Source organism: Cenococcum geophilum (assembly GCF_001692895.1).
Source record: "Cenococcum geophilum 1.58 unplaced genomic scaffold K441scaffold_25, whole genome shotgun sequence".
NCBI lineage: Eukaryota > Fungi > Ascomycota > Dothideomycetes > Gloniales > Gloniaceae > Cenococcum > Cenococcum geophilum.
In genome coordinates, this window is record NW_027137583.1 from 107,806 (window position 1) to 178,267 (window position 70,462).

Consider the following 70,462-nt stretch of genomic DNA (forward strand, 5'->3'; position numbering starts at 1 on the left):
TAGCGCTTTCTTAATTAAAGGCCAGTAGCTATTAGTGTTGCTTTTAGGTTAATTCTAATAAGCTTAAAGGACTTAAGGATCCTCGCCATATAGGCGTCCTACACGATCGCGATCTTTTAATTGACTTGGTCGTGTATTATATAAATCCCTAGGAAGAATTAAAGCTCTCCTAGGTCCTTAATCTTATATTATTTCCATAAGAGCTCCTTAAGGGCCTTAATAACTAGTATTATCGCCGCCGCAATTATAATATTATCTATATATAAGCAGAGATAGGCGTCCTAGTATTCGCGGTGTTAAAATACGCAAGGATCTTCGTCAATTGGGTTAAATCCTATTATCTTTAGATACTCTATTAGGGTATTATACTACAGTGGAGGTGCCTATTTAAGGCTATATATCGCTTTTAGTAATAGATAGACTAACTTATAATCGTTATCTTTAAATCCTTTTAGCTATTATATATATATTAAGTACTTCCTTATAAAGCTGTTTAGGAAGGCCATAATAATGTTAATTTAGTAAGCCTTAAGGTTATATACCGCGATTAACGCCAGCAGTATCCTATACGCAGTTAAGGTTACTACTACGGCATACATACTATCGTAGTTAATATTCGCTACTTAGTGGTTACTATATATAACCCACCGTGCCTTATACTGGATTACCTCTCTAAATATATTATATTTAAGGTCAAAGACGAACTTTAATAGTAGTACTTATACGTCCTTTGGTCTTTTAACTAGTCGATATATCTTAGCCTTTTAGTATTAAGTTATTTTAACTATTAGCGCTTAACGCTAGTAAGGAGCTTCTGGTAACAGTAGAGCCTTCTTTAATATTTAAGGTATCTTAATCTTGTACAGAGCTCTTAGATAAGGCTTTAGAGGGGTCGGCTATATATATGCGTAAGATAAGTATGCGACTGCCGTATAAGAGACCTTCTTTAGTTAAGCAGCCTCTGTCTCCATACCCCCCTTAAGCTATTAGTTAATTTAGTAGACGCCACTATTATTAAAATTGACGTTGTCTTAATCGTTATAACCTCTGTCGCCCTTAGCAATTATCGGTATTATACTCTCCCTGCCTATAAGGAGGGAATTAGCAGTTATTTACCGTGCTATCTCCTTTACAGTAGGTCAAAAGATGTAGTGCTTTACCGTTAAGGCGTGCGCAATATATTAAGGCTTTAAAGCCTATTAAATAACATATAAGCCGTTCTTATAAGTTACTCTGCCCACTACTAAATTATCGGAGTACTGTTAAACCGTACGGCTACTTATTTCCTTATTAGGCCCAATATAGAGCTTCTTACGCTTCTTAAGGGACGACTCCGATAGGAGCTTATAGGGTAATTTAGGTGTATAGTAGGCCTTAGTAGCTACTATATAGGTATTGCCGTCGTCTATTAGTAGGGGTATATATACCGTCCCTTTACCAATCGCATAATAGATAGTTCCCCCTAACGTTCCTATTTTATAAGGTAGTAATAGAGTTATATATTTAATAAACTAACTTTATTTATTGCTTATTGTAATATTAGAACAGAAATTAAAAAACTAGTCGTCCTAATTACTATTACCTAAGTTGTTAATTATGGCTATACTGCTAATAAATAGGCCTTCTGCCAAGCCTCTGCCTATTATTCCAACTTAATAATTCGAATTTAATATAGTCTCCGCCCCTTCTTAGGGTGGATCTATATATAATATATACTTTTTATAAGGCCTCCACGCTGGATATTAGAGCTCTAGGTAAAGGTAGAAACACCTCTCTTTATTACTAGAGTGCTTACCATTATAATATAAGCAGCGCTTAAGTTCCTTTTCTTTTAAATTGGATTTTAGTTAATTATCTAGCTTCTTACTAACTAAAGATATCGCGATAGAGGTATCTAGTTAAATACAACTCTTGTCTATAAGGTCGCTTATTAATTCCTTAATTATAATAAGGTTGTCCTCCTTTATAACTCTCCTAGCTGCCTCTTAACAATTAGCTGTTTAAATAGGAAACTCCTCCTCTACCGCGTAAAGCAATTAGGCGTGTGCTTACTTCCTTAATATCGGCATTAACGCCGCATTTAATTTTCTTATGCCTAAGACGAAAGCTTCTACGTAGGCTTTAAGCGAGGTATAGTTTTTGCGACTAAGATTAAGCTATTGATTTCATATCTGGTAGTCGTAAATGAGACCTTATACGGTGTATAGTGATTAAATTAAGTTAAGCAGGTCCTTAATGGAATCTTACGGCTTGCCTAATGCGGCAAGACGATCGCGAATTAATTCTAACACTACTCCCTCTATTATCTCAAGTCCTATTATTTATTTATATCGCCATTCTTAGCGTTTATTTGTATTTATTAGCGGCTCTACAGCCGTACCTTATATTAGTGGTAGGAGGTCTTAAAGCTTAAGTTATTGTACGATTTGACGATACCATTCTTTATAATTACTCTTCCCTTTTAATATAGGAATAGCCCTAAGAGAGCTATAATATTCCTTCTTCTATACTATATCCGCTATAATATATAATTAACCGGTTCAACCGTATCGTGCGTGGCGTATATTTATATTAGTTTGTTTTAAATTCTATCGCACCGTACCTAGCTCCAAATTTAAGGGTATAGCTTTATATTAACTAATTAATTAAATAAAATAGCAGCTGATAGAGCTTTAATGGAAGCTGTAAGAGGGCTTATAACCTGTTAGGGCACTAAGTAGGCTGATGGAATAATATATATAATACTCTATAAGGAAGAATCTTAGGGGCTCAAAGGCCCCGAGAAGATATCTACACGATGGCCCGCGCGCTGTCACGTAACACGCCGCTAAGCTCAAAGAGACTGCCCTAAGTACCCCCCCTACTAACAAATATAAAGGACTAATACACTATATAGCGTATAAGAGGCGCCTATATTACTATAGTCTGTTAACCTAAATCTGCCTATAATTTATCCTTTATGGCCTAGGTAATAGACCTATAAGAGGAAAATATTAAACAACTTAATAAGCGTATTTAGTGGCAAATTAATAATGCAGTAAGGGGACTTACTTTTATACCACTAGACCTAAATTCCCTTAGCTTACTAATATTTATAGACGCCTCCTTTACTAATAATAAAGAACTATTATTATAAATCGGCTTTATAATTGTACTTACGGACTATAATTAGGACGCAAATATACTGTACTAGTCTTTAATTAAGTGCAAATAAGTAACCCGCAGTGTACTAGCTTCTAAGCTATATATACTAGCTTATGGCTTTAATATAGCAGCTATAATTAAATTAACGATTTAGAAGATTCTATAACTGGAGTAGTTACCCCTGGTTTTATGCACCGATTTAAAGTCCCTCTATGACTACCTAGTTAAACTAGGTACGATATAAGAAAAGAGGCTTATAGTCGACCTAATGTGCTTACGTTAGGCCTATAAACGACGTAAAATTATAGAGGTCAAATGGATTAGCGGCGGAAATAACCTAGTAGACGCTATAACTAAGGCAAAGCCGTATTAAGCTCTTAAAATCCTAATTAATATAAATAAGCTTAATCTAAAGGTTATAAAATAGGTGGAATAAGACTAACGGAGCACTATGGCTTACCTACGGCCTGTCGGAAGGCTGTATGGTATATTTACGGCCCGTCGGAAGGTTGTATGGTTTACTTTACGGACCGTAAACAGGACTTACGGCCCGCTTAGAGTACCGTTTAGAAGGTAACCCAGAGGACACCTTAGGAGGGATCTTCTATAGATTTCTTATGTATTTCCTTTGTGTTTTACGGTTCTATTAAAGCAATTACGGAGGCTGTATATAGGTGGTTTTATTTTTTAAGTACCGCTAGTATATAATTACAGCACCTATTATACCAGCCGCGTGCTTACGCATTCGGTACACTAGGTACGCGTTTACGCGTTTAGTGCACTAACTACTCGCTTACGCGTCTAGTGCATTTATAAAGCACTAACTAATTAGGGGGGAGGTGTATTAGTATATAGACCACGTAGTCTGCTTTATATAATTGACAGTCATCACTATCCTAAAGAGCATACAATACTATACGTATTTCGTGCCCCGGGATATAACTCACTCGTGCTATTAAATTAATAATAATAATTCATTGCTTAACGTCCGATTCGGATCCCTATTGGGCCCACGCGGACTACTCCTTATGTACATGTGGGGAGAAAACTCTATTTGAGAAAACCCCGTAATCCATCTCCCCGCCTTTTGGGACTCGCCTACGAGGCGCCTGCGAGTCGCCTGTGGTGCGTGCTATTAAATTAGTACGAATAGATTTTTATAATTTGTAAATCTCTATTATTAATTTATTAATTACTTCTTAAAAATTGTTTAGTTATTAGTAAACTTAATAAGAAAGAATATAAGATTTAAATAGACTATTAAATAAATATAAATAAGCTTTTAATAACCCAAAATATTATTTTACAACTACTCTAATTTTTACTTACTTTAATCCTAACCTTAAATATATTATTAAAACTAACTTATCTAATTATATACTAGGAGGAGTGTTATTATAATATAATAAGAACGGCGAACTATGCCTAGTAGCCTTTCTCTCCCGGAAACTCGCCCCTACTAAATTAAATTATAAGATATAAAATAAGGAACTACTTATAAATAATAGATGCTTTAAATAATAGAGTTTAAAACTTAAAGGTTTATTATTCTTAATACGCGTACTAATGGACTATAAAAACTTATAGTACTTTATAACTATAAAGCAGTTAATATAGCGCCAAATTTAGTAAGCTAAACACCTCTTATAATTTAACTTTAAGATTCTATATTAACCTAGCAAACTTAATTAAAAGCCTAACTTATTAATATAATAATTATAGGACTTACCTATAAACGCCTCCGATAAACGGATTATAAATTATTTATAAATTCTACTGCCCCCTAAATGCTTTAAGAAACTATACCTTATCTTTTTAAACGTAGAGCTTAATAGAAATAAGTTAGAAATTAATAAACTAATAAAGCATAAATATAAAAACAACTCTTAAATAATAGATATAATAAAAGATATTTAAATAGGAAAACGGTAATATAAGGATATTATACTCGCTAAATATAAAATCTATAATAATTGGTTATACTATTAATAGAAGATAGTAGTTTTAAATTCCAAACCCTTGCGATTTAAGATACTTGAATTTTTATACAACTCTTTTATAGTAGGATATCCTAGTTATATAAAGACGTAAATACCGCGCATTAGAAACGCAGACAGTACGGCCCCTTTATTACAGCTCTTTAGCTGCGCCTAAAAAGACTAGAGACTATAATTATTAACGTCTATAACCTACGCGGAGATAGCCCCCAAATTAGGACATGGCCGGAGGTTAAAACGGCTATTAAGGAGGCTAAGGGAGAAATTATACTCCTAGGCGATTTTAATGCCCACTACCTAACGTGGGGCGGAAAATATATAGCTAGCGAAGAGCAGGCGGAACGCCTCTTGGCCAAAACCGATGCTAAAGGTCTTATACTCGCCATACTAAAAGGAGAACCTATATAGAAAAGAGGGCAATAGGAGAGTGTAATTAACCTCACGTTTATATTACTAGACCTATATAGGAAAGTCAATTTTTATAGTATAGTTAAGGAATGGGCCCTTATAAGAGACTATATACCTATCTATATCCAAATTAATAACATAGGCTATCCGCCAGCGGAACGCTAGCGCTTTACCTTTAGGAAGCTAAACTTATAAGACTTCCTCTAAAGCATCTAGGAGCTCAACTAGGCCATATCTAAAGATCCCCTCTATGCCCTTTAGGAAGGGATTAAGTAAGCACTTAAAGAATACTGCCTATAAGCACAGCCTAGCAAGTAGGCCTGCTAAAAATGGTCGCTATACGCTACATAGCTATACGCTAGCGCCTATTAGGCGCGACGACAGCTCTAAGCTTATAACAACCCCTAGGACTATTAAAGATATCTAGTACTAAGTAATTAACTGTAAAAAAAGACTAAGAGAGTTAGTTGCGATAACTAAAGGCGCTTTATCTATAAACTTACTAAGGATTAAATAAAACCTTATAATAAGGGACTCTGGATTCTATTAAAGTAGAGTAAAAAAGTAAGCGTAGTAAAGGCGGACCCCTACCTACTAGACCTTAGGAGGTCTACTAAGGACCCCCTAATAGATAATAACACCATAAAAGCTAAGATTCTTATAGTTAAGTTCTTCCCTAAAACGAAAATAGCGGACCTAAATTATATTAAGATAGAAGCAATAATGGAACAAAGGGTACTTAATATTAGCCTAATTATCTTAATAGAAGAACTTAGTAAGCTAATTAGAAGCCTCCTAAATAGAAAAGCCCTAGGACTAAACGGTATACTAAATAAGGTTCTTAAAGTAGTTGCCCTAGTTATTATAAAAGACTTAGTAAATGTAGCCAGTTACTACTTAGCTAGTAAAACAATACTAGAAAGCTTTAAAGAATCTATAATTATAGTTTTACAAAAGGAGGGGGGAAAAGACTATTCTCTCTTAGGCAGCTATAGACTAATTACTCTTAAAAATACGCTAGTAAAAGTCCTAAAGAAGTATATAGCTAATATTATATCTAAGGCAGCGGAGGAGTATAGGCTACTCCCCTAGAACTAGATAGGAGTAAGGCGTAAGCAATCCACACTATTAGCGGTAGGACTGCTTAGCTCCTATATATAGATAGTATAGCAAATACGCCATAGGTGCGTGGTGTTAATGCTAAGCCTAGACCTAGCAGGGGTATTTAATAATGTCTTATATAAAAGGCTTCTACACATCCTAAAAAGAAAGGGCTTTTTAAAATAGCTTATAGACGTTATATAAAGCTTCCTAACAGTATATAAGACCTATATTAAGTTTATAGAATATAAAAGCAACTAGATCTAAACGTAGATAGGTATCCCCTAGGGGTCTCCCCTATTACTAATTCTATTTCTCTTCTTTATATTAAAGCTCCTAGAGGAATTCCAGAGCCCTAATAACGGCACGCTAGGATTTAGCTTTATAGACAACACAAACCTCATTACCTAGGGGGACTCTACGGCAAAAAACTATCGATAGTTAGAGACCGCTTATAACTACTACACGGCATAGGCAAACCAATACGGCGCGACGTTCGCCCTAGAAAAATACTAGCTTATATACTTTATAAAGCGACAGCGCTACGCCATTATAGACCTTGCGTTTACTATACGCATCGCCGGCTACGAGACAGCTCCTTAAAAAACCAGTATACGGGTCTTAGGGATTTAGGTAAACCCTAAGCTCTAGTAAAAAGAATAGGTTAAAAAGGCTGTAAGTAAGGGCTTAGCAGCCTTTAAAGCAATATTAAGAATCACCACGTCAATATAGGGCCTATTAATACGCCGCTCGCGCCTCCTATACACGGCCACGGTTTGACTAGCGATGCTATATAGCGCCTAAGTATAGGGAGTACGGGACGACGGCGGAACGCCAGCGAAAAGCCTAATTAAACCGCTACGGATAGTCTAAAATAGGTGTCTCCGTAGGATTATAGGGGCATATTAGCGAACACTAATAGCTATAATAGAGAAGGAAGCAGCTATCTCCCTAATATAGCTCTATATAGAAATAATAGCCCTCTAAAGAGCCGCTAAGACGGCCCCTAATAGGGTAGAAAAGGAATTAGTAGAGGCACTTAACGGTATCTGGAAAATACTAGTAAAGCGCTAGCAAAAAACAAGATAGCTACTAGTACTATTAAAAGCGCTTAGAGGCCGCGTAAGGGACTATAAGAATAAGATATAGAGCTTCTTTATATACTAGAAAGACTATATAGAGCGGGAAACCGCAATAAATCCCTATAGGTATAGCCAGCGGAACGCCGGCAAAACGCAGATAGAGCGCCGCCGATATATAGGAGGTCACCAGCACCACTGGTAGGCAACTACCCTTATTGCGAAATGGGCCGACCTATAATAGCGCCAACGGTAGTAGGCGAAGGCTAAAGACCGTATAGAAACCATATGGAGGACCCTATAGGGTAAACCTATAATACCACTATATAAAGACCTAATAAAAGTAGAGGCTATAGTACTGTTTCTTCTTTATATAGAGGTAATAGGGCTTAATATATAGCTTATATCTATTGGAGTACTAGTAATTCTACCTCGGTGCAAATACGGCTAGATAAGATAGATAGTTTACTATATATTACTCTAGTGTCCACGCTACTAAAGGGCAGACTTTATAGCAAAATGCGCGTCTAAACGCCTTTAGGATGTCTTAAGCAATAAAAGAAGCGCCTAAGCGGCCGTAAAATAGCTAGTATAGTTAGGTGCCTTAACCTAGTTCCGGGCTATAAAGGTAATGGATATAGAGGATATAAGTAGATACCAGCCCTTCTAAAGCTTAGAGGACTAGTAAAAGAATATAGGTAAAAGGATAAGGGAAGAAGGGGTAGAGTAAGATCGTCCACGATGCGCGGTTAGTCGGCTTAAGATGCAGACCTTTAGATAGGTAGAAGGCGAGCCGCTAGCGCCCCAATATCAGAACGCTGTTGTCTCTTTAGCGCGGCCCGCAACCAGGTTTTCTCTAAGTTAGAGTTTTTCCTATAGAAGGTATTAGCCTGCGTAGACCCACTAGGGGGACCGGGACAGGCGGTAAATTAAATTTATTATTATATAAAGACGTATAAGGTAGTTTAGTAAGTGTATTACTGGCCTATAATATATAACTATATATAAAAATATATCTAAGTATATAGAACGTGCGTTTATAGAAAGACTTTTTACATAAAGAAATAAGAAGCATTTTAACCGTTGCCAATTCTAATATAAAGATGGCGTAATATCTTAATTAACTTTATAGTAGGCTTGCTTAATAGCAATAGGTTTATAAATATTATAGTAGTAGTTAACTACTTTATAAAAATGAGATATATAATTCCTATAGACTTAATTAATATTATCTTAATAGCCAAATATTTTATTAAGTATATCTTTAAGCTATACGGACTTCCTAATTTAATAATATCTAACTAGAGAGACTAGTTTATTTTGGACTTCTAGTAAACCTTATATAAATAATTAGATATATAAACACAACTTTTAACCGTATTTTATCTAGAGATAGATAGTTAACTTAAAATTATAAACGCGATTATAGAATAATACCTATAAATATACTGCTCCTACTTATAAGAGAATTAGGAAAAGTAGCTACCCTTAGCTAAATTTACTGTAAATAATATAATAAATAAATTAATAGGTATAACGCCGTTTTATGCGACCTATAGATAAAACCCTTAACTTAGATTTAGACTATAACCTAAAATTAATATAATAGGACCTATAATTAAGAAGATTTAGTTAATTAATGTACATAATTTTGCTAATTAAATTAATTAGCTAATGGAACTATTATAAAATAAGTTAATATATACTTAAATGGTATAGAAATAGTATACAAATAAAGGACGAGCTCCTGTATAGGACTTTAAGGAAGGTAATATAGTTTACCTAAATATATAAAACCTAAAGACTTAACGGCCCTTAAAGAAACTTAATTGGAAATTTACGGGCTTATACTAAATTAAGAAGAAACTAAGCCTATACGCCTATAAACTTAAACTATAAACTTAAACTATAAACTAAAATAAAAAATATACTTAACGTTTTATATAAGCCTACTGCAGCCTTTAAAAGGCAAACCTATAACTTATAAAGTGCCACTACTACCCCCTATAATTGTTAACAATAATAATAGTTCTTACTTTATTAACTTAATTAAGAAAATATAATAGAAAATATAATAGAAAATATAATAGAAAATATAATATAAATAATTTAAACCTTTTATTAAATAGGAAGGATATAAAATATAATCTAGGAAACCTATAAATAGATTAAGGCCGATACGCCTTCCCTAGTAAAAGAATTATATAAGGACTATCCTTTGCGGCCTACTTTAGCTAAATAGACACAATATAAAGGCAAATAATTACTACCTAATATAAATATACGAAACATGATAGCAGGAAGCTTAAAAATAAGAAGAACTTAAAATATATTATAATATCTATAATATAATCACGTAATATATAAGATATTAAGGAACTTTAATTAGTGGTTAAAGTTATTTAATTAGTTAAGAATTGCTTTACTAAGACACTCTATAGGAATGTTACTTCTACTTACCGCCTTAACTAAGCTAATAGCGATTTTCTATCCCAGTGATAGAAAATCATAATTGGTCCATTTAATAATAGAACTAGTAAAACTCTATACCGCTACTTGCCGTAAGTAACTAAATTTAAAATATTTTGGACCTTTAGCTAAAAGAGAGGGGTATTATAATAGGACTAGCCTAGTTATAGTAAGAACGTCTTAGTAAAACACTTAATAAATAAATTCTAACGCTTTAACTAAATTCTGCTAAGTTCTACTAGATTAATTAATGTCACGGAGTAAGTATAAGCGACGATAATACATAGCAAGGTAGATATTATTAAGCTATATACATAAACTGTATAAGGAGGTCAAGACGTTGCGTAAGGAAAGAAGGTAGAAAAACGGGAAGAAAGGGTATATATTGTTAACTTAGTTACTTAGTTAACACGTATATAGGCAGAATAGGGTTTAGGTTATAGTCCTAGCAGAACTTGGCAGAATTTAGTAGAATTTAGTAGAATATAGCAGAATATAGCAGAATACCGTAAATTGCCGTTAGATTGCTATTAGATTACCATTTCGCGGTTAGTCTTTAGTTGCTAAGTTGGTAGAAATAGGTGGACGTGTGTAAGGTATTACGGGGGTATCCTATAACAGTACCCCCCCTTTAAACTCGAGCTTTTGCGAGATAGGGCTGTAGTAGTTCTAGGTGGAGTTTATAAAAGTCTTCTGCGGCTTATATAAGTCCTATAAAGTTAACGGGTTCCTATAAGGACTTAGTAAAGCCTCTCTATTTTGTAAGATATATATATTAGCGTTTCCGTTTATTATACTTAATATTATTAATTCTTTTAATAAAGTACTCGTTCTCACTATCTACTTTAACTAGTAGGGGAGGGTCTTATATCTGTCTAGGCAGGGCGTCTAATATAGGGGTAGCAGGGTAAAGGACTGACGTATAGAATATAGGGTGGATTTTAACCGTATTAGGGAGCTTTAGTTAGTAGGCGTAAGGAAAGATAACCTTTTTAACCTTATAAGGGCCAGTGTTCTTCTAATTAAGTTTCTTAGTAAGTCGTTTTATGTTTAGATTTCTTATATCTAGCCAGATAAAATTACCAATTTAGTAGGCCGGTGCTAGGGTTCGTTTCTTATTCGCTGCGGCTTTATAGACAGATTAAGCCTATATTATCTTATTAGTAAGGAACTATTATAGTTCCTCCATCTTCTCTACAAATTTATTTACTTCTGCGACTTATAAGGCGTAATAAGTAGGGTAAGGAACATTACTAAAGGGTTTAAAACCCATTTATGGGTGCTAGCCGTAATTAGCTAGGAACGGGGAGACTTTTGTAGTTTCTAAGACGGAGTTATTTACGGTAAACTTGGCAAATACGAGCCAGTTAATCCAGTTATTCTATAAATACGACGTATATATCTAAATATACTGTTCCATTATAGCATTTACGCGTTCCGTTTGGCCATCCGTTTTTAGGTAATACGTAGTAGACAATAGTGCTTTAATATAGAGTTAAGTAGTTAGTTCTTTCCAAAATGCTAAGATAAACTAGTTACCTTTATTAGAGATAATCGTTTTGGGGAGTCCATAGAGTTTCTATATATAATCTAGAAATAGTTAGGCAATAGTAGGCGTTAATATATTAGGGCAGGCAATCAAGTATCTCATTTTAGATAGTCGGTTTACAACTACTATAATATTTATACAACCTTTACTCTTAGAAAGGTTAATAACAAAGTTAATTAAGATATCCTTTTATCTTTAGTCCGGAACAGGTAGTGGCTTTAAAAGACCATTATACGTCTTATGCGAAGCTTTAGCTCGTCAGTAGGTGTGGCAGCTAGAGATATACCTTCGTGTTATATTATATATATTCAGCTAATAATACTCCCGTTAGAGTAGTTCTAGGGTCTTTCCTTAGCCTAGGTAGCTGGTAATAGGTAGATCGTATACGTGTTTAAGAAGTTTAAGCTTAAGCTTATTATAATTAGAGATAATTAGACGGTTCTGGTAATATAAGCGGTTTCCGTAGGCTTTGCATTCACTTAGAGAAATCTTTTTAGAGCGTTTAATGCTATCTTATATTAGCATAAGCGTCTCTTAAATAAACTCGTTATTTAAGTATTCGTTAACTATAATCTGTTTAATTAATTAATTAGTTATTTTAAGGACGTATACTATAAGATCTTTAGTAAAAGGGTTAAATAGTTTAGGGCAAATCAGGGTCTAATTTCGGTAAAAGCGCGCTTCTTTTAGGGCTGGCGCGTCTTGTAAGCATTAGGTTAGGGTATTAGGCTTCTAGCCTTAAACGCCTAGGCGGTATATAATTAAGAATTAGAAACAAGATAGATATTCTAACTAGCGGGCCTAATAATAACTTAGCTATTTTGTGGTCGTAAAGTACTATAGGTTCTTATAGTCGCTAAAGACCTTAATTAAAAATCCAGCGCCTTCTAGTTCGGGTCGCTATTATTTAAAATATCTAATAATAGCTAATAATTCCTTATTGTAGATTTCATAGTTATATTCAGCTAGGCTTAATTATTTTAAGAAGTATACTACAGAGTATAATACTCTATCCTTATTATATTAAAACAGGATGCCTCTAGTAATATAGTTAAATAAGTCGGCTTCTATAATACTTATTCAGTTTAGGTTAAAGTATTAGAGTATAGGCGCAGTAGTAAATATAACCTTTAGATAGGCAAAGGCCTTCTTATATTCCTTATTAAAGACAAAGACTTTATCCTTTTAGGTTAAAGCTATAAGGGGTAAAACCAGGGCAGAGAAGTTATTAATAAACCATTAGTAGAAATTAGCAAATCCTATAAAGGCTCTTACGTCCTTAACGTTCTCAGGTTCTTGCTAGTTCACAATTACCTTAACTTTCTTCGGGTCCATTTATATACCGTTTATAAAAATAAGGAGTCTAAGGTATAAGACTTCTATTTTATAAAACTCGCATTTATCTATATCTAATTATAGACTAGCTCTATATAGGGCTTATAGGATAAGGTTAACATACTTCTAATATTTAGTTAAGTTATTACTATATATTAGGATGTTATTAATATAAGCAGTATAGAAGATGTCTAGGTAGGGGCGTAGGGTGTTATTTACATAATGTTAAAACAAGCTTAGAGCGTTTATAAGGCCGAAGGGTGTTACTAAGTACTTAAATAGTCTATATTGGGTACAAAATGCAGTAAGCCATTCGTCCCCTTTTATAATGCGGAGACGGTTAAATGCAGAGATAATATTAAGCTTCGTGTAGTAACGAGCCTTACTTAGTTGGTTTAGCGTCTCTTATATTAACGGGATTGGATATTAGTTCTTGACGGTAACGGCGTTAAGTACTTAGTAGTCTATACAGAAGCGCAAACCGCCGCTAGGTTTCTTAACGAAGATCATTAATACAGCTATAGGCGACGAGCTTACTCTAATAAATCCTTTACTTAGGTTCTCGTTTAAATACTTTTATAGCACTTAGAGTTTATTTTAGGATATCCCGTATAGGGGTCTAAATCTAGGCTGAGTTCCTTCTTTAAGTATAATCTTATGGTTATATAGTCGGTATTTTAATAGCTTATCGGCTTCCTTTCGTAAGAATACATCTAGGTAATAATAATACTCTATTAGTACCTTCGTAGCAGGGTCGGTATACTTCTTTAGTGCTAAGGCCTTCTTAATATTGGCCATCATAACAGCAAAGATCGTATGCTCGGGTTTCTTAGCAAGTTGCGCTAGCAGGGTAGCTCTAATTATACGGATATCTAGGGTGCCGAGCTCGCTTGGATTATCTATAGTTTCTTATTTAGGTTTAGGTTTAGTATTAGATACAGAGTTAGTATTAGATTCGGGTTTAGGTTCTTTAAGAATCCTTTTTATAGTGGAATACTAGTCCTTCTAGTATTTTCGTGTATAGAGCTTAAGCTTTTACTTAGCTCAGGGCGGTGTAGTGCTTAGTAATAACTTATGGAATTTAGTGGAGTTTTTAGATCCTTAGTAGATGTCGGTGGAATTCTTATATTAGTAGAATTTAGTAAAATTCCTAGGTTAGTGGAATCTGGTAGATTCCTCGGGTATAGGGTAGACAGTTATAGAAATTTTAAACTAGTAGATCATAGTAGATTTTTTAGATTTTAGTTTTAAGTCTAAGCAGTAAGTTATAAGGCACTTTTACTTGCAACAGGAGGCGGTAAATAGAAGCTTAAGGTTATTCTAATTAATAGTTACCTTATATAGCTTTATTTAGGGTTATCTAAGGATTACTAAGTAACCTAGGGTGGTAACGAAAAGTTTAATCAATTCTTTATAGTTTAGGTATTAGAGTCTTAGAAATACTACATAGGTAATACGGCCTAAGATAGTGCGTTTACCATTAAATCTAAATACGTTAATATGCCGGTTAAGGGGGGTTAGGGTAAAACTATTATCTTACGCAAAGATCTTATTAATAAATCCTATGCCGCTAGCCCCTGTATTAATTAGGATTTAAATATTAGCCTATTAACTATTCTGCTAAAGACGGTAGTTAACAGTTATACTACAGTCCTAAGAGTTAGAGTTTATGACATTAAATGCGTTTAATAAGATCCTATAGCAGAGCCGTCCCGGAGAGCGACTTAGCTCTAGGACCTTCCTTTTAGAGGTAATTAGGGTAGGGTTCTTATAGGACGTCAGCTATAGCTTTGTCCTTATAAATAGTACTTACTAAATATAGGGCTAGAACTAGGTGGAGATTAGGAATAGTAACCGGAAGATCAATATAGTAAACGGCTGCTTGTATTAGCCGTTTATAATTCGTGTTTAGGCATAGGAACAAAGCAGTAGTTAGAGAAGTAAGAGCTACTTCTACATTTAAAGCAAAGGCCTAGCTTAATGCGTCGTTCTTATTTAAAGGACCCTAGTAGGGCGTACCCTAGGGTCTTAGTATTAATATCCATAGCGTCGGGGTGCTTAGGCCAAGATAATAACTTAATAGACACTTACGGGGTTGCCGTATTATATTATAGAGTGGGCTTTAGTATTAGGCGTAGTATATCATTATATTATTTATTAATAATGTTTGCGTAGGTATTAAAGGCTCCTAATAGGTCTACGCCTATTAGGGAGGGTTTTAGTTTAGGGCTTAGAGATTTAATAAGGCTGTTAATTAGTGCGGAGTCGTTCCAGCCTATTTCCTTTGCGTAATAGTTAAATTTAGAGAAGTATACTAGGAAACTTTTCGTTCCTTAAGTTATATAGTTTATCTTTCTTTAAGCAGTAGCTTAGCGGTTTAGGTTACTATATATAGCTTCAAGAAGTATAACTAGGCTTTATACTAAGTTTAGCTAAAGCGGTTTAATAAGGTTAGCTATATCTCCTCCTAGTCAACTTAGGGCGTAATAAAGTCAGTTAGTTTTAGTTAGGTAACGGTCAGCATTACTAGTTAGCTTATTTTTAAGCTAGCTTAAAAATAATTAGAGCTCTTATTATTTACTAATAAATACTAGGGGATCTAGTAGTTATTTAGATTATTTTAATATAGTGGTCGGCTTAGGGTAAGTAGCTACTGTGGGTTCAGGGTTTGTATTCCGCATGTTTATTTCTAAAGATAGCGTTTAGTCTTAAGGTCCTAGCGTGGGCATCTTAAAGGCGCGGACTTCTTCTTAGAGGTCCTTAATTAATTGCTAGTATTATACTTCTTATTTAGCTTATTATTAATTTAAAGTAGCTTAGTTCTATTTAAGGGCGTTTATAAAAAACTTCTATAACCTTACTAATTATTCTTAGAGTATAGATATGATACCAGCGGCTATTATAGGGGCTTTAGGTTTATTCTGCATATTAACAGTAGTATAGGTAGTTAACGCAACGTAGTGTCACGGAATAAGTATAAGTGACAATAATATATAGCAAGGTAGATATTATCAAGCTATATATATAAACTGTATAAGGAGGTTAAAACGTTACGTAAGGAAAGAAGGTAGGAAAACGGGAAGAAAGGGCATATATCGTTAACTTAGTTACTTAGTTAATACATATATAGGCAGAATAGGGTTCAGGTTATAGTCCTAGCAGAACTTAGTAGAATTTAGTATAACTTGGCAGAATATAGCAGAATATAGCAGAATGCCGTAAATTGCCGTTAGATTGCCATCAGATTGCCGTTAAATTGCCATTTTACGGTTAGTCTCTAATTGCTAAGTCGGTAGAAATAGGTGGACGTGTGCAAGGTATCACGGGGGTGTCCTATAACAATTAAATTTTACTAAAGTCCGTTAAAGACTGTAACGGCGCTATCGCACGTTACCTGCCAAAATTCTGCCATATTCTGCCGACCTGCGATTGGCCCGCCTAAAGCTAGCGCCTTAGCGGCTCACCCTATATATTTATTTACATCGGTCCTGGCGACCCCTTTTCCTTCTCTTTAGCTTAGTATCTTCGTAATACAGCATTCGTTTAAGCTTCGGTTTAGAGGCATTTATTTAAGCCGTAATATTATACTAAGCTCTCCCTACCTTACCTGGGAAGGCCTTAATAATATCCCACCCCAAAGAAACTTCGTCTGCAATAACGCATTAATGTGCTATACTTAGACACCAAAACAACTCTATATTGCCTAGGAAGGCCTAGATAATATCCCACCTTATAAGCTAGATAGGACTAAACCTATACCCCCGGAATTAAAACTAAAGCGTATAATACTAACGAACCTTAGGAAGCTAACGATGGCACCTAAAGTAAGCTTATCTAAGAGAGCTGCCTCTACCTAAGAGGAACCTAAGATCTAATTAGGATTAGAAATTAAAGACAATAATAATATCATAGACATACGCGAGCAGATTCGCGCCCTTATAGCCAGCTAGGAAGCCAATTATCTTAAAGCAAGAAATATACAAGAGACCCTATAAGAGATCCTAGAAAGCCTTACGGCCCTATAAAATAGCCTAACTTCCCCTTCTTAAAGCCCTAGCCGACCTATTTACTCTACTAAATATAATATACTAGGGAGTACGAATACAATAATAAAGTAATTAAAGTCCGTTAAGCTCCCTAACCCCCCACTACTATCCGACGGGATAGACCCTACCTTTAAAAATTGGAGGATTTAAGTATAAGGAAAGCTCCGTATTAACTACAACTATTTCCTTTTTAAAGAAGCTAAAATACTCTACCTCTTTGGTTAAACCACTAGGGACGCCTAACGGCACCTTTAAGCCAAGTTTAAGGACGACTCCCCTGTCTAATTTATATCTATTAATAAGATAATACAGCACCTAGCGGCTATCTATATTAACCCAAATAAAGTACGGGATGCCTATTATAACTATAATTACCTAATAATAAAACCGAACTAACCCTTTGCCAAATTCCAGACTTAATTCCTATACCTTATAAGAGAAGGCCAGGTTCCCCTTAAGAACTACTAATTAGACCTATACAATAAGCTAATAATCCGGCTATAAGAAAAGATCGCTATAACCTTAAATAACCTACTAACCTATAAAAGACTTATAGCTCGTTGCCTATTATTAGACTTAAAACTAAAGCGGATTAACGCCCGCCCTAATTAGTAGAAGTAACTCCGTAATAATTAGAACTCGCTAGCTACACCTATAGAAGCTAAAGTAGGAAGATAAGTTATAACTACTCTTATACTAAAGGCGGTTACAACTATATACCAATAAGCCTTACCCAACTAGCTACGTACCACGCTATTAACTAGTATTCACCGTAATACTCTAATTAACCCTACCTCGGCCACGTGCTTTAACTGCAATAAGTAAGGTTACTTTACCTTATTTTACCCGGAGCTAAAGAATATAGGCGATATTAAGGAGATAGAGGAAGGAGAAACGTCCAAGGAGTTGGGAAAAAAAGAACCCTAGGGAAAGACTCCCCCCTAGGGTACCCTATTAATCTCGAAGAGATTAATCTTAGTTAGTTAATGGGTGGAAAGTATTTTATAGTTTTATATACAGTATCTTAAAATAGATATAGAGTTAATATAACCGCCCTTATTAACACTAGAGCAAATAGCTTCGCCTTTATAAATACTGCCTATATAAATGATGTTACTAAGTTTCTAAATACAGAAGCCATCCAACTAAAGAAGCCTGTTTAGGTAAAGGGCTATAACGGCTAAGCCGGTCGGCTCGTTACCTACGTCTTAAAGTTATATATCGCTTTTAACGGACGACGCCAATATAGTATCCCCTTTTACATCCTAGACCTAGGGTCCCACGATATAATCCTTAGATAAAAATAGATATCCTATTTTAATATTTAGTTAAACATGCGAAAAAGACAGTTTATCTAGCCGGAGAATAGACTAAGGTTGCCCTCCTTTATTAGGGAAATCTAAACTAACCGCAAGACACTAGCCGTAAGGGGTAACCCTACCTACTAGTAGGATATCTGGGCCCGTAACCTAGCCTTTACCTAAGAGGACGCCCGCTACAAAGCTAGAAAGAACTCTATACCAATAAAGATACTCTCCTAAAGCGCTACGTTTAAAGAGGACTCTATATATAAAAGCGGGACAGATAATAACGTAGATAATATCTAAATCGTATAGATCTAACCGTTATGGAAAAGAATGTATTAATAGGATATAAGGGATAACCTCTAAAAGATGCAATAGGAGCTAAAAGGAGTAATAATAACGCTAATACCCTAGAAGTCCCTAAAGTTATATACGCCCCTATTATTAGTTAACCCCCCTACCATAGATATCGCCGCAATTAGTGCTATAGTATTCCACTTTAATATATACCGGAAGGACAATAAGGTCTTTATAATAAGCCTATATAAAATTAACCGAATTATTAATAATAGAGAGGAAAGGCTAGATAAGGAAACCGATAAGGAACTAGTTAAACGCCTCCTTTCTACTATTTATATAGGCTATAAGGATGTATTCTTAAAGGCGGCCTTAGATAAGTTACCCCTCTACTAGATATACGATTATAAGATTTAATTAAAGGCCAATAACTCGCTAGGCTATAGCCCCCTTTACTATTAATTAACGGATAAGCTAAAAGTAATAAAGTAGTACTTAATTAATAACCTAGATAAAGGGTTTATCGAGCCAAGTTAAGCCCCTTTTACTTTCCCTATCCTATTTATAAAAAAGCCTAATAGAGGCCTTTATTTTTATATTAACTATTAAAAGCTAAACGCTATTACTTAAAAGGACCGGTATCCTATTCCTTTAATTAACGAGACCCTTATACGTCTAAGCTAGGCAAAGATCTTTACTAAACTTAATATCCGCTAAGCTTTCTACCAAATTAGGATAGACCCTATATTTAAAGATTTAACAACGTTCCGTACCCGCTATAGTTCCTATAAATATAAAGTTTTTCCTTTTAGACTAATAAACGGACTAGCTACGTACCAAAGGTATATAAATAACGTTCTTTTTAATTACCTTAACGAATTCTATACGGCATACTTAGACAACATTCTTATATACTTAGACGACGAACTTAAGTATTAAGTTTATATTAAGAAGGTCCTAGAAAGGCTATAGAACGCGGGCTTATAAGTTAATATCAAGAAATGCGAGTTTGGGGTAAAATGTATAAAATACCTTAGGTTTATCGTAACTATGGAAGGAATTAAGGTTAACCCTAAAAAGGTAGAGGTAATCCGTAACTAGAAGCCCCCTTATACAGTAAAAGGAATCCAGTCCTTTCTTAGTTTTTATAATTTCTACCGCCGGTTTATCTATAATTACGGAATTATAGTAAAACCTCTTATATAACTAACCAGGAAAAACACGCCTTTTATCTTTAATAATAGCTATATAAAGGCCTTTAAAGAGGTAAAGAATCGGCTTATCTCTTTCTTAATTCTTTATTACTATAACCCAGACCTTAAATTAATACTAGAAATAGACGCCTCTAATAGGGTCATAGCGGGAATCCTATTATAGTTATATCCAGACGGCGAATAGTACCCTATAGCTTTCTTCTTAAAGATAATAAATCCGGCTAAGTATAACTATAAAGTACACAATAAAGAAATGCTAGCTATTATTTAATTACTCTCCTAATAACGCGTAGAGCTTAAAGGTACAAACTCCCGAATTAAGATATATACAGATTATAAAGCCCTAGAGTACTTTATAACTATAAAGCAGCTTATAGGGTAATAAGCCTAGTAAGCCGAAATACTCTCCTAATTCTTCTTTATAATTATATATCGTTCTAGTAAGCAAAACTCTAAGGCTAATACCCTAACCCAACGAAAATAAGATATAGGACCCTAGGATAAGCTAAAGACCTAATATTAGACGTGTGTCCTCCTCTATCTAGAACAGCTTAACCTATAAATCCTTAAGGAGCTAGACTCCTAGTAAAACGAGCTAGCACTAATAGAGGAGTCCTTAGATAAGCTAATAGGGCTAATTAACCGCCTTCTAACTATAAACCGCACGGCTAATACCTTAAGGGCCCTCCGTAAATAAGCCGTAAAAGGAGACCCCAATTTTAAGACAGAGGAAGGATTGCTCCTATATTAGGAGCGGCTTATAATCCCTAACGTTAATAATCTACAGACCGAACTAATCCGCAAAGCTTATTGCTAAGTCTCTATAGCATACCCTAGCAAGAACAAGACCCATAAAATTATTAACTACCGCTACTACTGGCCAAGAATAGTTATAGATATTAATTAATATATATGGAACTATAAAGACTGCTAGAGAGCTATAATCCCATAGAATAAGACCCTAGGACTACTTAAGCCACTCCTAATACTAGAGCGCCCTTAACAGTATATCTTTATAGACTTCCATAAACTACCTAAGGACCGTAACGGATACGATATGGTTATAGTTATAGTTAACCGCTTTAGTAAACGCCCGTTTTTAATTCCATATTACAAAAATATTAATACCAAAGAGGCAGCCCGGCTATATATCTATTACATCTACCAAATCTACAGACTACCAGATACTATTATATCTAATTATAGGCCATAGTTTATATTGGCCTTTTAGAATAAGTTTACCCAAATTCTAGGTATTAAGCTAAAGCTTTCTACGGCTTATTACCCCTAGATAGACGGTTAGATAGAGATTATAAATTAGTACCTAAATTAGAGGCTTAGGCCCTTCGTTAACTATTTCCAGGATAACTGGTCTAAATTACTACCCTTAATAGACTACGCGCAAGCAACCCTACCCCACAACTCCACAGGGTTTGCCCCGATTCAGCTAGAAATAGAATACTTACCCCGTATAAGCTTTAACTAGAAAAGGCTAGAAAAACCCCAGACTATATAAGAGAAGCTATTCTATGCTAAGGCCCAATAGTACGCTAAATGATTAGAGGAGGCCTAAATAGTAGCCCGCGAGAACCTAAAAAAAGCTTAAAGGTTAATGGAATAGTAGGCAAATAAACACCGTTAAGAGCCTAATTTTGCCCCTAGCGATATAGTCTAAGTTATAATAAGGAATTAGAGGACCGAACAACCTAGCCGTAAGCTAGATTACTAAATAGCAGGACCGTATAAGGTTCTTAAGAAGATAGGCAACTTATATAAAATAAAGCTCCTAAACTTAATTAGGGTTCACCCTATCTTCTTACTAAATAAGTTATAGAAAGCTGTAAATGACCTATTACCTAGATAAAAGAACGAGCTTTCCCTACCAGTTTAAATAAATGGTGACAATAAATAGGAGGTTAATGAAATACTGGCCTATAAGATAGTATAGGGAGTGCTAAAATACCATGTCTAATAGAAGGGCTATAATCCTAACCTAACCTAGTACCCTACGTGGAACTTTATAGGCTGCCCCTAGAAGCTTAAAGAATTCTATAACTAATACCCTAATATGCCTAGACCCCTAAAGTACCTAGATAAATAGATAGAATGCTAGTATAATAAAAACGATAAATTACCGGAAGAATATAGGGACAAAAACGCCCTAAAGCCCTAATACAGCTATCTGCCAAATTCTGCCATATTCTGCCGTTTTCTGCCAGTACCGTAAAATTTCAAATGTCTAGGAACTTTGACCGCCGGTTAAAGTTGTCTAATTGGTTAGATCTATGCTAAGACTTTTAGCGGCTACTCTTTCTAGCCTAGTACTTCTACTTAGCCTATAATCGCCCTTTATACTTAGTTAGAACGGACTCGTATCCCCTTTATCTCCTTATCTTATATTTTTATAATCCTACATTTATAAGCCTAGTGCTACCCTATTTTTTCTAACTAAGCCTAAGGGCAGGCTTTCTTTTAAAGAGGGGGGTAATGTAATAGCGCTATCGCACGTTACCTGCCAAAATTCTGCCATATTCTGCCGACCTGCGATTGGCCCGCCTAAAGCTAGCGCCTTGGCGGCTCACCCTATATATTTGTTTACATCGGTCCTAGCGACCCCTTTTCCTTCTCTTTAGCTTAGTATCTTCGTAATACAGCATTCGTTTAAGCTTCGGTTTAGAGGCATTTGTTTAAGCTGTGACAAAGACCGCGTGCGTATATATATATGTATTAACCACTAAGACTCCTAACTATTTAATTATAAGATTATCTTATTATTCTTTTCCTTTCTTTATATAACGTCTTCTTTATAAGAGCTATACCCCTAAGTTTAAATAGAATATATTTTATTCCTTTAAATCTGCTCTAAAGCCCTTTTAAACCTTTACAGTTTTACTACCTATTATTATTCTTTAACCTGTTATAAAAGCCTACACTAACCTTCTAGGCAGCTAAAACTATATATATAAAAAATAGTAATTTAGAATTTAGCTATAGCTTTAGCCTATAGTTATTAAATATACTATAGGCCTAACGCCGGATTAATTAACTATAGAGATTATTAAAGACCTATATAAAGATAACCTTAACGACCTTATAGCGGATCTAAGCGATAATATAAAAGAGAGGTTCCTTATAAGCCTTATTAATAATAATACTAACGCGGTTATTAACTTAGGCTATTTATTAGTAAGCTGGGCTATATTATCTAGTCTACTAAGTCTATTTTAAAGGGAGAGCTTTAAAGTAGGCTAGACTAATTTACTAAGTCTATCCTAAATAAAGAACTCTAAAGTAGACTAGACTAGTCTGCTAAGTCCGTCTTAAAGGGAGAGCTTTAGAGTAAGCTGGAAAATCTAGGGCCTTATTACTACTATAATATTTACTAATTTAACTTTTATAACTAGCTAAGTTTATTAAATTTAGTAGAATATAAATCCTTTGCCTTAGTATACTATTTTATTTTAAATATAGGAACTAATAAGCCTAGGCTAAAAAAGTTTAAATCTAATAAGTTATTTATATAATTTAAGTAGTACTATAGCCTTATAGAGAATAGCTATGGCTAGTATAATAATAGGAAAGCAATATTAAGTTTAATTAAAAATAAGGAGTAGTATATAAAGTTTATAATATATACTTTAAACTCTAGTATAGAGGAGCCAGTAAAGTTTTTAGTAGAAGATTATATATAGGACTTTCTATACTCTTCTATAGGATAACTACGGCTTCTTTATTATATATACTAGTTACTAATCTACCTTTCTTTTAGCCTATATCTACTACTCTTAGTAGCTGCTTTTTGGCTATATATATATATACTATACTAGTAAAGCTAAATACTTATAGTATATTATTATTGTAGGGAGGGCAGGAATAATCTTATGCTTTATAATATATTATAAGATAATTAAGACATTATATTAAATTGTCTAAAATAATATAATGGATTGTATAAAGAAGTGTATATAATTTGCCTTGCTAGCCTTATAAATAGCTTTAAAGTAGCCTTTGTTTATTATCTAAAATATACTGTTGGTATAAAGGAGGTAGATGGCTCCAAATACAATTATGGTTGCGGGTTGCGTGCAGGCTGCGTGTCAAAAAAACACGACATAGGCTAGTCGGTCGAGTTGCCAAATGCCCTCAACTACGCGCCAATTGCGTCAACCACCAACCATTGAGGCCATTGATGGGGTATAAGATTTTGCCGATGTATGCAAAAGAGACTAGGTTCTTCTCTCTCTAAAGAAGCTATTTTATATATAAAAAGAAGAAGAGAGGTGCTTTTTCTATCTCTAAGTAGGACAGGTATAGCTACTAAAAAGTAGCTAATAATAGTAGGATCTTTAGAAGGAGGCAACTCCTACTAGGCTTTTAGTAGAGAGATATTAGTAAGTAAAAGGATAGAAATAAATTATAAAAGGACAGGGACAAGCGTTAGGATTCGTTTTCTTTTCTACCTTTTTCTTATTCCCTAGTAATTGCTTATAACTTAGTATCTTATTAAGGAACTATAAACCCCTAGTTTAGGGATTTATAAACTACTAGGATATAGTTACTAGTATATATTAAGCTGCCTTAAAGGATTTATATATATAGGACTATAGCGCTATAGCCTAGAGGTTGTATGCGTAGTATAATATATAGTATAATATAATGAATATTAAAAAAATAAAAATAAAATAAAGCCGTTACTTAAGAGTTATTATAGATACTATAAAGACCTATTCTGCTACAGGACCTCTTATATTCTGCGAGTGTTGGTTTTAAAAAGGGTACAGCCACCCCGCTCTTGATAGAGGGTCGGTATATTATTACTTGATAATGTTAATTTGACTTTTAGGCAACAATTGCATTAGCACAAGCGTATGAATTCAAGTTACTGAGATAATAAAGGTCACCAAATGACATGGGAAAAAATGGGAGGATTAGACAGATGTCGAGACCGCTCTATAAAGAAGAGAGACCATCATTGTCATTAGTGACACGTCTAGTCGTGGATCATCCACTACCACGTCATGATAACCAAGAAAAGAGTAGCACAGCAATCCCCAGTACAGAGAACAGCCGATGGTGAAGGAAAAAGTTCTCAAGGAAAATTTGCCATATAAACGACAACCCTCCCTTTTCTAACATCATCGGACATGCGTTTCGCAGAAAGCACCTGACAAAAATGGACTAAACGCCAGAATGCCACAAGTGTAGACCCTCCCCTCTCCCGCTTTTTTGTTCTGACCAGAAACAATGGGGTGGACCCTACACCAGGCAGAAGATACTACTAAAGACAACCACAAAATCACAAGCTGACATACCGGCAGGACACAAGTAGCTAGTATTGTTGAGATAGGTGATTTGTTTCGTGAAGGCAGCTGCCTAGATAAGGTCTATAGACAAATATCAGTATTCAGTTCATTAAAATTTAATATGGGTTAACTTACCAGCCACATTCATTGGCATCTCCTCGATTTGGGTGCTGTAAAATTGTTCAATTTCTCTCATCATTCGTACATCCTCAGCTGTAACAAAGTTGATTGCGACACCCTTTCGGCCGAAACGTCCACCACGGCCGATGCGATGAATGTAGTTCTCGCGGTTGGCAGGCAGGTCATAATTAATGACGAGGGAGACCTGTTGAACATCGATGCCTCGGGCAAGAAGATCTGTTGCAATAAGGACACGCGAAGAGCCCGAGCGGAACTCCTTCATGATGACATCGCGCTGAGCCTGGTCCATATCGCCATGCATGGCAGAGACAGTGAAGTCCCGGGCAGTAAGCTTGTCAGTAAGCCAGTCGACCTTTCTCCTAGTATTGCAGAAAATAACAGCTTGGGTAATAGTAACGGTCTCGTAAAGATCGGAGAGCGTGTCTAACTTCCAATCTTCCTTCTCGACAGCAATATAGAATTGCTTGATACCCTCCAAGGTCAGTTCATCCTTCTTTACGAGGATGCGGATAGGGTCACGCATAAACTTCGTGGTGACCTCGAGCACGTCCTGAGGCATGGTTGCGGAAAGAAGAACAACCTGGGTGGACTGAGGGAGAAGCTGGAAGATGTCGTAGATCTGCTCGGTGAACCCACGGGACAACATCTCGTCAGCCTCATCAAGAACGAACATCTTCATCTGGTCGGTCTTGAGTACACGGCGTTGAATCATATCCTGAACGCGGCCGGGTGTACCAACGACAACCTGGGGCCCCTCATTCAGGGCTTTCATGTCGTCACGAACGCTGGTGCCACCGATACAAGCATGGCACTCAACATTCATGAAATCGCCGATTGCAACGACAACTTTCTGGATTTGTTGGGCCAGCTCACGGGTAGGTGCAAGAATAAGAGCCTGGCAGGACTTGATGTTCGGGTCGAGTTTCTGGAGGACGGAGATTGAGAAAGTGGCAGTCTTGCCAGTTCCAGATTGCGCCTGTGCAATAACGTCGTGTCCTAAATATTATGTCAATTACTCTCAGCTTCCAAGGCTCTATGAATAACACGCACCCTTGATAACAGGCATAATGGCGCGCTGTTGGATCGCGGATGGGCGCTCGAAACCGTAGGCATAAACACCACGGAGAAGTTCTGGCTTTAAGTTCATGGCGTCGAAGGAGTCCGTGGTCTCGTCATAGTTGGATTCAATTTGACCTGTGAAACAGTTGTTAGACGGTATGGAGTTGATCGAGATAACTGACTGCTCCCCGCAGCGATAGAGTGATTGGACCAGGTGTACGGATAGAACATACCTTCAGGAACATCCTCGAGGCCTTTTGCATCAGCCATGATTGCGACTGAGGAAGGGCGATCACAAGCTCTGCGCCGTGCCCGGGAAGAAAGTGTGGTGGGGTTGAAGGCGGTGGTGATCCCCCAGATACCGCCGCAGATGTAAGAGTGAAGTTGTGCTGAGACTAGATACCTACCCTCTTAGGTGAGAGTGGAGGCGATATCTAGTGGGTGAAGGTTGTCTTGGATATGTTGTGGCTGTTGTGAAGATGATGGAGTTAATGGAGGAGATGAAGTAGTCGCCGCAGACTTTTTAATTTTTAGCGAATGGCGCTAATATGGTGGCAGCGGCGAATAGCGGAGGTAAATGGTCATAAATTCTGCGCCTGTCCTGAACCTTCTACTCACCCGAGAACTCAGACTCCCTTCGGCCGGAGTGATCGTTGATTGCACATTGTTCTTTTTCTGTATTACTGCTTTGGTCGACTTGCGAGGCGTAGAAAAATATATGGCTTCATCAGCAGTCCCGCTTGACGCATGTTTGCGCGTGGAAGAGGACAACAAATACTATCGGGTTAAAAGAATAAAGTTGTCGTCCTCGATCGGCGAAGATTCAGGAGATGCTCCCGTGGTCATCCCGAGCCACCCATTGGGCATCAAGCCATCAGGCAACGCATATACAGCCTCTCGAAACATCAAATTTGCGTGCGGACTCTTTTGCAAACTGCCTGACGAACTTTTGAACCATTTCCTGGAAAAGCTAGATGCATTAGATTTGGTGAGATTAGGTGGCACTTGCAAGGCTCTATATGCTTTCACTAGCGCTGAAGAACTGTGGAAGAATTTATTTATAGGGTACGTGGGCAATTTTCTCTTTCAGTGTCTTTCCCCCGAATATGAAAGCTGAAGTGATTCGAGCTCTTTTTCAACTCACCACAAACAACCTTGATGTAAATTTCATATTCTTCCATTTGCTCGCCTTCGTCAATGTGTCTGTCCAATATTTGTATTGTGCAAGTGGAGTTCACCATTTCTCTGATACACCATACGCATTATATCTGTAGCGCAGTCAGTCACAAGACTCGTATAAAATCTTTGAGTTAGGCCTCTTCACACGCATATATATATATATCTCGTCAGTGTAACTGTTTTGGACTTCGATTTTTTCCATACATGTGTGATGATCATTTTTGACTCAAGTTCCATGAATATCTCCATGCCTGATTTAAGTTAAAATATACCATAAGGTTTCCTCCCAAAAATTTCGTATGGTATGGCACATGGCGCTCAACATACCTAAAACTTCCGCATACACCGCAATTCCGCGTTTCATGCAGGAACCTCTTCTCGGATGTCCTCTACCGTCCGTTCCACTGCGCCCACATGTCCTTGGAGCCATACACGACCAATATACCATCACAAAATTTAATTCCACGATTCCCTGATCTTACTCATGAGGAGTTCTCTGCAGAATGGACAGATACGCCGTTCATCCTAACGTCTCCCGTCAAAGAGTGGTCTGTTTATAAGAATTGGACGCCAAAGACGCTGCTCTCGAAATATGCCAATGTCAGGTTCCGTGCGGAAGCGGTGGACTGGCCGCTTAAGACATATATGGATTATATGAACAACAGTAGTGAAGAAAGCCCACTCTACCTGTTTGACCGAAGCTTTGTGGAGAAGATGGATATCTCTGTTGGTAAGGATGCAAAAGATACAGCATATTGGCCACCAACTTGCTTCGGCGAAGACTTTTTCAGTGTACTGGGCGATCAGCGACCAGACTGCAGATGGATGATCATGGGGCCCGAGAGAAGCGGAAGCACTTTCCATAAAGATCCTAATGCGACCAGGTTAGTCCTACGATCTCGAGACTTTTGGCTGGAATAACTCTGACACGCACTCAAGCGCCTGGAATGCCGTCTTAACAGGCACCAAGTACTGGCTCCTCTTCCCTTCTCACCCCACCCTCCCTCCTCCCCCGGGTGTCATTATCTCCCCCGATCAGTCTGAAATAACTTCCCCTCTCAGCATCGCCGAGTATCTTCTGTCCTTCCACTCCCTTGCGCGACGTACTCCCGGTTGCCGTGAAGCTATCTGTCATGCTGGCGAAGTGCTGCATGTACCCTCAGGTTGGTTCCACCTTGTTTTGAACCTGTCAGAGAGTCTGGCGCTTACGCAAAATTTCGTCCCGAGACGAAGAATTGCAGATGTGTTGGAGTTTTTAAGGGATCAGAAGAGCCAAGTCAGCGGGTTTGCAGACGATGTGACGGATGCGTTTGGGTTGTTTCTGGGAAGGCTGAAGGAGAGGTGTCCAGAAGTTCTGGAGGATGTTTTGGAAGAGTTGGAGAAGAGAGGGACAAAGGCTAGGAAGCGGAAGAGCAGAGGAAAGTGGGAGGAGCTGGTTAAGATGAATGAGCCAAGACAAGGCGATGGTGAATTTGGCTTTGGGTTCGGAAACGACGACGACGAAGAGGTGCCTTGACGAGAAAGAGTTATAGGTTTTAGAATGTTTTGATTGTGGATCCTCGATTGGCTCTCCCAACCTTTGTTTGAAGCAAAGCACATGGGTCTTGCCCAAAGGATATGGATATAAAAACAGAGCAAGTATAATTTGTATAAGTGCGTTCCTCTCAAATAAGATTTTAGATTGAGTTGCTTATAGTAACATTTTATACAATAATGTTTCCATGTTGTCGATATCCCGGGCCGCGGCTCCCAAAAGCCTCCATGTACATTTGGAGGTCCAGATGCTGGATCTATAACTCCCCTCTATGCGTCAATGCGAAGTTCTATGTTAACCTAACGTCAAACATGCCCCAGACGCCATCAGTCAAGAGCCTCATTAGTGCTCGCGTTTCAAAGTCTACAGGCTTACTCAAAACAGAAATATGAATCCCACGTTGAAGAGTGTAGCGGAAAGATTTAATGCCTCCCGATCATATCCACCTCATCGCCATCTCCTGCTTTGAATACATCATCCTGATCGTCGTCATCACCATCGCTGGGTTCATCATGGTAACTGGAAGTCTCATCTCCGTATGCCGATCTTAAGCTGATGTCGTCATCGTCTTCTCTTAGCGCTTCAGCCGCCTCCAAAGCATCCGGGTCGTCTGCATATTCATGGTCGAGGCCGTCAATCGAGGCCCTCTGGACACTCTCACGCTCTTCAGCTTCCAGCTCCCGCGCACGCTGCTTTGTTTTCTGATACATGAACCACCCCGTTAGAACGCCGGCCATGACACTAATTAAAATACTTAGATAGTTAAGAGCCTTTGTTTTCGTATCCCTTTTGCCGTCTTGCTCAGCAATCCTATCGAACTGTGAGCCGATGAAGATATGCAGCATAAGTTTAGGGCTGACGATAGTGGTAGCGAGAGCAAAGGAGGCCCAGTGCACGGTTGGGAATGTGGCGATGGCGCCGTTAGAGAGAGAGTACGGCAGCGGGCATAGCCTTATCATGACGAGGAGTTTGAGGCCATCGTGCTTTAGTGTAAGGGCTAATGCAGCAAAACGCTTATCATTCGCTATAAGACGGTGGACCATGCTTTTCAAAAGACTCCGGGAGAGGATAAAGGAGACAGTGCTGCCAACAATTGTGGCGCTTGCAGCGATGAACCAGCTAGATGAGACCTGCTTAGCATAGACAGGACACAGTTACGTGTAGCAAACGACATACCCATTTGGAAAACCGTATACAAAACCAGCAATGGTTAGTAGCAATGAATATCCTATTAATGGTGGGAAAGAGACCACGAATATTAATGCCCAAAGGATCAGCCAACCCGCTGTGATATCCCGCCACTTTTTTGCGAATGGAGCAAGCATGCCGAAAATACGCTCGTTATATACTAGAAAGAGTATCCCAAGGACCAGCGCTATTAGGATGCCTAGGCCTACGAGTATTCGATGCAAAGGGGATAGTTGCTGATATGTTTTCATAGCTCGCTTATGCATCCTCTCGGCATTCTTTAGGAGTCGTGCTTTGAGGGTTGCTGTATGAGAAGAATAAGATGATCCGTTGCGGCGGAAGGAGGTAGATCTTCGCGTCCATGTTGGACTAGCGGAGCGGCGAGCTGAGGATAGAGGTTCGTCTATGGGAAGTGCAAGGGCGCGTGCATCATAGTCGTCGGCGGGCATAGTTGGTAACCTGAGGATTTGAAAGTGGAATTGCGCGGGGCTATGAGAGGATGGCAAAGGAGGAGTACTGAAGGGGTCCTTTAGATACGGAAATGCTGGCTTTAATCATTCATAGAAGGTGAGTGGTGTAAGAGGAAAGAGGCAGTAAGTAAGAGTAAGATGGGCATTTGCGGTGTCGATGATCCGATGGAGAGGCAAAGTCAAGCCACGATACGCCACATTGCCAATGTGTTAATCTCTCGACCGTGAGAAATCGAGATTGCCTCCCGCAAGTTCTTCAAAAGACTCTTAGAGAGATTCCAGAGTCATTTCTTCGGGCAGCTATAAGTGGATGTGGATTTGCCTGCCGGTGAAGCAGCATTAAGCGCAGCAGGGCAAGAAAGCAGGCGTCGCTATCGTTGTCGTCCCCCCGGCAGGAAAGCAGGAAGCACCAATCACTTTCAGGTCCAACTGGAAGGCGAGGGGACTTCAGCTGCCTCGCGCACTCACAAACCTACATTCTTATACTGCACACCCCCCCTTCATTATCTCTCTACTTCACTTGCTACCAACTGTCTGCTGCAATGTAGCCTTGTAAGATGCCACGCAATCAACTTTATTCCCGCCCGTTCCACCTTGGGCTAACTAACGCGCAGATAGACTTCTCGGATCCCGTCCCCACATTATCGAAGCATGCGCCTGCATAAGGCTGCACCACCCAGAGCTTCATCACCTCCCTCTGCTCCATCCAAGCAATCTAACAAAGCCAGTCTGTTGTCACTGTGCTCGTTCGCTAGCTCGCTCTTGCTTCTTTTGGTTGCTCATCTCTCCTTTCTTGCGACACCCCCAAAGACCACTTTAATCCTTAATTTATCCCCAAACATCACCCCGAACACACCAATAGTTGCTTACTACGCTTCCGACATTACTAGAATCGCCCACCAACTTTTGCGCGACACCATCATCCCTCATTTCAGCTTCAACGATGGTCTCCGACGAAGTCTATGAGCTGTGCCTTCCGGTGCTGCAGGATGAGTCGCTGGAAGATGATGACAAGACTGACAAACTGGAGGAGCTATTACGCAAACAAACTTCTCTTACTGGGAAACCACTCGAGAATGCGGTACTTGATTCACTCTGGCGGTTTCGCGACGCTGGGAATTCCTCAAGCTCTCCTCCACCCAGCCGTCACACAGTAATTCGCCGGCCATCGCCTGCTGCTTGGCAAGTAGCTCGAGCGCCAACGCCTGTAAATGCTTCTCCGCGAACGATAAATCTACCGCCAGGATTCGGAATTGCACCACCTGGGTTTTCTAGAGCAAAATCCTCTAACGCTTCGCCCTTTACCTCTCCACGGCCTTCCCCTCGTTTGGCCTTTTCAAGCCCCCATATTCCTCATAGCCCAAGCCTAAGCGCATATCAACCTAGCGAGACGAGCCCGACCCCAGAAATATACGGTGATTTTGGTAGTGATACAGTCGACTGGCTGGTCAACGATGACTCAGGAAGCACCGAATCTTCGTCGTTCACTGGCGACGGTACACTCAATGGTGCGGCTGCCGAATGGGTTCAGCCTCAGATAATGGATATGAGCCCATATGATATGCTTCGCTCTATCCTTCGCGATGACCGATCGGATGAAGAGATTGAGAAGTCCCTTGAATCAAATGGATATGACCTTAGCGCCACTATCATAGCTTTAATGGGTCCACAGGCCCTTGATAACCAACAACCCCAGACGAGCTTAGCTGAGCCTGACCGGACTTTCCTAGTAGGCAAATCCATGAGTCCGGCATTTCGTCCAACAACTCCGCTAGGCCAAGCAAAGAGTAACATTGTATGTAAATACTTCCTATCCAGTGGACATTGCGCGAGGGCGGATTGCAGATTTAGCCATGACACTAGCAAAACTCTTTGCAAGTGAGTCACTCCCCAACAGCAAAATGAATGTTCTTGCAGTATTGACATTGCTGTGCCAAGGTATTTTATGACTGGAAACTGTCTCGCGGGGAATACGTGCATATTTTCACATGATCCATCATCTCTAATGGCCCGTATGGTTTTGGAAGGCGGATCCACGCCTCCTACACAAACGGCTGCCCCAAATTTTCAAATGCAGGATTACGAATCGTTTCCCTCTCTTCAATCTGTCAACTCGCCACAATGGACTTCACAGCTTCAAGCACTTGATATGACGGCTCTAGAACAATTGTATGGCACTAGTTCGGCCGTTGCCACTCCGCCGCCGGGCCTAAATCCCTTCCCAACCTTTACGCCGGGAAACTCAAGTCGCCCACACTCGAGACCTGGCAGCCGTCATCATTCCCGAACAGCTACACCTTCTGTACCTGCTGTCGATGACAACGAAGCCTTTCCAACCCTTGGTTCTGCAGCAGCGAAAATAGGTAAGAGACACCATGGAAAAAGAGGCGGCCACAGCCACGGTCATAAGGAAAATGGCGGACCAAATTCCTTAGCCGATTTCGTGCGCATGTCGCCCTCACCAAGCCCTTCTCAGCTTCGTAAAGGACTGAAACCGACAAAGAGCTTCAACGGCAGTCGAGAGAATAGCACAGCTGCGCAAGCAATTCCTCCTCCTGAGCACATTCCCTGGTTAGAAACAGGAGATAATGCAAATCAGGCATATTTGCAGGCCAGGACGGAAGCCTTTAAGCATGGGAGTATGAGGAATAAGTTTCTGCAAAGGTGAGGGTTATTGATTCCTGTCATTCTGAATACTGACGCTGATTGACATAGTGCCGCACAAGCTTGGAATCGAAGTGACTCTCGTGCCGCTAAAGCTCTGAGTCTTCGCGGGCAAAGTGAGAACAATCTCATGCGGGAAGCCCATCGTGAAGCAGCGCGCCATCTGTATGAAGAACGCAACAAAGACAATGGGCCAAATGCACGTGAGCTTTATGTTGACCTCCATGGTGAGTCTAGTGAAATGTTTTCATCAAATTTATATTAGCAAATTAAAGGTGGTAGTGCGATCTCATTTGTTGCTAACATGCCCTCTCAGGTCTCCATCCAGATGAAGCCGTGTCTTATCTAGAGGGAATACTACTCAAACATCAAAGTTCCTCCCGCCCAGTGTACGCCATTACAGGCACAGGCCACCACTCTAAGAATGGCAAAGACAAGGTTGGAAAAGCCATCCGCAGCTTCCTAAACGAATGGCGTTATGCATTCCGTGAATTCTCAGTCCCTGGTGATCGCAACAATGTCGGCGGCATCTTAGGCATTGACCCCAGCAGCTACGACCGCAGTATTGGGGAGCGAAGCAAGGATAGTGAATCGGAAACGAACGCTGAGGTAAACATGAAAAAGGACACAAAGATCAGGATCATCAAGAAGGACGATATGGTAGATATTCCAAAAGGGCCGAAGCTATTATGACGTGAGGTTTAGTAAGAAAGAAATGAGAATCCAAAACTACTTCACGACGAATTTCACTTCGAAGTTCACTTGGGCGTGAATGTGTAATGCATGTGAGGCAAGCGTGATCATAGCTCTATTACGTTTAGGTTTGTATACAACGCAAGTACACCGTCCTAAATTCAGCGTAATACTTTACACGACCCACTAAACTAAGATATCGGGCAGCGAAGGTCGGATAATAGCCATAAGCTTACGAGTTATACGTATAAGAGACATATTAAAACACACTAGACATATTGGTCTTAGTGCTTGCATGTCCTTCAGCATAAAAGAGGGCCAAACCGCCTTTTCCTCCAACCTTCTGGAAATTGACGCGTTCGGGATATTTCGCCTGCTATATTCTCCATGATAAATATGCCAACTTAGCACGAGGACTGCGGATCAGCAACCGGATCGGAGGCAAGTTCCCCGTTCGTGACACTACAGAAGCTGTGAAGCAAACCACCACTGGGACCCAGCCAGTTAGAGTTGGCTTCTTCTAATCCTCTAGACGTCGATAATTGAAAGAAACCACTACTATAACGTTAACCTCATCAGAGCCCCCTAACATCGCATCCAGTTTACCTTCAACAGTACTACGTCCATTCTATCCACCATGGTACCCCGGCCCTCTAGCCCAACATCACTCCTATGGGCGCATCAACTTAAGCGTGAACACGAACACCTTCTCGACCGCGTGAAAGATATGGCAAAGTCACAGGAAGCTCATGACGTCAAGGTTAATGCCATAGAGGCGAGCAATGAGCGCATGAAGAGTATATCTGCGCGATTTGAAGATATGATGACACGGATTGCAGCAATTGAGGAGGAAAATCAAGATGTCAAGGAGTTGATCGAAAATTTTGTCGGAGAAAGGCCAACAAAGCTGGGGGGAGGTGTTGAGAAATTTTCAAGGCTAGCGGATCAGATTGCAGCTCTAGACTCACACACTAAGGAGGTGGGCATTGGGGTTCAACAGACACTGTCTACGTATCAAGTAGTTATCAAAAAGGTCGAAGACCTTGAGGCTAAGGTGCAGAAACAAGAAAGAACGGAAACGCTGAGAAAGAAGAACGACCCGGTTGATATTACAGTCCTTACAAGGAGACTTGACGCAATCGAATCCCGTAGAAATAATGATGCTACAAGGACTAAAACTCTTATTGGTAGAATGGAGGTGCTGGAACAGGCGAGCCAACAACTTAGCACGAGAAGTGCTCGATTCCAAGCCGAAATTGGAAGATTGAACAGTGAGGCTAAGAATCAACAAGAGATGGCCAGAGGAACCACGACAGTCATGACTAAATTAGATCTCGAACAGGAGTCGTCCCAGTCTAGTTTTCAGTTCCCCTACAGCCCAAGTGCGGGGAAACTCAACCAAAGGTATTGAACACCCCTTACGAATTAAACCCATACCTCGCCAAATCAATTCTGTAGTAGCGGATGGGACAGGTACTGAATACCATCATAGTTCACCGGAAAAACACAATCTGCCGGAAGGTTCCCCAGCTCTAAATGCACAGTTAAGGCAATCAGTGAGGACATCACCACAGTTGTATACGGAAGGGTTGGTCCGACCAATGCTCTCTAAAATCACAACATCAACCTCCATGACTAAGGAAGACAATATATATGCGAAGATCGTCCCTGGAGCGGCTAATTCGAGGAAGAAGAGAGGGGTTACACGCAGCCTAGATGTGCAGCAGGCGACGAGCCGAGTGATGCCATCCGCAGAGCGCGCTGTACCAATGCCGAATCCATTGAAGGACTTTGCAGCGTCGCTCAAGCACCCGAAAGCTATTCAAAGGCTTCCTAAATCGGAAACTCTCTGGCTAGAATTACCACCACGGAAGCGTAAAAGAAGACAGATACCCCAAGTACAAGACCTGGACAGCTTTGCTTTGATGGCTGACTTCAGCTATATCTGAAGCACACATTGCACCTAAATTTTCCAACCACTAAAGAGAGCAGCCTTTTTCGCGTACTCAATGTGTTCATGTCTCTGTAAATTTGTACGGACCTTCACGATCTACGACAGACACCTCCATATTCGCTTCCTCGATCTCCTTCCCATCTATCTTCAAGCCTGCCTTCATCACATCCCCCGTAGTCACCGGCCCAACGCCTTTAGGTGTACCGGTAAGCACAATATCACCCTTCTCTAGGGTCATGACTTTACTAATATCGCTTAGTTGCCGCGGGATGCGAAAGAGCATCAGCTCGGTGTTATCGTTTTGTTTTAGTTGATTGTTAATACTGAGCCAAAGGTGGGCATTGTGAGGGTCTGGGATGCGAGATTTGGCAATCAGTTTGCTGATGGGAAGAAAAGTATCGAAGCCTTTGGCAATGCTCCAAGGGAGGCCTTTGCGTTTAGCTTCATCTTGGACGTTGCGGGCTGTCATGTCGATTGCCAGGAGATAACCTAGAGATTTTCAATTTTACTAGTCAGATTTGGGCTGAATTTGCGTAAGGTTTTTTTTTGGGGGAGGGGGAGGGTTAACAAGAGGCTATATTCAAGAGCATGACTCACATTCAATTGCTTCCAGCGCGCCTTGGCTATCCTTAGGATCCAGATCCTGTACCTTCCTGCCAATAACAAGCCCAAGTTCTACTTCGTAGTGCATGGTCACACCCTTTGGTCGCAGCACCGGTCCTGTGCCTGGTAGTAAGATCGCGCTTGATGGCTTCAGGAAGAAGAACGGTTGCTTAGGCCGCTGATTGTTGAGCTCTTTGACATGGTCGCTTATAGGGAATATTCAGTTATATGCTTCTGGGGTATGAACGAGGACTACAAACGCATAATTTCGGCCAATGCACATAATCTGAATAGATAATCAGCTGACTTGTTACCGGTAAGATACGTTGAAGGGGAAAATTGGAAATACCTTCCTGCAATTCGCCTTTACTGAGGCTATTGTGGTCATTTTTATTTATTGGCAGACTATTCATAGGTGATAGCCGTGCGGACGTAGTGATACGGTTATCTCAGTGAGCGACTCAGCCGGCAACCAAGACAGTAAATCTCGCTAGTACTTAACCAGTATGGCTTTACTAGGCCCTTACTAGTATAATCGAATTAGGGTTAGTTAACAATGCTGTCTTGGTTGCCGTCTGAGGGCCTTTGGTGCGAAAACATAGGACGGTCGATTTAAGACTGGTTAGGGTTGCGATCCGTCCGAAAATGTAAATCCTGATCTAACCGGATTCGGAAGATCCGGATCTGACCGAAATTCTGAGCCGGATCCTCTATATTTTGAAGGCCTAGATTTTGACCATTCTCCGGGTTTTATATAAGAGATTTTGGAGATAATATCATGATGCATGACGTCAGGCGATTATAGGATTTCATTAAGCTGGTAGTGTTACATAGAGGCTTTAAATTGGCGGGCCTCCTAGTTCAAAAGCTGCTGAATTATAATTAACTCCCGTTGCAAAGCCGGGTTCTCTATATAACCCTCCCCTACTTTTACCGCCTTATCTTCCACCTCTATAAGCTCTTCGGGTGTCGCGTTTTGTCGCAGGATTCGGCTAAGGACTCGTTCGTTAATATATATATATTGTAGCATATCAACGTGCTACGGCGTCAGCTAGGCTCAAAACTTATTCATTAGCAGCTTTAGAATACTAAAAGAACGTTCTAACGTCACTAAATTGGCAGGGCAGGAAGCTTAAATATACTCCCAAAAGACCTCCTTCCTTTCAGCATACTGCCAAACTAGAAGGCCTCTATTAAAGCAACCCTCCTTCCTCCAGAACTCGTTAAATTACTCTATTACGGCAATGTAATTAACCCTCTACTTCACGAAGAAGCAGTATAGTATATTCCTCCACTACGGCTTAGTATAATAAGGCAAATTGACGTCGCTAATGTGGCGTGGATTAAGAGATAATAACGTAGAGGTCCTTAATCTAAGTCCTATATCGTGGTTTAAATATGCAATTAATAATATAAGCTATATTGGTATTTTTAAGAGCTTCCGGCGACTTTAAGAGTTTAATTAGATAATTCCTAATACTCCTCCAGCAAGGAATTACGTTACCTATTATGGTTCCATCAGATTCGCTTATCTTAATGGCGATATTAATAGGCGCGAGTAATCTACATAGGAATTAAAGCCTTTGCTAAAGCCCTTATCCTATATTAAGGTGTCAAGCCTCTTAATTACTAAGTCCTTTTCGTTTATATCTTTAAGAGCTATTGTTTAATTAAGGAAGAACTTCTATAGGGCTGCCTATTTCTTATTAACGCTTCTTACTATTATAAGCTAAGTACTCTATTTAGTAATGCATAATAGAACAAAGGCTGTCGCTTTACCGTTGGTTTCTATTATATATTTACATAGAGCTCTAAGTTATTTTAGTAACGCTTAAAATACGGCAATAATTAATTAAGCTTTACTTATTATCTACTTAAAGTAGACGACTTTCTAAATAATATCTTTTACCAAAAGCTATAAGTCGTAACTATTATAAGATATAAAGAAGACGTAAGCTAGGTAAGGAACTTTTACAGCTTTTTTTAAGTACTCCTTATTATATTACAAGTGTCTATCGCCTATAAATTAAGTTATAATAGATCGTTATTAGTGAGCTTAATAGCCTTATTAATTAGCTAATCTACCGTCCACTTTATACTAACTGTTTATTAGATAAGACTTCTAACTTAATATAAAAGGCGCTAGAGCTGGGTACGCTTATATAGAGGTTTTATACTTATTACTTTCTAATATTTATTAACTTGTTAGTTACTAAATTAATATAAGAGGCCAGTCTAACCAGAACGTATAATTATCTAATTAATAGTGTAGAATAAGAGTTATAGGTAAGTAGAAGATAAGTTAAGGTAGAACGATCCTTATAAATAAAGGATAAATACTTTCTAACCTCTTCTATTTAGAGACTAATTGCTAGTTCTTCTCTAGAGGGGAACTAGCTTCCTATATATTTCTTTTAAGACGCTAGTAAAACCTTTTACCTCTAACCTATTTAACTATGTCTTTTAGAATATAAATAGGATATAGATAAAAACCCCTACCGTCTTATTAGATATATACCTCCTAGGGGATTCTATTACAATTACCTCCCCTTTTAGGGTCTTAGTTCTCTAAGACTTCGCCTCTACTAAGCTTTTATAGAGTTCCGGCTAAAACTACTAGGGAAACCCCTAGTAAAAAGGTACTCTATAATGCGGCTTATCGCTAACTCTTTACTAGTGCGGAACTTTACTTTATCTTTTATTCCTTTACTCTTCTCCTACCCTAGCTCTTTATAGTGCTTTTGTAATAGGATTTTAATAATAATAATAATAATTTAGTGGGATTTACCTCTCTAATTTTGGGAATTTATTATAAATGGATCTTGAGGTTGTTTAGTGCGATATATTAACTAACTACTATCCCTATTTACCTAAATGGGTTTTAATAATAATGTTTTTTTTTCTTTCTATTTATAAGTCGTCGTCTCTTACTCGTCCTTCTATTAATAATACTATTTATCTCGTTCTTAAATAAGCTGTTTTTATTATATCTTGCCTTTTAGCTTCTATATCTCTAGCCGCACTTCTATTACTGCCTTATTATCTTTTCTTAACACGTTTATAAGTAATAGGATCCCTACCTTATCTTTCTTATAATGATGCTGACTTCTTAAAGTATTCTCTTATAATAGCTCGTAGTTCTTTTACGCGTCCCTAGACCGGCGGCAGTGTTATTCCTCTCCCGGTAACGCCCTAGACAGCGTTTATTACTTCTATAATAGTTTCCCTAAAATACTATTATTGCTGCGTTTATACTCGTATATAGGATCCTTCCTATGTTTATAAGATACCTCGCTTTAATAAAAACAAATTTAAGTATTCCTATTACCGCAGTAGGAGAAAGACCTATATTCTAGTATTTCCTATTTTATCCTATTTTAGATTTCGCTAATTATACTAGATCCCTACTGTTTATACATATAAGACTTATAGGCTTTAATATGCTATCTAAAATTTCTACTAATATCCTAATAGTAATAGGCGGGGATAGAAGGTATCTTCCCTCGCTTATAGACTCTTTAATTTAATAAGGGTTTCCACTACTATAAAGACTGTAACGGCGCTATCGCATATTACCTGCCAAATTCTACCATATTCTGCTAACCTACGATTAGCCCGCCCAAAACTAGCGCCTTAGCGGCTTACCCTATATATTTATTTACATCAGTCCTAGTAACCCCTTTTCCTTCTCTTTAGCTTAGTATCTTTATAAGATAGCATTCTACAAGCTTCGGTTTAGAAGCATTTATACAAGCCGTCACATTATACTAAGCTCTCCATATATTGCCTAGGAAGGCCTTAATAATATCCCACCCTAAAAGAAAAAACTTTATCTGCAACGACGCGTTAACACGCTATACTTAGACACTAAAATAACTCTATATTACCTAGGAAGGCCTAGATAATATCTTACTTTATAAGCTAGATAGGGCTAGACCTATATCCCTAAAATTAAAACTAAAGCATATAATACTAACAAACCCTAGGAAGCTAATAATGGCACCCAAAGTAAACTTATCTAAGAGAGTTGCCTTTATTTAAAAGGAACCTAAGATCTAATTAGGATTAGAAATTAAAGATAATAATAACGTTATAGACGTACGCGAGTAGATTCGTGCCCTTGCAGCTAGCTAGAAAGCTAATTATCTTAAGGTAAGGAATATATAAAAGACCCTATAAGAGATCCTAGAAAGCCTTATAGCCCTATAAAATAGCCTAGCTTCCCCTTCTTAAAGCCCTAGCCGGTATGCTTACTTTACTAAATGCGATATACTAGGGAGTATGGATATAATAACGAAGTAAGTAAAGTTCGTTAAGCTTTTTAACCCCTAACTACTATCTAACGGGATAGACCCTACCTTTAAGAATTAGAGGATTTAAGTATAAAGAAAGCTCCGCATTAACTATAACTACTTTCTTTTTAAGAAAGCTAAAATACTCTACCTTTTTAGTTGAACCACTAGGGACGCCTAATGGCACCTTTAAGCCAAGTTTGAGGATAATTCCCTTATCTAATTTATATCTGTTAATGAGATAATACAGCACCTAGCGGCTATTTATGTTAACCTAAACAAAGTATAGGACGCCTAGTATAACTATAATCGCCTAATAATAAAACCAAACTAACCCTTTACTAAATTCTAAACTTAATTCCTATACCTTACAAGAGAAGGCTAGGTTCCCCTTAAGAACTACTAATTAGACTTATATAATAAGCTAACAATTTAGCTATAAGAGAAGATTGCTATAACCTTAGACGACCTTTTAACGTATAATAAACTCGTAACTTATTACCTATTACTAGATTTAAAACTAAAGCGAATTAACGCCCGCTCTAATTAGTAGAAGTAACCCTAGAACAATTAAAACTCATTAGCTACACCTATAGGAGCTAGAGTAGGAAGACAAGCTATAACCGCCCTTACACTAAAAGCGGTCACATCTATATATTGGCGGGCCTCGCCCGACTAGCTACGTACTACACCCCCAACTAGTACTTATCGCAATACCCTAATTAACCCTGCCTTAGCTACTTACTATAACTATAATAAGGAGGGTTACTTTGCCTTATCTTGCCTAGAGCTAAAGGATATAGGCGATATTAAGGAAATAGAGGGAGGAGAAACGTCCGACAAGTTAGGAAAAGAAGAGCCCTAGGGAAAGACTCCCCCCTAGGGTACCCTATCAATCTTAAAAAGATTAATCTTAATTAGTTAATGGGTGGAAAGCATTTTACCATTCTATATATAGTATCTTAAAATAGATATAAAGTAAATATAACTGCCCTTATTAATACTAGAGCAAATAGCTTCGCCTTTATAAATACTACCTATGCAAATAATATTGCCAAATTTCTAAATGCAAAAGCTATCCGACTAGAGAAGCCTATCTAGGTAAAAGGTTATAATAGCTTATAAGTTAATATTAAGAAATATAAGTTTAGGGTAAAACGTATAAAATACCTTAGGTTTATCGTAACTATAAAAGGAATTAAGGTTAACCCTAAGAAGGTAAAGGCAATCCGTAACTAGAAGCCCCCTTATATAATAAAAGGAATCTAGTTCTTCCTTAGTTTTTATAACTTCTACTACTAGTTTATCCGCAACTACGGAATTATAGCAAAACCTCTTATATAACTAATTAGGAAGGATACGCTTTTTATCTTTAATAATAGCTATATAGAGGCCTTTAAAGAAATAAAGGATCGGCTTGTATCTTCTTTAATTCTTTGTTACTATAATTTAGACCTTAAATTAATGCTAGAAACGGACGCCTCTAATAGGGTTATAGCGGGAATCCTATTATAGTTATATCTAGACGGCGAATAGTACCCTATTACTTTCTTTTTAAAAATAATAGACCTAGCTAAGTGTAACTATAAAGTACATAATAAAGAAATACTAGCTATTATTTAATTACTCTCCTAATAATGCGCAGAGCTTAAAGGTATAAACTCCTAGATTAGGATATATACAGATTATAAAGCCCTAGAGTACTTTATAACTATAAAGCAGCTTACTAAATAATAAGCCTAGTAGGCTAAAATACTTTCCTAATTCTTTTTTACAATTATATATTGTTTTAGTAAGTAAAACTTTAAGGCTAATACCCTAACCTAAAGAGAATAAGATATAGGACCCTAGGAGGAGCTAAAGACCCAATATTAGACGCGCGCCCTTCTTTATCTAGAACAGCTTAACCCACGGATCCTTAAGGAGCTAGACTCCTAGTAAAACAAGCTAACACTAATAGAGGAGTCCTTAAATAAGCTAATAGGGCTAATTAACCGCCTCCTAACTGTAAACCGTACGGCTAACGCCCTAAGGGCCCTTCGTAAATAAGCTGTAAAAGGAGACCCTAATTTTAAAATAGAGGAAGGATTGCTCCTATACTAGGAGCAGCTTATAGTCCCTAACGTTAATAATTTATAGACTAAACTAATCCGCGAAGCTTATTACTAAGTCTCTATAGCACACCCTAGCAAAAACAAGACCTATAAAATTATTAACTGCCGCTACTATTAGCCGAGAATAGTTATAGATATTAATTAATATATACAGAACTGCGAGGACTATTAGAGAGCTATAATCCCATGGGATAAGACCCTAGGACTATTTAAGCTACTCCTAATACTAGAGCGCCCTTAACAGTATATCTTTATAAACTTTTATAAACTACCTAGGGACCGCGACGGATATTATATAGTTATAGTTATAGTCAACCACTTTAGTAAACGCCCGTTCTTAATTCCCTATTACAAAAACATTGATACTAAAGAGGTAGCCCGGCTATATATCTATTACGTTTACTAAATCTACGGACTACTAGATACTATTATATCTAATTATAGGCTATAGTTTATATCGGCCTTCTAGAATAAGTTTACCTAAATCCTAGGTATTAAGCTAAAGCTTTCTATAGCTTATTACCCCTAGACAGATAGTTAGACGAAGATTATAAATTAGTACCTAGACTAAAGGCTTAGGCCCTTTATTAACTATTTTTAGGATAACTAGTCTAAACTACTACCCTTAATAGACTACGCGCAAGCAACCCTACCCTACGACTCCATAGGGTTTACCCTAATTTAGCTAAAAATAAGATATTTACCCCACATAAGCTTTAACTAGAAAAGGCTAGAAGAACCCCAGACTATATAAGAGAAGCTATCCTATATTAAGGCCTAATAGTACGCTAAACGATTAAAGGAAGCCTAGATAGTAGCCCGTAAGAACCTAAAAAAACTTAGAGGTTAATAGAACAGCAGGTAAATAAGCACCATTAAGAGCCTAACTTTACCACTAGCGATATAGTCTAGGTTATAATAAGAAATTAGAAGATTAAACAACCTAGCTATAAGCTAAACTACTAGATAGTAGGACTATATAAGGTTCTTAAAAAGATAGGCAACTCGTATAAGATAAAGCTCCTAGATTTAATTAGGGTTTATCCTATCTTTTTACTAGATAAGTTACGGAAAGCTATAAACAACCTACTGCTTAGATAAAAGAACAAACCTCCCCTACTAGTTTAAGTAAACGGTAATAATAAATAGGAGGTTAATAAAATACTAGCCTATAAGATAGTACGGGGAACGCTAAAGTATCGTATTAAATAGAAGGGCTATAATCCTAACCTAACCTAGTACCTTATATAGAACTTTATAGGCTACCCCTAGAAGCTTAAAGAGTTTTATAACTAATACCCTAATATACCTAGACCCCTAAAGTACCTAAACGAATGGATGGAATGCTGGTATAATAAAGATAATAAGTTACCAGAAGAACATAGGGACAAAAACGCCCTAAAGCCCTAATACAGCTATCTACCAAATTCTGCCATATTCGGCCGTTTTCTGCCAGTACCGTAAAAAATTTCAGATTTCAGATGTCTAGGAAGTTTAACCGCCGGTTAAAGTTATTTAATTAGTTAGATCCGTGCTAAGACTTTTAGCGGCTACTCTTTCTAGCCTAGTGCTTCTACTTAGCCTATAATCGCCTTTTATACTTAGTCTGGACGTACTTATATCCCTTTTTTACCTCCTTATCTTATATTTTATAATCCTACGTTTATAAGCCTAGTACTACCCTATTTCTAACTAAGCCTAAAGGTAGGCTTCCTTTTAAAAAGGGGGGTAATATAACGGCACTATCGCACATTACTTGCCAAATTTTGCCATATTCTGCTGACCTATAATTGGCCCGCCCAAAACTAGCGCCTTAGCGGCTTACCCTATATATTTGTTTACATTAGTCCTAGCGACCCCTTTTCCTTCTCTTTAGCTTAGTATCTTTGTAAGATAGCATTCTATAAGCTTTGGTTTAGAAGTATTTATACAAGCCATTATATAGATATAATAATCTCGGATATATAATATTTGGAAGCGTATATACAAACAGCTTACCCTTATTAATAATAATATTTATACTTTTATACGGGCTACTTTAGCTAGGTAAGTTTCTCTAGTAACTTATTTAGGAACTATATTAACTTCTTTAGCTAATGTCTTTCTAATCCCTACTTAGACGCTAATTTAAAACCTAGGGATACTAAGGATAGTAATAAACGTTAAAATAAACGTTCTCCTTACTAGTCTCCTGCCTATGCTAGTCCTTCTAGTACCCGCTATTTTAAAAAATAAATTAGTAGAAGTGCTAATACTTCTAGGGATAGAGAAGCCGATAATACTATTAATAATAACATTAAGATAGAAGAGGAGGCCCCTATTACTGCTGCTAGTGTTTAAATTATTATATAGTTCTTTCTTTCTTCTTATAAAATAGCTTTATATAGTGCTTTTTAGGTACCTCTAGGATACCTAGTTATTAGAAATTAACTTTATACTTTAGGGATGCCTTTATTTTAAGCTTTAGTAACAATCTATATAAACGTAGTGCACTACTATAATCCCTATATGTAATAAACGGGTAATATTTCTATAGGTGCCTTATAATTCCTTAAATTTTCTAATTCTTTATAGGCTGTCCTTTTGCTCCTCTTTATACTATTAACTCTACTATATATCTCTAGTGCTAGGCTAAATACTCTTCTTTTATCCCTAGGGGATCTTTCTAAATCCCTAAGGCCACTTCTTATAGTGCTACTACTTATTCTTAAACAGCGTCTTCTTTAAATAGTATCCCTAGTAGTTCTCCTATAGATCCCTATAGGCTTCCTCTTATAAAATTCTAGAATCCCTATTATAATAGCAAAACATTTCCGTTCTTAATACCTATGCTTAATCCTATAGTTTTAATTTATAGGGTCTTCCCCGTTACTTTACCTATAGTATATCTAGAACTATTTCTAAATCTTTACCTTTAGTTCTTAGGAAGGTTTTAATTATAGTGTCGTATTCCGGCTAAAGGTACTCTTTAGGTTCCCAACTATTATACGCCTAAGAGTATCCTTCTTAATAAACTAAAAATTCACGCTTCTTCTGGCGCCATCTTTAGTCTAAAATATCTTCTATATTCTATTCTAGTTCCCTATTAATTTCGCTAAATAGGGGCGGTTCTGCACTATCTCTTCTCTAATATAGCTCTAGTAAGAAAATATAAAATATAGGATGTATTAGATAAGATTTTAGTAATTCTAATTTATAGGCTTAGTTTCCTTTAGTTTTCCTAACTATCTTAAAGGGTCCGAGCTACTGGTAATCTAGCTTCTTCTTAATACGTTTTATTTAGATATTTTTTTATAAATAGTAAGACTTCTTCTCCTATCTCGAATTCTTTTAGTATATGTTTTTTATTATAGTACCTTTTTTATACAGCCTGGGCGTCTAGTAAGTGCTTTTTAAGTTCCTCTCTATAAACTCTTATTTGCTTAATTCTTTTAAACGCCGCTAGTATTTCCCTTTTAGGAATAATATCCTTAACGTTCTAGAGGTTATTTACTTTTACCCTAAACAGTGCTTTAAAAGGGGTTATTTTTATACTACTATAGATACTTATATTATATATATGCTACGCTAGAGCTAACTATAATATCTAATTATCCTATTAATAATTAATATAGTAGCGGAGATAGTGTTCCAATAACGTATTTAAACGCTCTATTAGCTTATCTATTTATAGGTAGAAGGTAGTACTTATCCTTTACCGTATTTTTAATAAGAGATAAAATAAAGACTAAAATGTACTATTAAATACGGTACCTCTATCGGATATAATTCCCCTTAGCGTACTAAATAAGAGCCACTGTTTTAAAAATAGGTCTGCTAGTTCTATGTCACGGGGCGAGGGTAGTAGCTACAAAGCGTATGTATTTAAGGAGTCTACAAGACGTTACGCGATCAATCGTAAGGGTCGAGGGCGTAAGGAGGTAATATACCTACGCGTAGCTAATATAAGCTATACGCGAGGTATACGCGAGAGCACGGGGCTCTCCTATAGAGGCCCCTACGGTAGGGTTCTGTAATATTACTCCCCCTCTTATAGAGGCGGAGCTCTGGCGACGCTGTGGTTACTATATACATATAAAAGGGACACTTAAGGTATAGAAAAGAAGAAAAAGGGGGGTATTGCTAAAGGCTTAAAACAACGTTATGTAATAGGGCTTAGCATCTAAGAATCCGACTAATTAGATAACTTTAACCGCCGGTTAAAGTTCCTAGACATCTTAACGATATTCTAGTTATATAATCGCACTTTACCGCAATCTAACGGCAATTTGCCCTTACGTGGTAATGTATAACGGTTTAACTCTATAAGGGCTCCTATAAAGGATTAGGTATAAAGTCTCTACTTAGGCCTAGTTTCTATGGGTTTACATAGTAAAAGTTGCTAATTAAATCCTTTGCATTTTTAAAGTCTTCCTATAGTTGCCATTCTGGCTAATCTATGTTGAATCCTATATATATAGCTCTATAGTAGAGCCGTCGTCCTCTACCTTTACTAAAGTATTTAGAGTTAATAATTCGTTTAATAGTCTACTCCTCGTGGTTTTTATCTTTATTCTTATCTTAAATTAGTATTAATAGGGTTTTAGGCTATATCTGCCCCGGTAAGGGGTTAGGCTAATAGAGGTATAGTAGCTATGGGTAAAATACGGGCTATATTCTGCGGGTAGCTAAAGCGGGCGAAAGTTCTAGCTTATATACGGCTCCCCTATTAATAACTCGTTTAATTAAATAGGGGCTAATATTCTTATAATTAAGTAACTTTATAGGCCTCTGCGTAAAGATATTACGTATAACTAGCTATACCTAGTCGCCAACACGCATCTTTGGTGGTGGCGTTCTATAATAGTTGGCGAAGTAGGCCTACTTTGCTTAAGCCTAGGCCATTTCTCCCTTATAGTAGTTGAGTAGATTTTTTATATAGTTTATATACTAGTTAGTAAGTAGCATCTTAAGGCGTTTTCTATATAGCAGTTTCTTATTAATAGGTTCTAGTAGCTCTATGCCGGATTAGGGGTAATAACCCTTATTCGCAAAGAACGGGGTAAGTCCTATAGTAGTTAAGACGTAATTATTTACTGTAAATTTACCTAGTAGGAGGTAATCTACCCAGTTATCTTAACTATAGGCGACTACCTATTATAGGTACGCTTTTATACTAGCATTAGCGTTTTCTAGTTATCTAGTAGTTTTATAGTAAAAGGATATAGATATCTTAACGGAGATGCTAAGGCGTTAATAGATTCGTTTCTATATCTTAGAGTTAAATTATATGCCTTAGTCGGACGTAATTAAGTTAGGTAACCTATGTAGTTAGTAAACTTCGCGGAGGAAGGCGTTAGTAACGTCGCTAACGGCTACGCCTTTAGTTGGAACGTAGTGGCGCTCTTTTATAAGTCAGTATATTATTATAAGGATGTTCTTATAGGTACGGCCGTGTCATTTATAGGGTAGTAGGTTAATAACGAAATCTATGGCGATATCTGCCTATTATTATATAGGTACTAATAGAGGGTGTAGTAGTCCTTAGTACTTTATATTAAAGGCCTTAGCGCGCTTATAACCGTAATAGGCACCTATAAAGCGTTTAACTAAGTCTATTGTTTTTGGCTAGAAGTAGTATTAGCTAAGAAGCTTATAGGTTCCTCCTCTGCCTAGGTGGCCGCTTAATTAGAGGTTATAGGCTATTTAGATTAGTTACTATTGTAGATTTTCTAAGTTAGGAATAAATAGGCGGCCTCTATAATAGAGCCTATTCTCTCTTACTTTTAAGGCTGCTATATTAATCTAACCTAAGCTTTAGAGGTTAGTAGGCAGCGTATAGGCGCTCGCGGTCTTTGCGGCAATAAGTTAATATAGTAATAGGTTAATAGAGGCGTTATATGCTGTAGTAATAAGCTTATTAATTTTAGGAGATAACTTTAGTTCTATAGTATAAAGCTAGGGTATAGTTGGCTTTATTATAGGTAGTATGCCTAGGGCTAAATTTCGTACTTTTAGAATTATTTATTATTGGAACTAATTATAGGGGTTATCTTTAGACTAAGAAAGGTCTTATAAGCGGCGTGTTAGGCTATTAGGTTTAGTACCTTATACTCCTAGTCTATATACAATTTTAAAGTTAAAACTAGAGAGGAACTTGTTCTAATATACTTAGCGTTAGTTTAGCTACTTTGTGGTTATAAAGTACTTAAGATTGCGATAGTCCGTAAAGACTTTAGTTGGCTAGTTAGGCTTTGCTAAGAAGAGTTCTAGTTAAAATTCTTTAAACGCTTATACGATTACTAGGAGTTCTTTATTATAAATCTTATAGTTATACTCTTATAGTGTAAGCTTAGATAAGTAAAATGCGACTAGGTAAAGGAGACTATCATTACCTATTTAGGAGAGGATGCCTACATTAACGTGGTCTAAGGAGTTAGTTTTAAGGTAGAGTTATTATCCTAGTGTAAAGTAAGCTAGGATAGGTGCTTTAGTAAAGGCTTTTTTAAGGTCTTAGAATGCCTTCTTATATTTAGGCGTCTAGGTAAAGCGTAAGTACGTTTTTCTTCCTTTTGCAGAAAGGCCCTTTATTCGCATTATTGCTATAAGTGGTGCTACTACACCTAAGAAGTTATATATAAATTTCTAATAGAAGTTAGCAAAACTAAAAAAGGCTTATACGTCCTTAATGCAGTTAGGGGCTTATTATTTAGTAATTATATATACCTTCTTAGGGTCCATATAGATACCCTTAGTAGTAATAATTAGTTTAAGGTATTTTACTTCTATAACTAAGAATTTACATTTCTTTAAATTAATATAAAGTCCTACGTCCCTAAGGCGCTATAGGACCTTTTAAACGTGTTTAGTATACTTAGAGGGGTTATTGCTATAAATAAGTATATCGTCTAGGTACGCAGAGTAGAAGTCGTTAAGGTAGTCCTATAAGGCGTTATTAATATAGCTTTAGAAGGTGCTTGGGCCGTTATATACGCTAAAGGGTATAACGGTATACTTAAATTGGCTAAAGCGCGATGCAAATGCGGTTTTCTATTTATTACCTTCCCGTATTTAGAGATAGTTAAAGGCGGCGATAATATTAAGCTTAGTATAGATTTTAGCTTAACTAAGCTGCTTAAGGGTCTTACGTATAAGCGGTACTGACTACCTAAAGCTTATACAAGCTAAACTACGTGCTGCTTAAGATTATAATATTATCTAAGACTTATAAGCTAGCGAGGTACTTACTAATAATACATACTAAGAGACTAAAGATAACCTCTATATATCTAAGCGCGATATTTAATAATTAAAGAAAGCTAAGATTATACTAATTGCCTAGGTTACTAAGAAGGAGGGCATAATTAAATACCTATAGTCTTAGCTTAACGAGTATATCCGTAACGATACTAAGTACCTCCCTACTACGCACTATACTACCTAAGTCTCTACGCCTCCGGCAACCTTACCTACCTAATACTTAGCTAAAAGTTAATGTTAAGCAGCTATCACAGTACGTGCGGACTGTCAAGGTACGATGTACGAGGTGACTGTATATGATTGACAAACGATGTCGTGTGAGGATCTATGTAGGAGGTGAGGCGATCTATATACACGTCGCTCAGGGGTTAGGTCTGTGCTCGTGTTATAACAACACTGAGTCATAACAACGTGTCAGGTCAGTGCCGTGACAGCAGCTTTACCTAATAGGGATAACCCCTATAATAGTAACTAAACTTAAGCTATAATTATAGGGTCTAATATATAATACCTTAATCCCCTAGTCTTTTAGGGAGACCGTAAGGAATATAGCTACTAAAAGATATAAATCTATAAAAAACTAACCTGGGGCGCCTACCTTTTTCCTAGGGAGGATACCAAGATTAGTTATATTATTAGGCGCATAAAGGGTACCCTATTTAATAGACTCTTCGCCTAATAGGAGACTAATAGCCCTTAGAAGTAGCAGTCCTACTATAAGGTCCTTAACAATCTTAACCTAATATATCGCGACTATAACCTAGTAGCTACCAGTTAAGCTAAACTACGCGCCCTAAAGATAAGTTCTACTAAGTCATTTAACGAGTTCTATATTAAGTTTTAGGAATACACTAGAGTCCTCTCCTAAGACAACGCTAAAGACTAAAAAGACTTCCTTAAAAAGGTCACCTATTGTCTTAGTTACGCTACCGCTAGTCACAATTACAATAACGTTTATAGTATGGTGGCAGCCCTACGGAAGATTAAACGACGGCTAAATTAGATCTCTACTACTAACCTTTACCTAAAGGCTTCTATATAAAAGCCCTCTGGGCTAACTATACCTATATATACTAGGTTACTAACGCCTACTACTAATACTATTACCGGAGCCAATATTAACCTCTTTATACCAACCTTTTTACGTAAACTCCTAAATAGAGAGCGTAAGCTACTTTAGAAGCTAGGGCGCTGCTATAAATACCGTTAAGAAGGCTATTATTGCGAAAACCCGAACTGCTCAATAGCTAGGTTTAGTAATCGCCGCCTAATACCTAACTTTATACCTTAAACACCGAATACCTTGCTATATACCGTTACTATATAAGATAAAGAAGCAGCAGTAGCAGAAGTAGCGGGAAATGCTTAGTCCTAGCCCTAAGTCGCGAGCTAGGACACCCTAATAATAGAGGGATCTATATATTGGCCTACTTAATAGATAACTTAGTAAAAATGAACGGATGGAAATAGATAGTTTTACCTATAATAGGAACAACTGCTAAAAAATAATATAAAGACCGTTCTATAATTAACTGTATAGCTACTAATAAATTTATAGATACTTAATTTGTGCGTAAATATAACCTACTAACCTTACCCCTTACTAAAGCCCGCGCCCTACAACTCGCTAACGGTAGTTATACTATATAAAAGATTACTTATATAGTATAACTCTACCTAAATATAAATGGACACTAAGAAGAGCTTTAGGCCTACATTATACTAATTACTAATTACCCTATTATCCTTAGAATGAACTAGCTTAAGTAGTATAACCTTAGACTTTAAGAAGTTTATAAAGCTTAAAAAGGGACTTACCAATAAGGAACTCCATAAGCTCCTCTCTAAGAGGTATTATAACTTTATTAATATATACTTATAAAAGGGCGTAGATATACTCCCCCTATACCGACCTAACGACTATACCATTAATATTAAATAAGGAAAAATGCTACTTTATAAGAGACCCTACCTAATATTAAAAGATAAACTTTTAGTTATAAAAAATTATATTAATAAGCACCTTAATAAAGGGGTTATTCGTCCTAGTATATTACTAATAGCCGCCCCTATCCTTCTTACTAAAAAGCTAGAAGGAGGTATCCGATTCTACATTAACTATAAAGGACTTAACGCTATTACGATTAAAAACCAATACCTAGTACCGCTTATATATAAGACCCTTAAGCGGCTTAGTTAAGCCAAAATCTATAATAAGCTTAATATTATCGCCGCCTTTAACTATTTTTAAATACAGGAAGGTAATAAATAGAAAACCGCATTCGTATTACGCTTCGGCTAATTTAAATATACTATTATACCCTTTAGCGTATATAACGGCCTAGGTACCTTTTAAAGCTATATTAATAACGCCTTATAGGACTACCTTAACGACTTTTACTCGGCGTACCTAAATAACATACTTATTTATAGCGACGACCCTTTTAAGTATACTAAGTACATTTAAAAGGTCCTATAGCGCCTTAGGGAAGTAGGACTCTATATTAATTTAAAGAAGTGCAAATTCTTAGTTATAGAAGTAAAATACCTTAAACTAATTATTACTACTAAGGGTGTCCGTATAGACCCTAAAAAGGTATATATAATTACTAAATAGCAAGCCCCTAACTGCATTAAGGATATATAAGCCTTCCTTAGTTTCGCCAACTTCTATTAGAAATTTATATATAACTTCTTAGGCGTAGTAATACTACTTATAGCAATAATGTAAATAAAGGGCCTTTCTATAAAAGGAAGAAAAACGTACCTACGCTTTACCTAGACGCCTAACTATAAGAAGGCGTTCTAAGACCTTAAAAATGCCTTTACTAAAGTACCTATCCTAGCTTATTTTATACCAGGACAATAACTTTATCTTAAAACCAACTCCTTAGACTATATTAACGTAGGCATCCTTTCCTAAATAGGTAATAATAGTTTCTTCTACCTAGTCGCATTCTACTTATCTAAGCTTATATTATAAGAGTATAACTATAAGATCTATAATAAAGAACTCCTTACAATTATATAAGCGTTTAAAGAATTCTAACTAGAACTCTTCTTAGTAGAACCTAACTAGCTAACTAAAGTCCTTACAGATTATTATAACCTTAAGTACTTTATAACTATAAAGTAGCTAAACTAACGCTAAGTATATTAAAACGAGTTTCTCTTTAGTTTTAACTTTAAAATTATATATAAGCTAGGAGTATAAGGTATAAAACCTAATAGCCTAATACGCCGCTTATAAGATCTTCCTTAGTTAGAGAATAACCCCTATAATTAGTTCTAATAGTAGATAATCCTAAAAGTAAGGAACCTGGCCCTTAGTATACTACCTATAATAAAACTATCCGCACCTTAGCTTTACGCTACAGACTTAAAGCCGCCCCCTAAAATTAATAAGCTTATTACTACTGTATATAACATATCTATTAACCTATTATTACACTAACTTATTGCCGCGAAAACTACTAGCGTTTGTAAGCCACCTACTAGCCTCTAAAACTTAGGCTAAATTAATATAGCAGCCTTAGAAGTAAAGGAGAACAGACTCTACTATAGAGGCCGTCTATTCGTCCCTAATTTAGAAGACCTATAACGGTAACTAATCTAGATGGCCTATAACCTCTAGTTAAGCGGTTACCTAGGTAGAAAAGGAATGTATAAACTCCTTAGCTAATACTACTTCTAGCCTAAGATAATAGACTTAGTTAAACGCTTTATAAGCGCCTATTACGGCTATAAGCGCGCTAAGGCCTTTCGCACTAAGTACTAAGGACTACTATACCCGCTACTAATCCCTATATAGCGGTGGGCAGATATAGCTATAGACTTTATTACTAACCTACCACCCTATAAACGGCATAGTTATACCTATACGAACATTTTAATAATAATATACCAACTTATAAAGGAAAGTCACTACGTCCTAACTAAAGGCATAGCCGTAAACAACGTCGCAGACGCTTTTCTTTACGAAGTTTACTAACTATATAGGATACCTAACTCTATTACGTCCGACCGGGGTATATAATTTAACTCTAACCTATAGAGACGGATCTATTAACGTCTTAGTATCTCTATTAAGATATTTATATCCTTCTACTATAAGACTATAGGATAGCTAAAAAACGCCAACGCCAGTATAAAGGCGTACTTATAATAGGTCGTTGCCTACGGCCAGGACAACTAGGTAGATTACCTCTTACTAGGTAAGTTTACAGCTAATAATTACGTCTTAGCCACTATAGGACTTACTCCATTCTTCGCGAATAAGGGTTATTACCCTTAATCTGGCATAGAGCCACTAGAACCTATTAATAAGAAACTGCTATATAGAAAACGCCTTAAGATACTACTTGCCGACTAGTATATAAACCGTATAAAAAATCTACTTAACTACTACAGGGGAGAAATGGCCTAGGCTTAAGCAAAGTAGGCTTACTTCGCCGACTATTATAAAACGCCACTACTGGAGATACGTATTGGCGACTAGGTATAACTAAATGCACATAATATCTCTATGTAGAGGCCTATAAAGTCACTCGATTATAAGAATCTTAGCCCCTATTAAATTTAATAAGTTATTAATAAGGGAGCTGTATATAAGCTAGAGCTTCTACCTACCCTAGCTACCCGCGGAATATAGCCTATATTTTACCTATAGCTACTATACCTTTACTAGCCTAAACCCCTACTAGTATTAATCTAAGATAAGAATAAGAATAAGAACTATAAGGAATAGACCATTAAATAAATTATTAACTCTAAATACTTTGGCAAAGGCAGAGGACGGAGGCTCTACTATAGAGCTATCTATATAGGATTTAATATAGATTAGCCAGAATAGTAATTATAGGAAGACTTCGAAAATGCAAAGGACCTAATTAGCGACTTTTACTACGCGAACCCGTAAAAACTAGGCCTAAGTAGAGATTTCGTGCCTAATCCTCTATAGGAGCCCTTATAGAGTTTAACCGTTATACACTACTACGTAAGAGTAAATTGCCGTTAGATTGCCGTAGATTGCTATTATATAACCGAAAAATTGTTAAGATGTCTAGGAACTTTAACCGCCAGTTAAAGTTATCTAATTAGTTAAATTCTTAGGTGCCAAGCCTTATTACGTAATATCGCTATAAACTATAAAGATGTTAGTTTAGCTTACCGCCTTTTACTAAGCTAATAGCGATTTTCTATTTTAGGGATAGAAATTTTTAATTGGTTTATTTAATAATTAGAGCTAGCAGAACTCTATACCGCTAACCCCTTTAGCATTATTTATTTTCCTTCTCTATACCTTATGCGTTTCTTCTATATATATAGTAACCACAGCGTCGCCGGAGCTCCGCCTCTATAAGAGGGGGGGATAGTATTACGGAACGCCGCCGCAGGAGCCTCTATAGGAGACTCCCTAGCGGAACTCCGTGCCCTCGCGTACGCTTCGCGTACAGCTTATATTAGCCACGCGTAGTATATTACCTTCCTACGCCCTTAATCCTTACGATCGATCGCGTAACGTCTTATAGACTCCTTAAATATATACGTTTAACAGCTACTGTTCCGCGCCTTATAATAGGTAGCTAGCTTAAGAACTAGATTATTAATTTATATCTACTATTCCTCTTTTAAAAAACTTTGTAATAACCTATATAGAAACTCTATAGATGCCCTATAGAAAGCCGTCGCGTTAAGGTAAAAAGGTCCCTTTAATAGTAAAAGATTATAATAATATAAGCCTTTAGGTAAGACGGCTAAATAAGCTATAATACCTAAATATACTAAAAGCTTAATAACTCTTATATACTTATAGTTACTAGTAATGCTAAGGAAAATATAAATACCCTTTATAATGGTTATAATGCTACTAAAAAGTAACTAAACCCCTTTAGCCCTACTTAGGCTAATTAGAAAATTAAGCGCTAAACGTAACTTTAAAATCTTTTTTTAAACTAAAAATATTAAATATATATCTAATTAGGGACCTAACTAAAACCCTTTTACAAGACTACTAATTTATAATTAGTATAGTAGTAGTATATAAACTGCTTATAGGCTAAGCAGGTTTACTCTTTTAGGTAACTTAATCTAACTACTAATTTAGGGCTTAAGCCTTATAGGGAAACCTATATTAGCTACTAGTATTAATACTACCTCTATAGCTAAAGCTTTCCTAGGCCTAAGGTTAAAAAGTTAAAAGCCCTAAATATATTTTCTTTAAGAAGGATATTAAAAAGCTATTATAAGGCTTTTAGAAGCTATATAGAAAGGAGCTACGAATTATTATAGGATATTCCCGTGACACCTTATATACGTCTACCTATTTCTACTAACTTGGTAACTAAAGACCGACTACAAGATCGTAATTTGCTGCGATTTATAGCAATCTAACGGCAATCTGCCGTATTCTGCTATATCTCGCCAAGTTTTACTAAATCTTGCTAAATTCTACTACTACTACTACTACTACTACTACTACTACTACTACTACTACTACTACTACTACTACTACTACTACCACTACTACTACTACTACTACCTAAATCCTATTCTACTCTATATATATATTAACTAAGTAACTAAGTTAATAATATATACCCTTTCTTCCCGTTTTCTTACCTTCTTCCCTTATATAATGTTTTAACCTTATTATATATTATTGTGGCTTATACTTACTCTATAAAATTACATTATATTAACTACTTATACTACTATTAAAATATAAAACGTATCTAAAGCTCTTATAATAGCAGCTAATATACCTATCGTATTTTTTTTTAAAAATAGTAGGGTTATAGATATCTTTTATAGACACCCTTATAGAATAAAAGGCCTAGGATTAATAATTAATTAAAGCCCTCTAAGAATAAATCCGTATCCTTAAGATACTTATACTAGGGCCTTAAGACTAAATACTATCCCTAGAGGCCTATATATAGAACGCGTATTACAGACCTTATATTAACAGTAGTAGTACTACTAAAAAGAGATATAAATAGGTTAGTTAAGATAGTACGGGAGGCACTAGAACTAATTAAGCTATAGGATAAGGGGTAGCCGAGTTATATAGCTAGTTATGTTATAAGTTTGGAACGTAGAAACGTAATATACCGACATACTAACGTACTAACGTACTTAGTACATTTCTTAGGCGCAGTATTATATATTTAAAGGACTACAGTCCCTACCTAGATAGTTCTCTTCTTTGTAGTAAATCTTAGAATATAATTAGAGTTAATCTATTAGGTAACTACTCTACTATAGTTAAATCTCCTTAATACGATATGGGGTATATAATGATAACCTCTACATTACGATCTACGCCCCTTAATTAAGCCTTTTTTGCTATAATATTACGATAATCTAACCTTTAACGATATCGTTAAGCACTTACTACCAATATCGGTATAAGCAGATTTTAATTCACTAGATTTAACCTTTATTTACCGTAAGTTTAGCCATTAAATCTATTATATAACGATTAAAATCTATTAAAATTACCCTTAGATCTTACTCTCTATACTTAATTCTATTCTATTTATTATAGCAAGATATTAAAATTCTATAAGGTAACACTATTACGGCTTTACTAATTATAAGCGTTAGAAAATACGCGCCTACTACTAAAAATACCCCAGTTTACTATAATTAGAGATTACTTACTAGGTAAGCAACTTCCTCTATTATAATATTAATTAATCCTTAATATTAGAAATACTAAACAATAAATTCTAATAGCTTAATTAAGCTAAATTATAATATAGGTAAAGTATATAAGAGCAAAAGAGAGCTGCCAAATATCCTCTTTTAGAGAAGGCTCTCTTTAAGTGGCACTAATACCTATAGAACTCTCGTATTCCTATTACTGGCAACCTTATATATACTACCACCACTTAATTATAGTAATAAATACCTATATTAACGATAATAATTAAGCTAAAGTAATTACTTAGCTAGTTAGAAGGCTTTAAATCTCGCAACGGTATTTATAAGAGGAAGTAGCATAGTAAGGCTACCTTAGCCAATATAGAAGGAGCAGAAGATCGCATAGTAGAGCTTTAAGTAATTATTAAGCCTTATTTACTAAGGGATATCTATAATATAGATAAGACAGGGCTATTTTAGAAGGCTATACTAGATACTATATTAGCTACTAAGGCTCTATTAGGAATAAAAAAGTAAAAGGTATAAATCTCTCTAGGTAATTGCTCTAATATAAATAGCTTAAATAAGCTTCCTTTTCTTATAATTAGCTTATTACTAAAGCTATATTACTTCTCGCGTAATTGCATTAATATAGCCTTAATAAATATTATATAGAGGTATAATAAGAAGGCCTAGATAACAACGATAATTATACTTAAGTGGCTTACCTAGTTTAATAAAAGGATACACAGTAAAAAGATACTGCTCTTAATTAACGGCTTTAGCGCCTATAAAGCAGCTATTTAAATACTTATTAAGAATGGCTTTCTTAAGAATATATACGTAGAGTTCCTTTCTCCTAATTATACCTTAGTATATTAGCCTTTTAATTAAGGGATAATCGTAAACTTTAAGCTACTCTATTAGCAATACTAGCTGCGATTTATAGTAAAGCTCTCGCTTTAAGATAAGAATCTAATTAAGCAGATATATATCCTATAGGCAATTTAATAGTTAGTTAAAGCTTAAAAGGAAGTTATACTATAGATAATTAAGAATTGCTTTATTAAATCTATATTATTCGGCTCTTATATAGGCCTATGGCCTTACCCTTAAGATTATCTAGATCCTCCTATAGTTAATAAAATATAGTAAATGGCGGAACAGCTACTCGCAGTAGGAAGGATTTACGCCGTAATAAATATTTAGGAATTTATTAAGCTACTAGGCGAGAAAGTAGAAGATTCCTTAAAGGATCTTATTAAGTATATAGTAGAGCTCTATGTAGGGCCTAATCGCGATACGGAAACGGATAAGGAAGCTATTAAGCAACCTTAAATTAAGCTTAATAAGGCGCTTATAGCCTTACAAAAGCTTCGTCTTTATAAGGAGTAGTAAAGTAATTCTAATAGAGACGTAATTATGACTCTATTAAGGCACAAGCGTTAAATTTAAGGCCGACGACCTCAAAACACCAAGCAGCAATCAATTGCAATGTATTTTAGTATAGCCGATCGCTTAATTACAAGCTCGCGCATATAGATATATAATATCATTGCCTAATTTTAATTTTGGGTGCATTTTATATACAAGTATATAATATAACGATACCTTTAGTATAACGATACGCTCGGCCGAATAAACCATATCGTATTAAAGAGATTTGACTGTATAATTAAACGTTGTTAATATTTTATATAGGGGTTATTAATTAAGCTCCTAGGATTTAATTTTTAAAGTTTAATACTATACTAATATTATAACCTTCTTATAGTGGCTAAGCTACCCCTAATCTCCTCCCCCTTTCCCCCCCTCCCATTACTTAGCGCTAAGCTATTACGTTATTACCAAGCTATTGCGTTATATATGTCTAAACTGGGTAGGTAATAACGTGGTTACTTAATTATATTAAACATCTCTATATATAGTTATATCTCTTCCTACACGCGTATTTAATTAAGTTAGGGTAGTAGACTTACTTTAATTCCAGCTATGCGGCGATTTAGTTATTAGGTATTAAAAATATTTAGTATATAAAGCTTTAAATTAGAATTACAATCTACTATATTAAATCCTACGTAAAGGGCTCTATATTAAAGCTCTATAGTCTAAATATATATTAAATTTATAACTAATATAATCTTTAAGCCTAGCTTAAGTAAGGCGCCTCGGTTACTGTAGTAGATCCTTTTCTAGTAGTAACTAAGGCGCCTTAATCTTACTACTACTTCTAAATTAAGCAAAAGCTCTATATAGGGGGGTCCTAGGGGGTCTCCCCCTGGAAAACCTTATCTCTATATATATTAATTAAAGTCTATATAATAAAGCTCTAAAATTCATTAGCTTATTACTTATAAACTTGGGTTAAAATTTACATTGGGAGACCAACGTTCCGCATGTTATTACATTTCCCCTATATATACTACGTAGTCTATATAGGCCGACCTAGGATCTATATTAGATATTAGGCAATAAATAAATATTAATTAATTAAGTAAAATGACTTATAGCTTTTTAAATATAGGGCGATAGTAAAGTAATAAATAGTGTTATGTATAAGTATAGAAAAGTTATTTAAAAAGGTACGGATTCAGTAAATTTCTATAGTTAATGATGGTTTCTAACATTTGATTATCCTTCTCTGAAGCGACTGTAACCGCAAGCGACGGAAACGAAGGCGCCAACTTCGTCATCCCAGCCTCAGAGCACAATCCAGCCATATCACCCAACAACTCCTCAAGGAACATGGAGGGACATGCTGATTATGATACGGAGAATTTCAGTGAGGGGCTGTTAGAGTGCACCGTCGACAGGCCGCAGAAGGAGCTGGATGGCACCAAAGATGCCTACATATCCTATCTTGTTTCCACAAGAGTAATTCTTACCAACAGCCCCGCTACCTCTGAAGAAGCCACTGAATACTTACCAATCGATAGTCCGACTTCCAATCTTTTCAGCGACCCGAGTTCTCTGTAAGAAGACGCTTCACTGACTTCGTGTTTTTGTTCAAAACGCTATGCCGAGAGTACCCTCAATGCGCTGTACCTCCACTCCCAGACAAACACAAGATGGAATACGTTCGCGGGGACAGATTTGGGCCCGACTTCACGCACAGAAGAGCACACTCTCTACACCGCTTTCTCAAGCGCCTCACTCTCCATCCGGTCCTCCGTCGTGCTGCGTTGCTCATACTCTTTCTCGAAAGTTCAGACTGGAATCAAACAATGAAAGGTCGGCCATTACGCGGCGCATCGATGTCTGAACAAAGCAATGGCGGTGTCTTTGATAACCTCACTGATACCTTTCTGAACGCATTCACTAAGGTGCATAAACCGGATAAGCGCTTCATTGAGGTACGAGAGAAAGCCGATAAGCTAGACGAAGACCTGGGGAACGTGGAGAAAGTTACAGCGCGGGTCGCTCGCCGGCAAGCGGACCTAGAGACAGACTACAGTGATCTAGCGACGCAATGCCAAAAGCTGATAAATTTGGAGCCGGGCGTTGAGGGTTCGCTAACTTCGTTTGCGTCAAGCGTAGAGACAACATCGCAGGGATTGAAGACGCTGAAAGAGCATACAGATCAAAACTATCTTGGCTCGTTACGAGATATGGAGGCATATATCGTTGCTGTGAAAGCTTTACTCAAGACCCGCGAACAGAAACAGCTTGACTTCGAGGCTCTAACTGACTATCTCACCAAAGCTGCTAGTGACCGCGACAACCTTGCATCACAGACAGGCTTGAGTGGCTTAGGTGCCAGTGGGTTCTTACGAAGTAAAATTGAAGACGTTAGAGGTGTAGACCATGAGCAGTCCCGTCGCCAACGTGTACGTAAGCTTGAGATTGAGATTGAGCGACTCACGCGTGAGGTTGAAAGTGCCAAAAAGGCTACTGAGGCGTTCGACGAGCAGACAGTCAAAGAGGTTGCGGACTTTGAGCGCATCAAGGCTGTCGAGTTTAAGGATACCCTGGGTGATCTCGCTGATGCTCACATTGAGTTCTTCCATGGCACTATTGAGACATGGGAGAAGTTCATACAAGATATGGAAAAGGAAGGTGTTGCAGTGGTGTAGTCACCAACACAATTGGAGTCATATTCTGTCTCGAGGGTGAGAGGTGTATGGCGTTGTGGTTCGACCTGCTTTGATTAGGTAGTTCAACTATATTCAATGTTTACACCTTTTATGACTAAGGGCGTGTTCGGTTGCAATCTAGAGCTTTTTGAATCTGACGTTGATCCGTGCTTTTACCGGCGTCAATTAGTAGATAATTAGTGGCGCTTAATCTGGTAGTCGTACTCAATCTGAAATAAAGCCGACTGTTCGGTTGATCGTTTCGAAAAGGCCTTAGATAAGGCTTAAAACTACCTACTACCGATCCTTCATTACTAGCTCCTTATTCAGTGTCTTATTACTATATTGCTAACGACTGCTACCCCTTCTCCTGCCACTAATGCGCATATACTTGTAACGAGACTAGCCCAGTCCTTAGCATTCCTGCTTTACCTAAATTAGATGCCTCTTTGTAAATTAGTTTGTCCAAATTGCCAGGTATAAGGCCCCGCAAGCTTTGTTAGTGAAACTGATGGATCACACGGAGGTATGCAATTTTCAACATGACAACAGGTTTATGTATTCGCCCTGTTTCTAATTATATTTTCGAAGGATTATCTCCCTCACGGGATATAAGGACTGGCAACGCTCCGCATATAGCTTCATGTAGGGCTAGAAATTTTGAATAGTAGTAACCTGCTGCTGAGTTTCCTCAATACTTACTTCTAGTCCTCTCCTATGTCATTGTGCTCTGCCTCTGCGAGAAAGCGTTAAGTAATTGCCTTATGCTCAACGTAACGTATAGGGACATTCAAAGCTCTCTTTGACTAATTTCCTAGACTAGACAGTCCTAGGCCCTGGAAACTGCATGGAATTGTAGTTAAAGACTCGAGATCATCCACCCGGAAGCTTAATTGATCTTCCAACCACATTGGATTGGCTCATGACCTCGGGTTTGCACGTAGTTTAGCCGATCTACGTCAATGGCAAGCGTTTGTTGCTCCAGGCACAACAGCCATTTTTTAGTAAGTTTATACATGATAATTTCCCAAGTATCCGAATCATCTCTGCAATAGTACTCTTCTTTATCCTCTCAAATCCTGTCAAGTTTATCTGACCCTCTAAACGCCCTACTCACTGCATCCCTCCCCTCAGATAGCCCATGACCCAAATACCCATCGGAATGGGAAACCTTGACGGAGTAATGCAAGTGGACAAGGTCCTTGGCACGTATGAGGTCTGGATCGTCTGTGGACCGTGCCGCGGTACTAGATTGAGTAGAAAGATCTATACAGGATTTGGATATAAGACATGGACGTATGGAAATAAGACCAAGCGCAGCTACCGGGTCCTAGATGGCGTATAAGTGTAAGAATGATGGGGGTAGAGCGGGGAGGAAAGCAAGGGCAGGGGAGCACACGCAGACTCCAAGCGATGCAAGGTCTGAGAGGATCTCAGCAACTTGCATTTGAACCGATTTTCGGTTTATACATAGACCGATTGCAGGTTCAAAGGCGTATCGTTCGGAATCGGTATCAAGAAGAGAACGAAGTTTGGTGTGTTGAATGCCTCTGCCAAGGAAACCCCGCGCCTCCACGAATTAGTCGGTTGCAAATCGAACTGGAATCCTTGGCATGCAGATCCCAAAATTTTGCGCCCAACCTTACGTGTAAAACCGTGAGATAGCCCATTTTCCATATTCAACGCGCCTTATTGTCAACATAACTCCCTACCGTCAGTTAGTAAGTTGAAGCCGACGTCGCCCCGCTATTTACCCTATCTTAACGCGTTTCCTGGTGTTGTAGTGCCCGCGAAGAAGCCCGCGAAGAAGCCCGCGAAGCAGGCCTTAAAGTCAACGCCAGCAACGTTAATACCATTAGCAGCTCCTCCAGCTGGCAGTACTCGCTCTATTAGCAATACCCGCGCTTGTTCACGTACTGCTAGTGTCGTTCCTAAGGCTTCTGCTGTAAATAGGCATAATGCACCTTTTGCGGCTACGAGCAATCGTGGAAAACTAACCTGCTGCGTGCTTACCTATCTAGCCACAAGAAATATAAAGCCTTACTATTTGCAAAGGATTTAACTAAACTATAGCTAAAATAAAGTTAGATTACTGTTCTAGTACTTAGACCTATTGCTTATAAGGCCTTATAACTTAAATACGCTATAGTAGTATATATAAGAGGTCTGCCGTTTAACCACTATCAACAGGAATATATAAAAGCCGCCATTAAAGCTATATATCTAGGGCTAACTCTTCCTAATTGCAAGGACCTTGTAGGCGTCCTACTTATAGGCAAATATACTACTTTCCTAGTAATAACTATAGAAAATAGTATATTAACTTATACGTAGATTGCTATAAGACTATTAATAATAGTGTCCTTCTATATATTTCTGCTAGTACCTTACTTAATTATAACGGAATTACCTAGAAGGTACATATCCGATAAAATAGTAGGAGGTTTTATCTATATCCTATTTATGTTTTAGAAGACACAGTTAGACAGGTTAGGGGTAAAAGGTTTTACTAGCGTCTTGGAAGAAATATATAGGAAGCTAGTTCCCCTCTAGAGAAGAACTAGCAATTAGTCTCTAAATAAAAGAAGTTAAAAAGCATTTATCCTTTATTTATAAGGATTATTTTACCTTAACTTATCTTCTACTTACCTATAACTCTTATTCTACACTATTAATTAAATAATTATACGTTCTAGTTAGACTAGCCTCTTACAATTCTAATTACTCTTAATCCTTTACGGAAGGAACGTACGGCTATTAATTAATAATAACAGGCCATACCTCCTTACCCCTTAAAACGACGCCCCTACCGCAAAAGGCTTAGAGAGTCTCCTTAGAGGAGCGCATTCCCTCTTCCTATAAAGAAGCCACGGCTGGTCCGTCTAACCTTGCGAGACCCTTAGAAATAATTACCGCTAGGGAGTTATTAGAGCGGTTACTACGCAAGACCCTATAAAAAATAAAGGAGGATACGATTAAGATAAGTATATTAAGACTACTAAGAACAATTATAAGGATAATTAGGGGAAGTATAGACACCCTAGACACAAAGCGGACTTAAAGGGGTAACGCTATACTATATAGTAATATTAGAAAAACCTAAATTCCGCATAAAGGAACCTAATAAGTATTATAGTAATAGTCTCCAGAACTATAATTGTTTTATCCATTAATATAAAACTAAGTTTCGGCTAAATCCAAAATGTTACTCTAATAAGTATAATTAAACACTAATTACTTCTACCTTCCTATATAGCACTATTAAGAGTTTATAGATACGCTATGAGAAGAAACTTACTATACCCCTTAAATTTAGCAAACTTAAGTCCTGGTTAGTTAATTAGGTCTAAAACCCTACTAATTAAGGGATAGATTATAACCAGTAATACTATAACGCTAAATAGCAAGAAGGCTAGAGTATAGTTTAATTTATAAACTACTTAAAAGAACTAGAAGATAATATACCCTACTTAGATCTATAGGATGACTCTATATAACTTTACTAGCTACTCGCTAAGCTATAACTTAAGATTTAATAGGCTATATAAGAAAAGGGCGAAATTCCTACCTCTTAAGAAAAGCTTATCTCTAAAGCTACTTGGATTAAAAATGCTAAAAAGACTATTTAGGTAAGTAAAAGGAACGAGACGCTAATAATAAAGAGCGTAGGACTAGACCTAGCTTTAATAATAAGGGTAAATTCCAACCTAACCGCTCTGTAAAAGGATAATGTAAGTAGGCCTCGTAGCTCTAGAGTAACGCTAGTTAACTTTAAAATAATAATAGGCAGAGACCTAATCTATAGAAGGGGAACTGGGAGATACATACCTGTTATAACTGCGGCAAGAAGGGCTATATAAGCCGCTTCTACTGGTAAAATAAGTAAGAGTCGGCCTAATTAGGAAAAGAGACAGCCTAGTAAATCTTTACTCCCTTATACTAAGCTAGCAAAAGAAGAAGGGAGTAAACTGCCGTATAGTTATTCCTATCTCTATTTAAGTTAATAATAAATAGGTAATATAAGACTGCCTTATAAACAGCGGCGCGAGTATAGGGTTTATTTCTTAATTACTAGTAAAAGAATTAGATTTGGACCTTAGCGGCTTATAGGTATACACCGTTTAAAGTATTAAAGGCTACCGGATTCCATATTATAGGGAATGAACATTTCCCGTTACTAGCTAGGACCGCGACAGTCTATAAGATATATAGGAGATACGCTTCTGCGCTATAGAAATTAAGGGGTATAACCTTATTTTAGGCTACCTATAGCTTCGCCAAGTTAACCTAGACATTAATTAGCCTTTAGCCTTATATTAATACCAGAAGTCTTAATTACGTATTATAGTTAAGGATTAAGAGACTTTCCTAAGCTATATATAAGAAGAAGGGTAGGCATATACTATATATACCACTCTTAACCCCAAGAATAAAGACATAGGGTATTTATTTTTAGATGTCCGGCTATACGCAGTTAAGGAACTAAAGATTTTATAGGAATATATAGACCTAAAAGAGGTTTTTAATAAAGAGGCTGTATAAACCTCACTTAACCCTATATTAGTTAAGCATAAAATAGATATAGGGGATAAGTAACCTCCTTTCGGACTACTATATAACTTATTAGGATGAAGTTAAGGTGGTTATTCCTAACCGCGTTATCCCCATCGCGTCGCCTATATCACGTCGCCCATAACGCGTCGCCTTTATTATTACTACCCTTACTACTACCCTCATTGCGTTACCCTTATTACTGCCCAATAAAATTAAGGAAAAAAAAAGGAGCTCTTGCTGCACCCGGCCCAAAAAGACCAAAACCAACCAAAAGAACCCTAAAAAACACCCAGAGAATCCCCCTGAGATGCATGCATCGCAGGGGAGGCACACGTTAAACGACAGTAGCTCGCACTCGCGCGCGACCGCTAGAACTACGCCTAGCAATAGCCCTCTATAACAAAGACGGGCGAATACCATACTATAAAGCGGAAATACCTCTATTAAGAAGGCATTTAATAAAATATAAAGCCTATTAGACGCGTCTAGTATCTAAAATTATAGGGGAGTAACCGTTAGCTATAATAAACTAATATAGCTAGTAAAATAGCTCCGCCAGTCTAGCGAACCTTAGGCGCCCCTCTAGTAAACCCTTAATTAAATCCTCTAATAGCTAAGCAAAATTAAAAATAAGTATAACCCCCCCTTACCGGCGAACCGCACTTAGGCCGCTATAGCTACGCTTTTATAGCATAGGGAACCCACCCCCCTTAAGTTAATAACTAGGTATATAATTATAATATAACTAAATATAGAATAAGTAGAGGGGCTTAGGGGATAATTAGAAATAGAAGTCCTTATAAAGATACGTAAAGAGGTCTACAATACTATTATAGTCTAACACCTTAAGAGCGGAGATATTAGAGTTACCCTAAAGGACTAATAGGTAAAGGAACGAGCCGTAAGGGCAGGGGATAGGCTAGGAGAATATATTAGCATAAAAGTACTCCGCGAAAATTACCTAGTTAAGGTTCTAGCGGTTCCTATAAGCCTTAGGGTAAAAAAGGGACGCTAGGTGGACAACACAGTAATTATATAAGAGATAGTAAGATAAACGGAACGCCTTATACTAGGACTTAAAATCACCCAAATCTAATAGCTTTAATAGGAAAATGTAAACTAAGTATATAATAAAAATAATAAGAGGATATAAGGGTCGCCGGAGACTCGCTAGGGAGACACTGGATAAACGTATGGCTCCCTTATTGTTAGTATATATACACTAGGAATGCAAAAACTCTTTATTTAAAAAGGAATAATTATAAATAGCCTTATATATAACACAAGGCTCTATAACTATAGACTACGCCTAAAATAATACTATTGTTATATATAATAGGGACACACCTAATCTATATATGTAGTATAGGTGTGCTGCGGCCACTGTACAGGCCCCTATAATATGAGATATTGCTTAAATTAAGACTAAATAAAATGCGCGAACTGCTATTAAAGCACATATAAGGCGTAGGAGAGAGAAGACTATATTAAATATAGGAGACGGAAGGCAAGGGCTTAATAGCTGCGGGAATAACTATACGCTAGATTATATAAATGGAAATAATAGGCGATAAGCTAGGGGGACGTAGGCGCCTTCCTAGCGTTTCCTACCTTTAATACTAGAGGGCTAGGCTAGCTATCCCAAGCCTTAACGGGCTAGAAGCGATGCTGTGTGATATTACTAGACTAATTAGGGATATAAGGGTTATAGGGGATATAAGGGAGAGGACACCCTGTAGGAAGACCCCTATAGACAGTAATAGTAGGCTTAAGACTAGGACAATTAAGAATTAGACTTAATGCGGTAAATATAATATTCGCAGCCGACCTATAAAGGGTATATAGCCGACTAGTAAGAATAGGGGAAAAACCGGTAATAATAATAGATTTAGATATAGAAGCGCTAATAGGAACACAAGATACGGGAATAGAAAGCTCTATATAAAATAAGTAGTAACTAGGGTATAGACATAAGAGATAGAAGCTCTAAATATCCTAAAGAAAGTGGAAATAGAAGAAGTGAGGAATAAAGAAGAGTTAAAGGACCCTCGCTGGGGGTCCGCTACCTATCCATTATATAGTATAACTGCGGCAACATAAACCACCGCCTCGCAAGGCCCCTACTAGACAGTCTAGACCTAGAGAAATACTATATCCTTACTATATAAGAACCGTATTATAATACCTTTATATAATTGACATACTGCCCCTAAGGATTCTAGCTCCTATACGAACCAAAAGCAGCTATATACGTGTGCTTTATAATCAGTAAGGCTATTAGCCTGTTCTTATAGTTATAGCAGGCAGTTAACCTAGATATTATAGTTATAATAATCTAAATATATAGGGGACCGGTATAAATTATTAATGTGTATAACCCTAGGGTTAAAGGGGTCCTATAAATAGAGAATATTATATTAGTAATAAGCTTACTAGAAACCAAAGGTATAGAGTCTATCCTATTAGGAGATATAAACCTCTACTACCCGCGGTAAGGGGGTATCCATATTACTGCAGATTAATAGTTAGAGTGCCTACTAAGAGCTATAGATATCTGGGGCCTTAAGCTAGCCACCCCCTTAGGAGTAATTATATGGCAATAAGGCACCGCTAGAAGTATAATTGACCTTATATTTATAGACGAAGGCCTATACTAGAGACTTAAAAGGTGTAACCCCGAAGAAGAATGGGCACTTACCCTAGACTATATCCCTATCTAGATATAGCTAGACCTAGATATTAAAGCGCAACTAAATAGAAAAAGATATATAATAAGGAAGCTTAAAATAGATAGTTTCCTTAATACAGTTAAATAATAACTCTAAAACCTAGAAGAAATCCACCTAATACTAAATAAGCGAGGCTTATTAGCTACCCCTAAGGAAATTAACCGAAGACTAGAAAGGATCTAGGTAGTGATTAAAAATAGGCTAAAAGAGTACTGCCCGATCTTAAAACCGGGCCCCTACGCGCAATACGTATAGTCCATATAATATGTAGTTCTGGTTACCAGCTAATAATAAGTAAGAAGGAAATATATAAGTAGCTATAACCCTAAAGATAAGAGATAATATAAAGATATAAGAAACCAGCTAAAAAATACCCTAAAAAAAGAAGTAAGAAATAACTGGAGATAGTTTATAAATAAGTATACTTCTAACCCAAGCCTCCCCTATAATAAGGGCCTTTGGGCTATAGCAAAATAGGTAAAGAAAAAGGTAGGGCGCCTAGTAGAAGACCTATACCTACTACCCCTATAAAGAGTAGGAGAATTATAGGCTATAAATGATAACGATAAGAAGGTAAAGATCTTTATAGAAAGGTTCTTCCCCTAACTGGCTCTAGTAGACCTTAGTAATATTACAGGCGAAACACCGGTAACTCGCCTATGGGTTGACAGCGACATAATAATAGAGGAAATAGCTAGAACTATTAGCCGCCTTTTAAATAATATAGTACTAGGACTAGATGGGATTCCAAATAAGGCCCTAAAAACCTATGGGCCACTTATAGCACCTTAGCTTGTAGATGTAGCTAGAGCATACTTTGCTATAGGCTACTACCCGTAACTTAGAAGATCTATAACGATAGTTGTCCTATAAAAAAAAGGTAAAGCAGATTACTTAATCCTAGGAAGCTACCGCCCTATTGCCTTAGAAAACACCCTTAGTAAGATCTTAGAAAGGGTAATAGTGGAATGTATAGTAGATACAGTAGAGGAATACGCCCTACTACTATAAAGCTAAATAGGGGTAAGAAAGAACCGCTTAACACTATTAGCACTTACGCTACTCGCTACCACTATTAAATCT

At 37.3% G+C, this 70,462-nt stretch overlaps 9 protein-coding genes across 9 annotated transcripts; 5 read left to right on the top strand and 4 right to left on the bottom strand.

The window, feature by feature from the left end:
• Positions 1-24,992: 24,992 nt before the first annotated feature.
• On the bottom strand, positions 24,993-27,216 carry K441DRAFT_660960 (DEAD-domain-containing protein). Its single transcript, XM_067648793.1, has 5 exons — positions 27,065-27,216; positions 26,680-26,965; positions 26,438-26,581; positions 25,382-26,383; positions 24,993-25,327 (listed from the first exon to the last, which is right to left on the bottom strand). Exons 2-5 carry the CDS (start codon positions 26,714-26,716, stop codon positions 25,317-25,319), a joined length of 1,194 nt encoding a protein of 397 aa, XP_067503127.1. The 5' UTR covers positions 26,717-26,965; positions 27,065-27,216; the 3' UTR covers positions 24,993-25,316.
• Positions 27,130-29,264, top strand: K441DRAFT_660962 (Clavaminate synthase-like protein). The gene is made up of 3 exons (XM_067648794.1): positions 27,130-27,511; positions 27,904-28,509; positions 28,565-29,264. The coding sequence occupies exons 1-3, from the start codon at positions 27,165-27,167 to the stop codon at positions 29,139-29,141; spliced, it is 1,530 nt and encodes a 509-aa protein (XP_067503128.1). The 5' UTR covers positions 27,130-27,164; the 3' UTR covers positions 29,142-29,264.
• A 14-nt stretch (positions 29,265-29,278) lies between these two features.
• Positions 29,279-31,099, bottom strand: K441DRAFT_660964 (uncharacterized protein). The gene is made up of 2 exons (XM_067648795.1): positions 30,336-31,099; positions 29,279-30,278 (listed from the first exon to the last, which is right to left on the bottom strand). The coding sequence occupies exons 1-2, from the start codon at positions 30,794-30,796 to the stop codon at positions 29,582-29,584; spliced, it is 1,158 nt and encodes a 385-aa protein (XP_067503129.1). The 5' UTR covers positions 30,797-31,099; the 3' UTR covers positions 29,279-29,581.
• Positions 31,100-31,296: 197 nt separating this feature from the next.
• Positions 31,297-34,661, top strand: K441DRAFT_660965 (uncharacterized protein). The gene is made up of 5 exons (XM_067648796.1): positions 31,297-31,369; positions 31,432-32,695; positions 32,756-33,481; positions 33,533-33,708; positions 33,798-34,661. The coding sequence occupies exons 2-5, from the start codon at positions 31,761-31,763 to the stop codon at positions 34,172-34,174; spliced, it is 2,214 nt and encodes a 737-aa protein (XP_067503130.1). The 5' UTR covers positions 31,297-31,369; positions 31,432-31,760; the 3' UTR covers positions 34,175-34,661.
• K441DRAFT_131931 (uncharacterized protein) lies at positions 34,336-36,156 on the top strand. Its single transcript, XM_067640082.1, has 3 exons — positions 34,336-34,615; positions 34,776-35,578; positions 35,667-36,156. Exons 2-3 carry the CDS (start codon positions 34,812-34,814, stop codon positions 36,121-36,123), a joined length of 1,224 nt encoding a protein of 407 aa, XP_067503131.1. The 5' UTR covers positions 34,336-34,615; positions 34,776-34,811; the 3' UTR covers positions 36,124-36,156.
• Positions 35,739-37,272, bottom strand: K441DRAFT_660966 (fumarylacetoacetate hydrolase family protein). The gene is made up of 4 exons (XM_067648797.1): positions 37,081-37,272; positions 36,992-37,017; positions 36,726-36,937; positions 35,739-36,617 (listed from the first exon to the last, which is right to left on the bottom strand). The coding sequence occupies exons 1-4, from the start codon at positions 37,117-37,119 to the stop codon at positions 36,190-36,192; spliced, it is 705 nt and encodes a 234-aa protein (XP_067503132.1). The 5' UTR covers positions 37,120-37,272; the 3' UTR covers positions 35,739-36,189.
• Positions 37,273-60,668: 23,396 nt separating this feature from the next.
• K441DRAFT_705962 (putative sorting nexin-4) lies at positions 60,669-62,315 on the top strand. The gene is made up of 2 exons (XM_067653629.1): positions 60,669-60,897; positions 60,960-62,315. Exons 1-2 carry the CDS (start codon positions 60,769-60,771, stop codon positions 62,094-62,096), a joined length of 1,266 nt encoding a protein of 421 aa, XP_067503133.1. The 5' UTR covers positions 60,669-60,768; the 3' UTR covers positions 62,097-62,315.
• Positions 62,316-62,828: 513 nt separating this feature from the next.
• On the bottom strand, positions 62,829-63,709 carry K441DRAFT_637591 (uncharacterized protein). Its single transcript, XM_067646513.1, has 2 exons — positions 63,496-63,709; positions 62,829-63,426 (listed from the first exon to the last, which is right to left on the bottom strand). The coding sequence occupies exons 1-2, from the start codon at positions 63,541-63,543 to the stop codon at positions 63,169-63,171; spliced, it is 306 nt and encodes a 101-aa protein (XP_067503134.1). The 5' UTR covers positions 63,544-63,709; the 3' UTR covers positions 62,829-63,168.
• Positions 63,710-63,750: 41 nt separating this feature from the next.
• Positions 63,751-64,303, top strand: K441DRAFT_660969 (uncharacterized protein). The gene is made up of 2 exons (XM_067648798.1): positions 63,751-63,817; positions 63,881-64,303. Coding segments are annotated over exons 1-2 (279 nt in total). The 5' UTR covers positions 63,751-63,816; the 3' UTR covers positions 64,159-64,303.
• Positions 64,304-70,462: the final 6,159 nt, after the last annotated feature.

What these genes read in the sequence shown, in the direction of transcription:
- K441DRAFT_660960 (XM_067648793.1), bottom strand. Translation starts at nt 26,716, where the DNA reads ATGGCTGATGCAAAAGGCCTCGAGGATGTTCCTGAAG. An exon ending in CCTCGAGGATGTTCCTGAAG is followed by an intron (nt 26,582 to 26,679) that starts GTATGTTCTATC and finishes ACTGTTTCACAG; the next exon opens with GTCAAATTGAATCCAACTAT. An exon ending in CATTATGCCTGTTATCAAGG is followed by an intron (nt 26,384 to 26,437) that starts GTGCGTGTTATT and finishes CATAATATTTAG; the next exon opens with GACACGACGTTATTGCACAG.
- K441DRAFT_660962 (XM_067648794.1), top strand. Translation starts at nt 27,165, where the DNA reads ATGGCTTCATCAGCAGTCCCGCTTGACGCATGTTTGCGCGTGGAAGAG. An exon ending in TGGAAGAATTTATTTATAGG is followed by an intron (nt 27,512 to 27,903) that starts GTACGTGGGCAA and finishes ATATACCATAAG; the next exon opens with GTTTCCTCCCAAAAATTTCG. An exon ending in AAAGATCCTAATGCGACCAG is followed by an intron (nt 28,510 to 28,564) that starts GTTAGTCCTACG and finishes CACGCACTCAAG; the next exon opens with CGCCTGGAATGCCGTCTTAA.
- K441DRAFT_660964 (XM_067648795.1), bottom strand. Translation starts at nt 30,796, where the DNA reads ATGCCCGCCGACGACTATGATGCACGCGCCCTTGCACTTCCCATAGAC. An exon ending in GTATACGGTTTTCCAAATGG is followed by an intron (nt 30,279 to 30,335) that starts GTATGTCGTTTG and finishes GGTCTCATCTAG; the next exon opens with CTGGTTCATCGCTGCAAGCG.
- K441DRAFT_660965 (XM_067648796.1), top strand. Translation starts at nt 31,761, where the DNA reads ATGGTCTCCGACGAAGTCTATGAGCTGTGCCTTCCGGTGCTGCAGGAT. An exon ending in ACTAGCAAAACTCTTTGCAA is followed by an intron (nt 32,696 to 32,755) that starts GTGAGTCACTCC and finishes TGCTGTGCCAAG; the next exon opens with GTATTTTATGACTGGAAACT. An exon ending in GCTTTATGTTGACCTCCATG is followed by an intron (nt 33,709 to 33,797) that starts GTGAGTCTAGTG and finishes ATGCCCTCTCAG; the next exon opens with GTCTCCATCCAGATGAAGCC.
- K441DRAFT_131931 (XM_067640082.1), top strand. Translation starts at nt 34,812, where the DNA reads ATGGTACCCCGGCCCTCTAGCCCAACATCACTCCTATGGGCGCATCAA. An exon ending in GCGGGGAAACTCAACCAAAG is followed by an intron (nt 35,579 to 35,666) that starts GTATTGAACACC and finishes ATACCATCATAG; the next exon opens with TTCACCGGAAAAACACAATC.
- K441DRAFT_660966 (XM_067648797.1), bottom strand. Translation starts at nt 37,119, where the DNA reads ATGACCACAATAGCCTCAGTAAAGGCGAATTGCAGGAAG. An exon ending in TAAAGGCGAATTGCAGGAAG is followed by an intron (nt 37,018 to 37,080) that starts GTATTTCCAATT and finishes TTATCTATTCAG; the next exon opens with ATTATGTGCATTGGCCGAAA. An exon ending in TGCATTGGCCGAAATTATGC is followed by an intron (nt 36,938 to 36,991) that starts GTTTGTAGTCCT and finishes ATTCCCTATAAG; the next exon opens with CGACCATGTCAAAGAGCTCA.
- K441DRAFT_705962 (XM_067653629.1), top strand. Translation starts at nt 60,769, where the DNA reads ATGGAGGGACATGCTGATTATGATACGGAGAATTTCAGTGAGGGGCTG. An exon ending in CCTATCTTGTTTCCACAAGA is followed by an intron (nt 60,898 to 60,959) that starts GTAATTCTTACC and finishes ACCAATCGATAG; the next exon opens with TCCGACTTCCAATCTTTTCA.
- K441DRAFT_637591 (XM_067646513.1), bottom strand. Translation starts at nt 63,543, where the DNA reads ATGCAAGTTGCTGAGATCCTCTCAGACCTTGCATCGCTTGGAGTCTGC. An exon ending in TTGCATCGCTTGGAGTCTGC is followed by an intron (nt 63,427 to 63,495) that starts GTGTGCTCCCCT and finishes TACGCCATCTAG; the next exon opens with GACCCGGTAGCTGCGCTTGG.